The 72,089-nt window shown below is 38.6% G+C and overlaps 1 long non-coding RNA gene across 1 annotated transcript; it reads left to right on the top strand.

The window, feature by feature from the left end:
• Positions 1 to 18,517: 18,517 nt before the first annotated feature.
• On the top strand, positions 18,518 to 66,926 carry LOC140596020 (uncharacterized). Its single transcript, XR_011998045.1, has 3 exons — positions 18,518 to 18,779; positions 61,544 to 61,645; positions 64,456 to 66,926. It is a non-coding gene; the product is annotated as an uncharacterized lncRNA (long non-coding RNA).
• The last annotated feature ends 5,163 nt before the right edge of the window (positions 66,927 to 72,089 follow it).

The following is a 72,089-nucleotide window of genomic DNA, read 5'->3' as shown; positions in this document are numbered from 1 at the left end:
AAAAAGTTTGATGGGACCTTGGCACATGGTTCCCTGTAACCAGGACTTGGTTAATATACTCCCATTTCTCATTCAGACAGGCAACAGAGGAAAAAAAAAAAAAAAAAGGCAAAAAAAAAAAAAAAAAAAAAAGCAGGGCAACAAATGCTGTCTTCTGCAAATGCTCTGTAATAAATTGTTCCTTCAGCAATGCAGAAGACAGATTTTTCTTTCCTTTGCTTCTTTCCTCCTTTGCTGGGAAAGCACCAATGGGAGGCTTGCTTTCCCACCTGGCCCTGGCTGCCTGTGCCCATAAATTTGCCTAAGCAATGCCTGTTTACGGGTCGCTGATGGAACATGGAGCCGGTGCATTTTGTAAGCACCGGGTAGATAATCATGGTAATTGATGTTTGGAGCTGTGAGCTCCTAGGAGCACGGGGTCTCTTTCTCCCAGTGAGGCCCTGCTCTCTGTTATCAGTCCAGCCCATAATTAAATATCACTCTTTTACAATATGTTTCAGGCTCCTTAATGAGTCTAAAGCAGAAATAGTCACCTCTTTCCCCTCTGAGCTTTATTTGCTTGTTATTAAACAATGTTATTGAGCTGCCTTCTTTCCCCGTGTTGCCAAACCTGCATCATTTCCGTTTTATAATTGCACAATTAGAGCTAGGGCTTTGCTTTCATACATCAGCAGGCCCTGCGTGTGCGTGCGCGTGTATGTGTGCAGGGAGAGAGAGGGAGAGAGAGAGAGAGAGAGAGAGAGAGACGGAGAGAGGAGGAAAAAAATCAGGTGTTCATAGAGACTACTCAAATGCATCTTATTTTCATTAACTGCCAGATTTTGCAAAATGGGAAGCGATTTATCACGAGCCATTTTCTCCTATCAACCACCTCCACCAACCAACACCGTGACTTTCCCCGTGACCTTGTGCTGTGTTGCGGAGGGTCCAATTTGCTCATTGTTACCCGCTTCATAATCCTATGCCCCTCCCCCACGGCCTCTTGCTTCCCCCCAAGCAAAATCCAGTCATTTATATTCCGAGGCTAAACGGTATTCTTTTTGCCCCTAAAGCTGGCAAGCTGTATAACACTAGTAATTCCTTCTAACGAATTTCCAGGGAGCTCCTCCTCTTGCACACGCTCCCCCCCCCCGCACGCACACACATGCCCCATGCACACACACTCACATGCACCCCCTTAAGCCGCTCTAAGCAGTGTATTAAGTAGCTGAAGAAAATCCATTCACATTCTGCTATGTCGCTTTCTTCTTAAGTCATGAACCCATCACAGACTTTTTCTAGCTGTAGGTTGCCACGGTGAAGATTTACAATGCCAGTTATTCATACATCTGCCTTCTCTTTTTTCCCCCCCTTATTCTTAAATCCCTTGGGCGAGGGCAACCTTGATACTGAGACTCGTAAAATTCATGCAGGCTTATCATCCTTGGTGAAGGCTCCAGGCGTGCATTCCGCATCCCCCGCCTGCTCACCCGCATGACGGGTGGGCCCCGGGCTTTCATTTCCACCCAGGAGTTGGGGGGGGCAGGGGGGACCGAGGTATCATTGTAGGAAAACATAATAGAAAACTTATATTTTTAAAAATAAAAGCAGGATCTCTTTCACCAATCGTTGATTAATTTTTTAAAAATGACTTTTAGATCTCTTGAGGCCAGTGTTCATTTGAGGCCGGAATGTTAAATACAAAGTGACCTTAGTTTGAGTAAAATAATATTAGAAAGTCCACTTATCTGTGTTCAAGAGCTTCATGGAGCAGGGACAGAAACCTCCTTCTCCTTCCATTATCAAAGAACCCACAGGAGGAACCTCCACACTTTGGAAAATGTGCGTTTGATGGCCAGTGTTTTGTGCTATTTTCTTCGCTGGGGGTTATTTCTTGTCTTAATTGTGACTAAATTAATTATTCTTAGGGAACAAGGAAAAGAGGAAAAACAAACATGTTCAATAGCAGCAATGAATGTTTTCACCAAGTCCCTGAAATCCCCCCCCCCCCCAGTCTGAAAGAGATTAATCCCGTGATAACAGCATGGAGAACTATGTTCAAATCATTAAAAAAAAAAAAAAAAGACTTTCAACATGTTGCTGGGAAATAATGATTGTGATCTGGGTAAGTGGTCATCCGAAACCCTTTTTTAAAAAGTTAAGGAAACGATTTTTAGCTGGATTGAAAGGTAATTCCATCTCAAAATTGCAGGTCTTTTTCATCTTTTTATTTTTTCACTTACTAATTTCAAAAATATAAAGTATGGCCTCCCTGGCATTCTTCAGTTCCTCAGAGTGGGTTGTGTGTGTGTGACTGTGCTGGCAGGTTCCCGTCCACCGCACCTCTTCCTACCGGAGGGTCAGCTGTAAGTACTGCTGCCCTTGGCTGTAAGCCCACGAGAGGCCAGGCAGGTGTGCGGCGCTTGAGCCGAGTGGGGTTGGGCAGCCAGACAACTTGCTGCAAAAAGACACCAGGACATTCCTGCTGGGCTGGTGACAGTGCTAATCAGAGGGCCACACTCTACTCTGAGGCATCAAGGAGGGTGCCACAAACTACCTTCAGATGGTGTTCAGTGTTGAGAGAGCCTGGAGATTTTTGCCTTTGATCAGGGGGCACAAGAAGGTATAAACAGAGGAAGCCAAGCCCAAGAAGAGGGCTCTGACTTCTGCTCACAGACATGAGACCTTGAGCCTCAGTTTCTTCCTCTGTAAGATGAGGAGAGTGTGCAGTATTGTCTCTAAGGATCTTTTCTAGTTTGACATGATCTAATTGGGATTCCACTGAATTTGAGCAAGAACTAGTTTAATCGAAGATTTCTCTTCTTTCTGTTCAAGGCAGGGTTGCAGAGCATCGTCTCACCAGGGAGTAGTTCCAGCGTGATCTGGGTTCCCTGCAAGCAGGCCGCTGTCTTAATTCTTCAGATCACTACAGGAGGATTTAGGAAATGGCCTCAGAACAGAATAAAAGGGGGACGCCTGGGTGGCTCAGTGGTTGAGCATCTCTCTTCAACTCCTGTGTAATACGGAGATCCTGGGATCAAGTCCCACATGGGGCTCCATGTGGGAAGCCTGCTTCTCCCTCTGCTTGTGTCTCCGCATCTCTCTGTGTGTCTCTGGTGAATAAATAAATAGAATCTTAAAAAAAAAAAAAAAAGAACAGTATACAAGTACTCTGTTGACTTAGAACACCCTGAAACTCAAGATTTTGATCCACAATCCACAGAAAGGCAGAAAAGAATCAAATGTACTTGCAAAGGAGCTATATTTTCTGAGACTGTATTCCTGCATCTAAGATAAGGTGACAACAACATAATGAAAGAAATCCTGTTGTATTTTATTTCTCTTTTTCCCCCTTCCAGCCTAATCCCTTTTTCTTTAGGTAGAAATTTCTTTTTCTACGCTATCTCTGGCCCACTCTATCCACAGGACCCCAGGCTCCTACTCAGGGTTATGAGCACCTTTAATCTGACCACCTTTATTTGCTCTGGAAGCACCTCTGAACGTTGTCCTCTAAGCATTCTGCTGTCTTATAGCCCCACTTCCTCTTAGAAAACCATCTGACCTGTGTCTCACCTGAAGAAGATTAAGCTCACATCCAGTTACTTCTAAACCAATCCATGACAGCCCACAAATGCAACATTGAATCTTATGACATACAATTCCATCTGTCCTTCTCATCCACCTGAGTCCTAGATCCGGTAAAGGAACTTACCACCAAACTGATGTACCACCTGAAACTCTGTTTCCTCATCTGACTATCCAGGGAAGGTAATAATCCCAGGCGACTTCTCAAGATTCTGAGGATCGAGTATAATAATGTGTTCATACTTTTAAATATTCTGGAATGTACCATGTTGATACATTATTATCATCATTTATTACTGATCTATCCCTTACTATGATAATAGAGACGTGGCTTTCACATGTTTATAGCCATGACCTAAAGAAAGAAAGACCTTTTATCCAGTATGCCAGGACACACCTATGTAATCAAGCTGATTAGAACGTTTACAAAATAATACAACTTTACTATCTGTGAAGCATTCTGATATTCTCTATCCTATAGATAGAAAACTTCATACCTCCAACTGGTCCCAGAAAGGCATAGGTGTAGAGAATCATGTCCTTTCAGGTGAGAGCCACCATGGACCTAAATGGAGCCTCTGTGTGAATTAGGAAGAGGTCGTCCTTCCTCAAGGGCCAGAGTCCATGGTTTGGAGAGTGCAATAGAGCTGGATTTTAATCCCTGTTTGCCCCCTCAACTGGAAGCCTTCATTGGGCACTCTGCACATCCAACCCTACATTGAAACCTGGTTTCTACTGGGGTTTGGGGAAGCATAGTTGGCCAAGGTATCAAAAGACATCATGCTAGATGGTAAAGTAGACCTTAACATAAGATGAACAGTGTAGGGTCTTTCCAAATGTGCGTAGGCACGCACCCCACAATGCAGGAATGGTCTGGAAAGGATAGGAAGCAAAGAATAACGTGCTTTTTGCTAATTCTTAAATATTGTAAGGAACTAAATAGAAAAAGGAAAGAGAGTAATGGAATAACATTTACCAAAAACCTGCCTTTGGATCCATGATGTGATTTTATAAATTAACAACAATGTCTGAACAAACAAAAAAAAACAAAAGAAAAAACCCACAGTGATGTCTGGAGGAACATCGTATTTCCAACTCTGCTGCAAATTCTGAAAACCATCATGATCCATCCCCAAACATCCACCACCTCTGTCATGAATTACAGGTTCTAACAAGCAAGAATATAAGCTGGAAGATTTCCAGATGTTTCTCCTTCTAAAGGCATACTACCTGCATTGCTGCCATTCCTGTTATCCGAGAAGGTTTGATCACTCAAAGGTGACATCAGAGCATCTCAGGGCTCCCCAGAAGGCCTTCTTCACTGAGCAATTCACTGACCAATGTCTTCTTATGGGCCTATAATGATACCATACTCTGCTAGACCAACAAAGTTAAAATTAAGTTTATTCTTCATCTTCAAGTGCATAGCAAAGTTAACCAGTTGGAACTGCCAAGAAACAAAAACTGAGAAAGGTAACTAAAGAACAAACAAGTCCTGTCCTGTTCTTCAACATAGTCTTCCTGTGTCTTTATTTATAGGCACACCTTTTCTACTTAATGCAATATTCACTATGACCTTGACATCTGGGGATCCCTGGGTGGCTTGGCGGTTTAGCGCCTGCCTTCGGCCCAGGGCGTGATCCTGGAGTCCCTGGATCAAGTCCCACATCAGGCTCCCTGCGTGGAGCCTGCTTCTCCCTCTGCCTGTGTCTCTGCCTCTCTCTCTCTGTGTCTCTCATGAATAAATAAATAAAATCTTAAAAAAAAAAGACCTTGACATCTGTCTGGTAACATACTAAATTGAATTATTTTCATTAATGTAATATAGGCTAATACAGCAAGATAACAAAGAAACAGATATTTTTCATGTTCTCTTCCTCCCCAAAATACATACAAACACCACCTAATAGTGGTGGCCATTTTTACATGAAAGAATTGAATTTGAATAGGAAGAGAAGTATTTTATTCTAAAACGTTTTTAAATGTTTAAAGGGTACATTTACTACCGTTATCCATTAGTTCCTTTTTCTCCGTTGGTTTTTATTTTAAATGCTCTCTTTTTTTTTTCAGAGCTTTTTAAAGTATAATTGCCATATAACATTGTATAAATTGAAGGTATATACAACATAATGATTATCTATCTATATAATCAAATCAATCATATATATATATGTTTGAAACAAATACCCCAATAAGCTTAGTTAACATCCTTCATCTCACATAGTTACAGTTTTTTTCCTGGTAATAAGAGCTTTTAAGATCTATTCTCAGGGCTCTTGGGTGGCACAGTTGGTTAAGCATCTGACTCTTGGTTTCAACTGAGGTCATGATCTCAGGGCTATGAGTTCAAGAGCTATCTCAGGCTCCACACTCAGTGCAGGGTCTGCTGCTAGAGACTCTCCCTCTCCCTCTGCCCTTCCCCCTGCTACATGCACATGCACATGACTCTCTCTCTCTTACAAATAAATAAATATTTTTAAAAAATCTACTTTCTTAGCAATTTTCAAATATACAAAATAGTATTGTGAGCTATTATAGTTATCATGTTGTACATGTTAGAACTTACTTATCTCACAACTGGAAGTTTATACCCCTTGACCCTGTACCTTCTAATAGCTATTTTTACAACTCACAGCAAGTATTGTTCTTAAAAAATAATAAATATTTAGAAATATTATAATTTGAAGAATTGGCAAAATAACTACACTCACTTTTTAAATATTCCTCACATGAAGCATGGCTTTCTGATGATGTGACTTGGTTACATTAACAGCCAAGGATCATTATCAATAGCACAAGGGACTTAGTCTTCATTTGATACACGTGGATATGGGACAGGCACCCTCCTTTCTTTTTTTTTTAAGATTTTATTTATTCATGAGAGACACAGAGAGGCAGAGACACAGGCAGAGGGAGAAGCAGGCTCCCTGCAGGAAGCCTGACGTGGGACTCGATCCCAGGACCCCGGGATCCCACCTCGAGCCAAAGGCAGACACTCAACCGCTGAGCCACCTAGGCGTCCCATTCTTTCTGACTTCTATAGGGAACACAACAAGCCCCAATGCCACCAAATTACCCCAAATAAATGAAGGCATAGATCCTTGAAGAAATCCCCCATTATTGTCTGCCTTACCTTTTCTCTTTTGTGCTATATTGTTACCTTAAAATCATTATGCTGTCAAAAATGTCTTTTCTGTCCTATTCCCTGATCTTTTGACACTCTTAAGACAGTAGACAGTGCAGGAAGAAAGCAGGCATCTTTCTTTTGCAGACAAAGCCTGCCAGCCATACTTGCTTAATATTGGGTCGTAAAAGACCTTGATTAATTTCAGCACAGAGCAGTGGGCTCCACTTGGCCTTTTCAGATTTTTTACCTAGAACAGTACCTTAGGAGATAGGGTTTCTTCACAATTGTCATTGTATTGGAAGCCTATGATCACTGTTATCATGTATCTGCCCACAGACTGTCTCTTGTGCCTGGCTCCTTCTTCTGTTTTTATGCTTCTTAAGGGATCTTTCTTCTCTGTTTCCTTTTAATTTAAGATTTTTTATTTACTTATGCATGAGAGATACAGAGAGAGAGGCAGAGACACAGGCAGAGAGAGAAGCAGGCTCCCTGCAGAGAGCCCGATGCAGGACTCAATCTAGGACCCTGGGATCACGACCTGAGCCAAAGGCAGATGCTCAACCACTGAGCCACCCAAGTCCCCCTCTTCTCTGTTTCCTTTATGAACATTTAGGAAGAGGAGAGGAGGTGGACTTAACAGGGCCAAAAGGATGTAGGCCTATCTACATCACGGATGTTTGTGAGTGGGTGTCCAAATATTATCAGAGAAGTTTAAAAAGAATGTAGGTCTGATTTTGAGGATTAGGGTGCCCACTCTGTAGGTGTGGCACAGCCCAGGTGTCTGGGCAATAATGCCACTTGTAGTGGGGTAGAGGAGGAAAGACCAGCAAACATCCAGTTTGTAGGATTACAATCTGTAGTGAAGCAAGATCCTCTTCAGCCAGCATCATAGTTCTGGGTCAGGACATCATTCTAGAGAAGGGGATTGCCATATGTAGACAAACCCCACCAAATATGTTCAAGTAGGGCTTCTGGGAGGAAATGTTCTGTATATTACAGCACATGAAGTTCTCTAGCGTATTATCAATTTGCATCCTTCCTGATTGTTCTTCCACAGCCATGACCTAGACCTCTTCTTGTTGTCTTGGTCTCCATGTGTTTCTCAGTGTTGATGCCAAGACCTTTCACTGGGCCCAATCATTTGGATGTCAGTTTCCTAACCAAGATCATGACTTGCAAACAGACATCCTCCACCCTGGGGATGGCTTTCCGGTCTAAGACATCTAGCTACTTCTCCCTTTGGGGGCCAACCTGTCTGAACTTGACTTCATTCTGGAGTACCCCTTTACCCCTTGCCAACCAAGAGGCTATCTTTTCTGACTTTCTTTTTTTTTTTTTTTAAATTTGTTTATTATAGTCACACAGAGAGAGAGAGAGAGAGAGAGAGAGAGAGAGAGAGGCAGAGACATAGGCAGAGAGAGAAGCAGGCTCCATGCACCGGGAGCCCGACGTGGGATTCGATCCCGGGTCTCCAGGATCGCGCCCTGGGCCAAAGGCAGGCACCAATCCGCTGCGCCACCCAGGGATCCCTTTTCTGACTTTCAAATTCAGGACCCTCCTCTCTAGTCTCATAGCACCATAGACGTACATCTGATTTTACTTATCACATTACATCCTAAAGATTTATTGAAGTTACAGTCTACCTCACAAACATGAGGTACATGAAAATAGAGAAAATCAGAAGTCCCTCTTCTAATCCCAGAAATATATAGGAAGCTACTAATCATAGGTGCTCAGTATATGTTTGTTGGATGAATAAGTAAAAATTGGCCACTCTGATTTATAGACCTTATGTAACAAGCTCCCTTAAAACACTCAATTTCCTTGACTTTATAAAAGCCAAAAAATCATAGAATAAAATAATTGGCTAAGCACATATATAAAATTTTGTTTAAATCTAATCTATCCTTTTGGCTAATTTTGGATAACACTGTTTAAACCGGTTATGTGAGTGTGCTATAGACATAAACCTATAACATAGGCTCACTAGTGATGTGCGGTGGAAACTTGGCCATCATGCTCATTCTGAATTTAACTTAATAGCTCTATGTTAAGTGGCTGTCCTATAACCCAATGAATAAATGTATGGGTTTCATACATTTGAATGAATAGGAAGAATAGGATTTCATACATTTGAATGAATAGGAAGATTTCTTATTTGCCACCTATAAGATGGTTATCCAGATGTGTTAATTAATAAATTAATGGAGGCATAAATTTAATGATAAAATATACAGATTTAAAAATTCTAAATCATTATAATATTTGATCTGCATGACATTTTTTTACTCTTGAAAATGAAACAAACGGATTTCTTTTAATGCTTGAGAGTGTTCTTCATTTCCTAGGGAGGACTTGAGGAAACTTGTTTTCACAGGTAAAGAAGGAACACGGAGATAAAATTTTATACCAATTTCATAACTCCTTTGGATCTTTATAATCGAAAAAAATCTGGAAGATCTTTCATTTATCCCTGTTACCACACTAGGAGTGCCACTGGCAAATGAAAGTAGTGTGTGGCCTTTCCACCGAAAGGAATTTACTACAAATTCTTTGCTTAGGAGGAGCTCAATATCTCACCAGACACCTTCTATCCAAAGACAGAGATTAGTGGAATCGTAACTGGGTCATAGTGGTGATCTAAAGTTTCCCAGTTGAGGTGGCTGGGGAGTGAGGATCCAGTCTGAAATACTGTCTTACTGGGCATTGCTTTCTGAAGACCTTTTCATGCCATGAACTTAAAATGGATATTTCCAAGTATTCTTGGTAGATTCTGTAAGAATCATAGCTCTCCTATGTTTTTTCTACTTTACTACCCTGGATTGGGGCAGTACAAATATTTTTTCTATGACCTTGCTTATGTCTGTCCATAATATTTTATTCTTTTACTCTTCTCCAGCTGCATTCTTTTAAAAAGTCTATAGTTTGCACCTTTTTGTTACCGTATGCTTTGCTTTTAATTCAAGCTCAGATATCATGTATATCCATCCTGGAGCAGAATGTACAAGTGGAGGAATGAGGTGCCCTGAGTAGAATGGCTTCCCAAGGACAATACCAAGTGTATGTTATCAGAGCAGAATTTAGGGGCTTTTGCTTGTCAACTCAGTCTTTTGCCCAAAAATGTTTCCAGTTCATACTACTTTCTTTCTTTCTTCCTTCCTTGTTTTCTTTTTTCTCTTTCTTCTTTCTTTCTTCTCTTCTTTTTTCTTCCTTCCTTCCTTCCTTCCTTCCTTCCTTCCTTCCTTCCTTCCTTTCTTCTTTCCTGTCTTCCTATTATAATTATTTTTTTTTAATTCATGGACATCATGAACAGAAACTCTAAGAAGTTTAAATCAGGCCATTCAAAGAATAGATAAAATTCAGTTTTTTCTTTCCTTCTACATTTTTTTCATATTCTTATGTTCTAAAATAGCGAGCTTTAGCAATACATACTGTCTTTTTTCCAAGGCACATTACTCTTTCATAAGTGTGAGTTTTAAAAATAGTTTTGCTAGGAAAGATGGGTCAGACACAACCATTTGTAAAGGAAGAAACTGAGGTAGAGAGTGACTTAGTGATTTGCTCGGGGCCATTCATGACTGAGCACAAGCCCGCTTGGACTTTGGAACTTAATTTATTCCAGAGAAGGGCCAAGTTCCAGACTATGCAACTTACACATGAAAAGGCAACCCAAACAAGACTACTTTCCTGAATTTTAAATAGAAGTCTTAAATTGCTTGCAAGTAAGCATAAAATTCCAAGTTTTTACTGTGCAAAATCCTATAGTATAGGCACACAGATGGACAAATAAGCAGGCAAATGACTAGAATGAAAACAAAAAAACACCTTTTTCACATTACAATTATATCGCAGGATGCATTGTGCCTATTAGGAGATAAAAATATTTTTACTTGTGTATAGTTTTCATGGCCTGCATTACCAACATACACTGAAGGTATAGTTATGTGTGACTATTCCCCTTGTCTGTGTTTTAAGCTCAATTATGAATATTTTTTGAAGATGTATTTATTCACTTCAGAGAAAGAGTGGGAGTGGAGGGAAGAGCAGAAGGAGAAGGAGAGAGAGACATACACACACACAGCCATCCTGATGAGTGCGAAGCCCAAAGCAGGGCTCGATCCCACAACCCCAACCCTGAGATCACAACCAGAGCTGAAATCAAGAATCAGTTGCCCAGCTGGGGCCCCATCAATTAGGAATATTCTTTCACATTTTCTGGGCTCCCCCCGTGACTCTTGGGGAAAAAAATCTACCTAAATGACAGACCCCTGAACAAACCAATCATAATGGGAGTCATGTTTGCGTCTTAAACTAAAATTTCTCAAAAATTTTGCTGTATGGTATATTTGACCATGATGTGTACACCAGAGTACATTTGACATCCCACAATTTTCCATTTCCAGCCCCAAATATGAGCAACACTGTGGCAAGACAGGACACCTGGACGAGACCTCAGGAAGTGGCCCCAGAGATTAAAATCCCAGCGATTGCCAGAAGTCCAAACAGACAAAATGAAGTCTGTGGTGAGAAATAACAAAGGGCTCTCGATCCACGGGCACAGCCAAGGTGAGTGAAGAAGGGCACAGGGTGAGAGAGGCAGGCCCCCCCTGCACAAAACAGGTCTGACCTTCAGCCAAATGCTATTGCCCTTTGGTCTCTTCCTGTGTTCTCTGGTAGGGAAGGGGCTGGGTGATCAGGATGGAATGTCCTGGCCTAGCAGGTGTAAGCAGGATTTGCAGGTGGGTTGAGAGTGTTCTAACTAGAGCTGCAAGGACCCAGTCTACAAACGCGAGACTTTAGTAATGCACTCAACGTCCAATAAATATAACCAGTGATACTAGGTTTTCTTTCTAGCTCTTCATGGTTTTGATTACAATTTCTTGATTTTTATGTTGAACTCTGTCGGCATGTGAGTATGCTTATTCTGGGTACCATAAATGCAAAAACAAAACAAAACAAAACAAACCACTTAGAATGTTTAAGCACAACATTAAAAAGGTGAAAAGTTCCAAGGATTCTTTAAGTTGCAAACTTACCAACAAGCAGATAAAATTACCCCCCAAATGCCAGTGTTGTCATTTACATATAAAATAACCTTTACATTTCCACTGCTCGTGTTGGTGGGCTTAACCTTCCCTGCTCCTGGCTTCTTAGCATTGGTTTATAAAATTCATATAATCAGAGGAAAAATACAGACTTTTTTAAGAATAGAAAAGAAGCAGTCCTAAAAGACAAATATCCCGGAAAGCATTGTATGGGGAAAGAGAAAAAAAAAAACAACAGAACTTAAAACAGGGTGACTGGAATGAATACGAATGAAAATTCTGAGTTTTATGTTTACTTTGCCTTCTATTTATTCAGCCGCTCTCCCTCAAAGTAAGGGAAGTTTTTAACAACGCTTTTAACAATGATCTCTCTATAAATTCAAAATAGTCTCGGGGTTTAACAGAATTTCACACTACTCTCTGGCTTGGGATGAACCAAATAGATTTATAGGTAAATTTCCCAAAACAAATCATTTGAGGCAATATCCTAGATGGAAAGTTTCTGTACCAAGGATTTTCTCTCCCCAGAAATATATGGCTGAATTAACACCATAAGCTTGAAATGGTAATTTTATGTTAATCATCTTCCACATTTCAGAGTGCATCGATACTTTTGTGCAATGCACAAATGTGCTCTTGTGTGTGGGTCTGTGTGTGTGTGTGCCTGTGTGTGCATGCATATATAGATGTTAATTGTGAGTCTGCTCTTCATATGCAGGCTGGGTTCATCGTAGCAAATTCTAAATGAAGAAATAAATGTCCTTGACATTCCATTTAATAGACAGTGGGTGGCACCATCTTAAGGAGCAGATGATGTAAGGTTGCATTTGGCACTATTTTCTTTATTTGGGCTACAAACTCCATCCAAATTGTGAAGGACTTTCCACATTAGCAATTAATAGGGCCCCATTATGCTAACTATCATCCAACTTAGGACATCTTAGAGGAAAGATAAGAGATGAATAATTTGAAGTAATTTTCTTGTAATCATGCCAATCACTTGAGCAAAGTAGTTATTAAAGGAAACAGTATTATGATGAATTATAGGACATCTAACACTGAATACCTTTTCTTATCAGCTGCTTATAGTTTCTGATGCTTACAAAAAAGGCAAACAAGTAGAAGTCTATTTCGAATAACACTCATCTTACTGTAAATAATAGTTTGTTTAGCAAACCCTGAATTTTAATGAGGCTTGAAAGACAGACTTTACCTTCGTCTCTGTGCATCTCCTTGAAAAGAGCTGAAGTTTGCCGCTTTACCTTCCCTTAAAAGGTAGATGCGAGGAGCATGAGTCACCTTTGGTGACAAGGATTCTTCTAGTTCAGATTTGCTGAAGTGATTAGACATTATTTATCTAATTAAATGTTCAAAACACATCATTATTGAAAGGAATAAATTTAGTACATTTGTTGAGCAGTGTTAACTGAAATGTAACTGCACATCATTTGACTTTTTAACATTTTATTATATCTATTAAGTCTTTCTGTGCTTAATTAAATCAACTTATTTTTTACAGTTAATTTAACGTGATTTCATTTTCGTTACAGAGTCTGAATCCGATATTATGGAGAAAGCCAACTGTATACACAAATTTGACTCCTCAGGTGCTCTCTTGCATTTCATTCAAGTCTGGCACTTCTGGGGATTACCATGACGTTAAATGGATGTTATTTTTCACATGCTGGAAAGCTTACTCTTCATCTTTTTCTTTCTTTAATGCAACAATTTTTAAGGCTACGGAACCATCAGATTTGTGCTTCCTTGCATCACTGATCACAGCCAACATTTGGAAGAAGTATTTTTTTTTTAATGCTTGGGAAAAAGTAAATACGAATATAAATGTGGAAGTGTACGCATTAGTTGCCACCCCCTGGGAACTGTACTTCTTAATTGTCCTTTCAGGAACAGTGGCCTCTAAGTAATAAGGCTCTCCAGTCCCTGAGAAGACACAAAGTATCTGAGGAGCAATAAGTAGGGGCTGGGCCTCATGGAGGAAGATATTTCATCATTATTATTATTGTTGTTGATGTTGTTATTATTATTATTATATTCAAATGAGTGCCTCTGGGTGATCAATATGGAACAGTATTCTTTTCTTCGCAAGAACCCCAAACTACAAAACGGGGGCAAGGGGAGGAGCAGAATGAAAGCCACAAATGTTTGGTGCCAATCAACTGCAGTGAATCGTGAGACACGGGGATGAAGGGAGCGATTCGGTACATTCAAATCTACCCTGAAAAGTGTTAAAATGAAGAGCGTGGCTGGAAACAAATGGGAAAGCAAGATTCAAAGGTTGCAAGTGGTGGTGGAAAATTCTAATTAGACATTTACGTCAGCTTGCAAAGCTCCTTGTTTCTCCCAAATGTTGGAGTGTTTCTTGTTCTGTCAGTCTTCAATTGAAAGTCCTAAAAAAAAAAAAAAAAAAAAAAAAAAAAAGAGGAGGGGAGATTTCTGAAACCGTCGTGGAACTCTCGGGCCAGTGAATTTCAGAGGTGGCCCCAAAACGCTTTGGCTGGGGACAAAGTACCCTACACCAGAGGACAAAATGAAAATAGGAAGATGAAAAGGAAGAGAGTGCACGTCCGTGGGCCTCTGTGGCCTCCCCCCCCAGGGGCCCGTGAGCTTCACCAGAAATGACCCCGCTCCCTTCCCTCCAGGTGCCCACTGCTGGCTACTCGGAGGCCACTTGGCCTGGCTTCGTCCCCCCGGGGAAGTGTTCATGATCGCAAATTTGGCCAAAAGATTTTTTTCATTACCCTCCAACATTTCCTTTCACCTCCAACCCCAAGGCAGGGCCCTGGCTTTCCCTTTGGAGCCGGGAATATAAAGACGTGGGGCCATCCGGGCTGACCCGAGGGCCCTTCTGTCAATCACGGCCTCCTCATCCCTGCTCCCTTTCACACCAGGCAGCTGGACCCATCGCTGTCAACCAGGTAACAACCCCCAGACAATAGCGGACTGAAAGCCTGGTCTAGACACTCTTTTAGCCACTTATTTGCTCCTCTTGGCAGCTGTTGAAGCATAAATAAGCAGTTTGTAATCAGAAAGCTGACATCATCGCAGCTCGGCTGAGAGGGGAGATTGTTCCTGAGCAGTGAGCGGCTTTTTTGTGTGTGTGTGACAACAGATTCTGGGGTGGGGATGCAGATTTGTGCCATGCTAAGCTGGTCTTTCTTTGATTTACAGAAGACAATTGGACCAGGTCCCCAGCTCCTGGACATACCAGGATTATTCTTTCGTGTTCAGTTCCTCGTGGCCAGTAAAATCGATCGGATAAGAAATGGGGGGGAAATGGGTCATGGGCTGGCCCTGGCCATAGGAACAGAGCGGGGCACGCAAGAAGTTTGGACTTGAGACATGTTCTGGGCCACCGGGCACACCTCTCGGCAGGGCCTTGCCAGTGCGCCTGCGGGAGGGGAAGGGTGGGAGACACCGAGGGGAGGTTTGGTACTAGATACACATGTCTGAATGCTTTGAGAAATGAGTAGTTTCACAAAAGGCAGCAGAGAAACGGGTGTGTTTATTCCTGCTTCCCAAGTGTGGCTTGTTGTTTTTTCTTTCTCTCTTTCTTTTCTTTCTTTCTTTTTTTTTTTTTCTTTCCCCTCTCAAGATCAAGTTTGCCATTCAAAGTGATTGGCAGTTGTCCTCGTGAAAGGGAACAGACATGAGCCATTCTCTAGAAACATTGACTCGCCATCACCTCCACAGCTGAGAAACCCCCTCTGTAGGTGTTTCCCCCCGCCAAAAAGTGGCTTTGTTACTGGAAGGGACAGAGATGGCAAGATGGCAGACGTGATTTATTTATCATAATTGATTTCTTATAATTGTTTTGAGGATGCTCCCAAAGGAAGGAGAGCTTCTCTGGTTTCTTTTAACAGTGTGGCTCTGATTGCCCTGATGCCTGCCTGGGACATCTGACTCAAGGTCTGTTGGTAAATGGTGGGGCCGAATGAATGTCAGGATGCCACAGAGGCTTGCTACCTGAAACCCATTCAGGTGGTTCTGCCCATCTCTGGTTTCAGTTACCAAAAAAAAAAAAAAAAAAAAAAAGCATTTCAACAAAAATATTGACTTCCTAGCTCCCTGAGGGTTTCTGGTATTAGTTTGCTATAAGTAGCTCATGATTTAGAGTACAAAGGCATTTCCAGAATGCATGTTTAACAAAATGACATAGCAGATAATTGAAATTTATTTGCAATTTTCAAACTACAATAAACACAATTCTCCTTTTCTTTCATTAATAATCGCACGGCTAATGCATAGCAATCCCTCTGCAGCTTTTACAAGCAAACTTGAGCTGCTGTGTTGTAATAGCTGGAAAAGTTAATGTAGCTTGAACAAGGTTCCTAATTGTCCCTGTCTCTGTCATATTTGTCTACTTGAATGGTCCTAAATACCACAGCGATTAATTACTACAGAGCAGGTATTACAAGATGTTATCATCCTTCCCCAACTGTCTGGGTGAATGGAGAGAAGCAGGAGATTGTTCCAGTGTTTCATCTTTGCTCTTCCTGTAAGGCACTTTAACCAGAAGATTTAACGTGTCAAAGTTAACTGCGTTCTCTAGCAGATATTCACATTCTAATTAAAGATTAAGAACGTAGTACATTACACTGTGATTTGTCATACATGGCTTGTTAAATAGGAAACCTACCGGGATTCCCTAACATTTTATAAACATTATTCAGGGCTTTTAATGTGGGCAAAGAGAAAGATGATTCAACTGCATTGCAGTATGGAAAGCAGGTCGCCCTCCACCCCCCCCTCCCCACCCCCCCCACCCCCAATAAATAACAAAACCGGAGAACTTGGGCAGTTTGGAAACTGCTTTTGCTGTGGAGATTTTGTTCAAACCATGAATCACCTCTGGTTTGTATGTGGTGGTGAAGGGGGAGATCCTAATGATTATCCCTCGGCGTTTTTTTTTTTTTTCCCCTACTTTTGCTTTTTGCTGTCAGCTAAGTAGAGGAAGGTAAGAGTCTTTGTTTGAATTAGAGTGCCAAAGGACGGAATAAAGATGAAACAGTGTTTCAATATGCAGCCTGAGCCTTTCAGTTGATTCTCAACGCCCTGATCCGCACCGTTTCTAGCACTGGTGGCACAGGACTGGTTCACATCCTATGATTGCCTGAGGAATAAATTAATGAGGTTACTGAGACACTGAACATTTGCATATTCACGGATGCTTATTAGGTAGAAAGTGAATGCCAGGTGCACTGAATTTGGGGGAGACAGGATTTGTTAAGAATTAACATCTTTCCGTTCCTCAGAAAAGGGGTGTCTTGTCACTAAAAATAATATGCGGGCAAAACTCCTGCCTAATAACTATCTGAATAATTACGATACAACAGAAAGCCAAGGCAAAAGAGGGTCTTGCCTGAGAGCAGCAGAGAAGCCACTGCAGTGCCCTCGTTATAGGGAGACCTGGATGCGCTGGTCCTGGAGCGTAAAGGAAACAAATGCCCTGCTCTATTTGGATTTTAGGCTTTAATTATGCTGGTGGCGTGCACAGCCGAACACGATGCCATCTTCCCGAATGCAAAATTATCAATTTAAAGAGACCTTTACATTTGTAAATATTATTATTGACAGGTCGCCAAGCTAAGCTGGAGCGGGGAAAGCTTTTCTAAGAAATTCGGTCCGAACCTGAGTCGCAGAATTAGTTCTGACTGTTTCTCTAAGGGGTATCGGTCCATAGTTCCAGAGTTGGGGATTTCTGCTGGGGCTGTGTGGAAGCATGTTATTTGAGCTATTTGTATCTCATTATGGAGAGAAGTTTTTATGCTGCTCTGGGTTGTGGCTTGGAGACTGGCTCCTCAGAGCTCAAATGGGCAGATTCCGTAGTCCTCTTGTCCTTAGGAATACTTCGTAAAACAGAATGAGGACTGTCCATGGTTTTCAGAGCACTGAGCAGTGGGACAGCCTGCCTTGCCTTTTTTTTTGCTACCATTGTATACAGGTAGGTTTTCTTTCTTTCAATCTTTTTTTTTTTTAATTTTATTCCATTTTTTCCTCTTTAAAGAAAATGATTGGCAGCATCCAACCTCAAGGAACTGATCTATCAAAATCAAGCTGGGATAAGTATTTCTTTGAGAAATAATATATATTTATCAACAGGCTCTATTCTGCCCCCTTGTTTCACTGTACCTTGCATACCACTTCCCTTTCCTGGCCAAGGCCAGTGATAACCCCGTATTGAGAACATCGTCAGTGTATCTGTGTGTGTGTGTGTGTGTACATATGTATATGTATATATATATACATACATATGTATAGATATAATTTTTTCAGAGATTCCCTGGTGTGCATTCTATATACATTCTACGGTCCCTTTCCTTGATTTTAAAAATATTTCCAACAGCTAAACAGTATTTTGAAAGATATTTTCCCTGTTTTTAAAAACAGCCTTTAAATATGAACGAGTTAAATGTCTTCCCAGAGAAAAGTCCAAGGGGCTCTCAGTGTTAATTTCAGTATTGCATCAGACCTCAGCTTTTCATTTATTTTGTCGAGGTTCAGGGGTATAGTAATTGTCAGAACAAACCCCCTCAAAATATTCTGTGCATGTTTTAAAATTTGATCTGTTCTCTCACACAGATTTTTGATGCATTCATAAATGTACTGAAAAAAATCACACTGATCTCGACGAGGCAGAGGTGTAAGCAGGAATCTATATATTTTCATCGAGTATTACAGATTTCTTACTATTCGTGGCTAATATTGTATAAGACATTTTTTTTTGAAATGCGTTTCACCCCAAAAGGACCTGCCTGAAAACACACACTGCAGTAAAATCACTGGAGTCCAGGGTTTTTGTCACATACACAGAGCACAGATTTTTTTGATTATGTAGATTTCTTTTCCTACTGCAGTTTCATATGCAAAGCATGCATCAGCCACATCCATGCTATCTCCTAAAGCAGTCATTCTGAAACCCAATCTGGGGACAGTGCAGACTAAATAAAATTTCATTTTGATTTGGCCTCCCGCTGTGAATAGGACTGCTTTGTCTCAGCCGACAGAACCAGCAAGCCAGAAAGGTATGTCCTGTTTTGCATGGCTGATGGTGTGTCTTGAGGCTCAAAATCAGGCCGTCCTGCTCGGGCTCCGCGGCTCCTCCAGTCTGCTTTCTCTTTCACCTTCCATTCGTCTTTTCTCTTTCCCCTTCCATTTGCTCCCGTGCTGCCTGTCGTCTACCTGCAGGGCAGAGCCATGGCAAACCCACACCGATTGTTTACTTTGGCATATGTTTAATAGCTTGCGTGGCTGTTCGCATTTTTTTTTTCACTCTCTTTGTTGGTGGTGGCTTTTTTTTTTCCTTTTCTGTTTTGGTTTTTGTTTTGTTTTGCTTTCCTTGCCCATCTTCGCTTCCCCCTCTTTCTCAGGGTGTTGAAGACTAAAATACTAACTTAAAAGAAAAATTGTTTGAGTGCTGCTATGATGCTCCAGAGATTTTACTGGAAGATTTGTCATGCTGAATTTTATTGTAAATTTGAGGATGCGTTTAACAGCTTTGAAGGACTTTAGTTTTCATGGCCCTTTTGAGCCTATTTGGCAGAAAAGCAATTGCCCATTTTAGATAAGGGGGAAAATATAAAATAAGGACTCTCTTCCAATGGGATTGAACTGTTTTGCTACCTTGGTGTGTTTTATAAAATGCATCGTGGTGTTTGCCTGAAGAGCTGCTCAATATGATGCTTTGTAAAGTGATGACCTTCATCTGGATGGAGTTCTCTCACTAGAGACTGGATTGTGGCAAATGCTCTTCTTACACTTGTCCCACCTTTTGGAGAATGTATTGACAATTGGGGACAACCTGCTGTGATGTTCTCAGAAGCAGCTCTGGATACAATGGTGAAGGGCCAGGGAGGCTGACAGGGGTGGGAACTCTGCTTTCAAACCCAGTTTCTCCTTGGAGTTGTCATTGCCCTGAATGACCTCATATGATACCATAAGGAAAAGAAGTTTTTCCCTGGTTTACATATTGACCTGTAATTAATAATCTACATTAGATTATGGAAAACTGGTAAAGATGGATAGAAAGTAAATGAAAATAAATTGCTTAAGAAAAGGGCAAAGAGCGACTGCTCTCTGACTCTGGGCTCAGCATAAGTAATTCCACCTAGGATAGAGAAGAATAGTAATTTAAAAATATATATACTAATTAGCATAAGGGTCCTATCCACTCATCCACCCAGAAGTTAGAAACAAGATAAGTCATGTAGCTTGGTAGACGGTCAGAAATTAACTTTCATAAATCCACGTTTCAGCCATGCCAGTGGTCTGTGGTGAGTTCTTGACGCCATTTCTGAAATTCAGTGGGTGAGGATTTTGTCATTACAACAGATTTTCTTTTTACCACAAAATCTTTAAATTCACCATTGTGCATCTGTTAGCCAAGATCCTTGGGCGAGGGGATTCATCAAAAGCTTTAGGAATTTACTGAGAGTTCCCCTACTTACCATGTACAACAGGTTGAAGAATAAAGTAAAAGTTAGTTAAAGACAATGTGGCAAAAATAGTAGCCTGAAAACAGCCTAAGACATTGTTTGATAGAGATGGCACAGTCATACACCAGGAAGAGGAAAATGGCGGTATTGGGCACCACTGGTAGGGTTTGAATTGATAGATGGATGATTTCCAATATTATCCAGTAGTAAGTTCTTTCTGCTCTACACCTGCTAACAGAGCCCCTTGGTTATTTCATAGCTTGATAGTTGACATTAAAAAGCCCAGATTTGTATTTTTGCCTGGTCTATATGAGGTCTTATGGTGGCCACTTACTGGCACCATAGGGACTTTTTGATAACCAAGTGGTTGTTTTAAGAAAAAAATCTGTTATGTTGCTACATAGGCTTCTTTAAGCAAAAATGCAATTATTTAGCAAAGATCAAATTACCTTTTAAAAAATTACAACACAGACATTGGTTTTGGAAAACAAGATACTCATGAAGGATCTATGTGTCCATAAAAATACACTGGCATATATATCTACCTTATGTGTGTATATATAGTTATACATAATATATACAGAGAAAAAGAGAGACTGAAGTAATCATGCTATTAATAAGCATCACAAAGTTTATTTTGAAGATAAAAATCAATAAATATATCTAGCAGACAAAATTCTATACTATGGTTTGATTTATTATACACATGTGATATATACCAAAAGTTTGCATTGAGCCACATGATATTTTCATTAATTCATGAGTTCATCGTGGATTTCACCTGCAGGAGACAAATTATTATATCATGTCGTTTGAAAATGACCTCAATGAAGAACAAATGTTTGCCTTACATAAGTCCATGCATCTCTGTCTTTGGTGTCCGCCATGTCTCTTTCTCCCCACGTTTTAGTTCATGTGCTCCATAAATATGATAGCTCAGTGTGTCTGCAAGCACTTAATATAATAATTTGATTAAAATATTGAAGGTAATGACTGTAATGGTGGTGCGTGGCATGTGAGTACAGTTTATACATATTTTATTTGCTAATGTTTGTGATGACCACAATCTGACCTTCCATTTTTCATTATCTGGATCCCTCTACAATTAAGAGAAAGAACACTGACTGAAGCTAAATGTACGTTGTAGCCAAGGACAGATTTCTGTTTTCTGTTGACTCCTCCTAACTCTTGTGAAACAGCAGATACTCAAGGAATCTTTCTTGAGAGACTGAATGAGTGAGTGAATGACCCTGGTTGAGCACAGGAGGAGAAGAACGGAGGCCCCTTCACTGGCTGGAGCCTGCTTCTGTACCACTTAGCAGTCATCACACATGAAGGAGAGAAAGGTTTCAAAGCCACAAGTTCTCCACTTGGGTCCCACAGTCCTTCTAGGTGTGCAAATCCACTGAAAACACATTCATGTTTGTCCAAAGAAATGTCATATGACATGCTCAAGTATGTCTAAATAGGACCCCAAATGGTAAGGATCCAGGAGTTCTAAGGTAATCTAGCTAGAGGAGCATCGCAAGTAACAGAAGGAAAGTCATAGCATTCTCTGAAAAGGTCCGGATGATACAAAGAAAAGAAGTTTAATTTATTTATACTCTGTGACTACTTCCCAGTGTGGAAAGTTTATTTTACATTTTTGTAGTCGTGGTAATCAAAAACCAGAAAGAATAAAGAAAATGCAAGTCAGAGTCCAGACACTGGGCACTGGGGAGGTGTCACTGAAAAAATACCTTTGGAGTTATTTCTCAAAGCATCACATTAGATGTGGAACAAAAGAGTTTATATTGTTTTTATAAAAATAGTTGCATTTAATAGAGATGCCATTTACTATACTGATTTTAATCTGAAAAAAAAAACTCTATTTAGATGGTGTGATAATATTAAAGGTCATTACAGATCCAAAAACTCCACCAAAAACTATGAACATTTGGAATTTTCTGTTAAGACTTAGGCAGCTTTGGAAAATCCCCACAGTGTAGCAGATTAGGGGAGAGAGTGAAGTAAATTAGTCCACGAACAATTTGAAATCTAAATTTACCATTGGAAGGAAGACTTCCACTCGACCTGTGAAATCAAAAGTTGTATGGTCAGAAAATGTCTGTGAACTGTGACTTTCATGCACTTGGAAATAATCTTAGACTTCAATATTTTTATCTCATGAAAGTGTCTAGGAAATTTGAATATCAGAATAAACAGGACCTGAGTGTGAAAGGTATGACACTAGACACTTGCCATGCGGATGCTTGTCCTTAAAAAATTGAAGAATGGACATAATGCTTCTATTGAAGCTCACATCAAAATGGCTGTTGCTCTAGTCATGTGATTAGACAGAGGGAGGCCCTCTGGTTGAGCTTCCCTGGCTACTTGTGATTATGTAAGGGGTGGATGCTGCTGTCACAGGGCAAAGCAGCCCCATAGCAGGGACTGGGAGTGAACCACTGGCCCCTGAGCTGGATGAAGCACATGGCAGGGAAGCAGTTCTATACACAGACGGTGGGTGTGCTGAGGTCATGTGGTGAGGAGGGGTTACATTCTCTTCCCCTATCGTTCTGTCCAATCCAAAATAAAGGATCATAAGTCCACTAGCTCCAGACTGCTTTCAGGAACCACAAGCAGGCATCTAGAAACCAGACACAAGTGGACTCAGCAAGGAGAAGACTGTAAGAAAATGCAAAGCTACCATGTGAATCTGAGAATTCCTACTTTATCCCCAAGGCCAGTAGAATTCATAAATTGCACCCACCTTTCCTGACACAGCAGAATGTCATCTTAGGGAAAGATGCACAAAGGGGGCAAATACATAAGAGAATGGGCATTTTATCCAAATGGAAGAATGAGCACCAATTAAGAAAGACGGCTTAAATTATCAGGCCTGACAGCTCCAAACTTGATTGGACATTTAATTAATTTCTCTCCCTTACCCTCACTCACAACTGATTGAGGGCTCGGGAAGACGCAAGATGAGCTGCAACCAAAATTAAGAAAATAAATTATATTTTCGCTTTATATACCAGTTGTATTGCGACGACACTTTTGCAACAAACTACTCTTAAAAGATCCTAGATTTTCACATACATGCCTACCACCAATAACCCGAGGAAATATTAGAAACTTCATATGCCAATCTCAGAAAAAGAGGAGGAAGTAATGTTGAACAAATACTGATTGCAATATGTCAAATTAATCTTCAGTACCTGCCATGCAATATAACTTTGACTCCAGAAGATAGACTTCTCTTATGTATGGATTTTTCATAACAATTTCTCCATCTCTGGAATGGATCTTTGATGCACAAGGGTGGGCTCCTGGCTGCACTGCACTTATCTTGAATCCAAATCCTGAGTTAGTTCATAGGCTCATCTCAACGGGGGCACAAATAAAACCAGATTCTCTTTCCCCAGAATATGAAATTTAAAACCAAGAAGCCCACTTGCTGGAGGTTGTCGGATCTGAGTGACACTAACGTCAACATGGCAGAGGACACATCCACTTCATACCACTTTTCAGAAGACCTAGAAACTGGCCACTTTTCTTCTTCTGCAGATCTGATTGGTCACCTCTTTGCATTTAGTGCCTTGAAATGTCACAGGGCTACCATGTTAATGAATTCCCCCCTTCCACTTAAGTTTTCTCGAGTTTCTGGTTTTTTTCAACTTACAGGCTGCCAGCCAACATGTGAACAACAAATTCTTAGAAATCAGTGAAACATCCTAGACACTGGACCGTGCAACCTAAGGAAGGAAGTATAGAAATGATGAACACTCACTTAGTCTTGAATTTGCATCCAAGTGCTGAAACTGAAAGTTATTGAATCTGGTGGCGGATACGTATATTCACGATATTATCCAGAAGTTTTCTAGAAAGGCACCTAAGTGTCTTAGCAATGCTAATTGTTGTTAACAGCATGAGGATGTTATCTCATAGACTTAAGTGTCCCAGGGTATGGTCTATAGAATAACTTTGCAAAATTTATGTAATACTCCTTCAGTTCTGTTGGCTTGTTGATTCATGTAAGACATGTATCAGTTATCATGCACATAAGCAGAAAACTGCTGAAAATTTAAGAGAAAAGTCAAAAGAATCAAGAAGTATAGCAGCATTTGAGGATAAAGGCCGAACCCAGCCACTACTATAGGGATCTCATTATTTCCTAAACAGAGACCAGGGAACGAGTTTTCAAACATCAGAAGAAAATGAATAAAAATCTCGATTTTTAAAAAACTTTTATATTGTTTTGAAAGTTTGCTACTAAAGCATAGTCTTTTCACTTCACCAGTAAATCAAATTGATAAAGTGGTCAAAAAAAAACCAAAAAACAAAAAACAGTGAGTGTTCTGAATAAGACCTATGTTAAGGCTTGGTTTTCACATAGCTTTGACCCTGTAATATTTTATGACTCTATGCAGTAACACAGATTATTCATATTAGTGTCAGTGGTTTTATTAAAATAATGATTATTGACAGGTAGTATATTATCAACAAATGTTTTCATAAAGCAGGGAAAACACTCTTAGTCTATAAAATGCAAGGACAATGTTATAGAAAAAAATCAAACCTAGTACAGAAATCGACAACTTTGGGGGAGAAGGCTTCAACCAATTGTTGTAATGGTTTGTTCTGTGTCTGTGTAAAAGGGCAAAAGAAGGTGAATTTAGCTATACCATTATCGCCCGCCCACATTAAGAATGCATTTATTCCCCTCTAGCCCATTACAGACTGCTGTGCTTTACACTTACTTTTTTTTTTTTGCTTATTAAAAAAAATACTTGAATCTTTTAATATTAAATAATGCCCTTAAAGAGAACAGTATATGGGGGGAAGAGACATATTATTCAAGAGGTAACTATTTGAAGTCTAGCTAAGTAGTGATGGAGAGCAGGTTTTATTTATTTATTTATTTATTTATTTATTTATTTATTTTGCCAGCTAGCTATTAGTATTTGGGGAGTATAAACACTAATGAGGGTGAGGAGCTAGGTGGAACAAGGGGATAGGGTTTGGGGTAATGGGATGAAATTAAGAAAAGGGAAATTTAGGTTGATTACCAATTGAACATCTTCTTAATGTTGAGGCCTATTAGACTGTAGGGTAATCTTCCAAGGGAAGTGGTGGGACTCCCATTGCTTAGATGCTTAAAATTCGAGTGGACAGAGTACTATCAAGAACACCCTGTGGTGAATGATCTACCCCGTTGTGTGGAATGAGCGAGTTCACCTTGGTTGCCTTTATAGGCTCAAACTTCCACACGACCTGGGGAGAGAAGGAAAGAAAAACAATCCCAGCTTGGCCCACACAGACCCACCAGGCCCAAGTAATCATTTAAAAATATTTCTTCGGCTTTTCACCTGGAAAAGTCTTCCTAACACTTCCACATAACCCACCTTTCCCGCCCAAAAGACAGTTCTGTTGGCAAGAAAGGCTTTCCCAAAGATATACGTTTCCTACCTAGAAAGTTCACATCTTTGTGAGATTCATAGAAATCAGTGTCTTGTGTTATGTGATACTCTGCTTTTTAATCAGGTAAAATATGGAGCAAGCAGGCCAATGGCATTTTAATAATATGGCTACCATGACATTTGTGGGCATATATGTTTTGTCATTGTAGAAAGACAGAAATGGAGGGGATGTCATTGTAGGAAGACATAAATGAGGAAGAGAACTACAGATTGAGAGAGAACAGATCAGATTAGCAGTTAAGGAACATTGTACCATATTCCAGGTAAAAGTAAGGAAGAACAATGAGGTAAGAAAAATGCGTATTGGAGCCCATTCCAGTGGACCTGGAAGTCCATTTCAGAAAAGGCTCCTGCACTTCATGGGAACATTTCTAGAAATGGATTCTAGAAGATGTGGGTACGTTTTCTGATTTTAATGAAATTGTGTCTCATACTCTTTGATAAGGGTTCCGTCAATAAATTTTTTTATAAATATTGTATCCATGTGGCATTAGATTAGTTTTTTTTCTTTTTTCTCAGAATGTCTCTCTGTTCTGGCTTAAATAAACAAGCCCAGGCTTTTACAAAAGCCTTCACAAAAGAAGTAAGGCTTGAGAATGTATCTCTCTATATAAATTGCTGAACTGAAGGGACAGTGAGATTCCAGATGTGAATGTCGCAATCAGGCATGTAGTGCTGAATATGCTCCACTTGCCGGAGGAGACAGAGGAGCCTGAACACCATGGGAAGGTGAGGGCAGAGAGAACTGTGCCCTGAAACTCTCCATTAAATACAACCAACCTCCTCTGCTGTAGAACCGAGTAGAATGTCAACAGCCTTACTTCCATTTAATTTTAAGGAAGTTTCTCATTGGTCTTCTTCCCTTTCTAGTAGACTGGCTACAAAGGTAATCCTTGGTCTTCAGAGAAGGTAATTTGGGGCAACAGAATAAAAGTATGATTTTCTTTCAGTCTCCCTTCTGATAATTGTTGTGCAAGAAGGAAGACGGTTAAGAGAAAAGATTAAAATTATATCTCCCATATTACATATGCTGGTCTGGCTCCCTTATTTCTTCCTCATGGTAAATTATCTCTGTCTTGAAAAGTTTAATGTTGTATTTGATTATAAAATCACTGGAGTCTAAATCAATAAAAATATCTCACTCCTACCAACTGGGCTCACACATAAAATGAACATTTTCCCCCTCAAAAAATTACCTTCTTTTCCCTTGTGGGGAAAAATTTCTTCAGAAACTTGTGATCATACACAAAGAAATGTATGTTTCTGAGTTCATAGACTTACGTGCAATCTATTGCTTCAACCTGCTGCTTGAAACAGATCTGTGTGACACTTATTTATCGGGAATGCTATTAGGAAATGACCGGGGTCCTGGGTTGTGAGCTTGAGGTTCTTGAACAATTGGCAGGTATGTCCTAACCCATAGGCTACAGCCAACACCTATAATGGTGCTGTTGACCGTGACCTCCCTCTGAGATACCATGGTGCATAGAACAGTGTCATGAGTACAGAAACACCATGCACACTTTTCCCCCATCTATTCTCTTCCATTCTTGACAAAAGGCCTTGATGGCTGACAAACTACATTTTATGGCTAAGAAGGCAAGTGATTTGCTTTCATGAGGTTCAAGGTTAAGGTTCTAGCCTCCCAAAGAATATCTGAGTTCATGTTCCAGGAAGTCCCCAGATCACCAGTTAGGGTTTCTTAAAGTCAAAATATGGAATCCAAGCAACGTTAGTCATCTGAAATAAGCACCAAAGTGTTTTCACTCCAAAAATGTGACTCCTCTGAAAATATTTCAAAGTCACTGAAATGTACCTTGAAAACAGTATATGCAATATTAAAATCTCCAAATACTCACTTCTTAGAGGATGGGTTTCTTTTTCTTTCTTAGTTCCAAACAGTTCAATTTACTTTTAAGATAATAATACTTTATATGTAAATATCTTTTCAAAGCACTCTCATTTTATGTTTTAAGAAATGTTCAATTTTTATTATCAAAAAGGTTTTAATTATAACTGAATTTTATTTAACCAACTGGTAGAAGAAAAGTAGAGTTGCAATAAAATTCACATACAAGATAAACCCGGCTGTAATAATAGATTTTAACAAGTTGTGACCACTTAACGCATTTTCCATCATATCTGCTGAAGTTAGCTTTCAAATGAGAGTGGAATATTTACATCTCATAAAAATTGTGTGTCTTTTTGGAGCAGAGAGATTAAAGATACCCCAATATTTCTTTGTTTTATTGACCAGCAGAGTGATTAGATTATGCTTCTCAGGAGATATTTTATATCCCAATCTCTTGGAGTTGTGGCTTCTCCCTACATTACTCACGTGTGGTCCTCGCTTCTACACTATACAAAATCCTGGCTGGCAGGGGTGTGTGTGCTTTATTTCTCTCTTGCTATTGGATAATGTTCCCAACTTTACTGCTGATGCTTTAAATGACCCACCCATAATGACTTAGGATAATGACTTATGCTCAATTCCCACTATCTAAAAAGATTCTAGTAGTTTTGCTCTTCCTTGGAAACTTTTCACAGAATTTCTTCCACTGACCCAGATAACACAGGGTACCCAAAGAACAACAGGCAAAACCAAGAGAAACACTCCAGGCTTGCATTCACTGTGAGCGTGTGGTCTGATGGGGGTTCCAAAATATTCTTCTTAGGTCTTTGCAACAGGGTGAGATGGGAGTGACATAGGTCTCGGCTGGCCCCCTGGGGAAAGCCTGCTGCCTGAGTTCAGCAAAGCCCCAGGCTCACTAGCATCTCAGCCCTCCCAGGTCAGCTGTGCTGCAGCCCTGGGAGGCACGCAGGCCAGAGGAGGGAAGGAAGGCATTCAAGGTAAGTGTCATTTTCAAAGTCATAGAATCAGTAAGGAGCATGAATCAGCATTCAAACCAAGTGTTCCGATGATGTTACTTGTTAGCTTAGACCCTGCTTAACTTAGCCAAAATGTGTACTTCTCCTTTGATTGACAGGGAGGGTTTAAGTTTGTATTTCAAAAGCGAAGGAGAGAGAAGCTTAATAGTGCTAAAGTTCAGAGACTGTGCTTTAGTTGAATTTGTATTCCTACCCATTTGGCACCCCACTGAATTACATGGCATGAGGGCAGATGTGAAGGAAGAAGTACTAAGAAATGGGATTAAAAAATATGAATTAAAAACTGATTTGCAAGGAAGCCCAAAGAATATTATGTAATTGTGCTGATAAGATGTACAGATAGATAAAATAGATACATAGGTAGATAGATAATAAATGGATAGATGATAGATAGATAGATAGATAGATAGATAGATAGAAAAATAAAATAACATTAGAAGCTTCCAAAAGCATGCTGTTGCAAGGGTTCTTACTGGTCCTTCATCTCAAATCATAACTGGCAGGATGAACCACGTAGTTTGTGGGGCCCGATACAACGTGAGACTTTCACAAGGGAGCCTCTTGTGAAAAATGATGAAGAATTTCAAGACGATGACAGCAGATCATTGAACCGAACACAGGGCCTCATGTGACTGGACAGGTCCCATAGGCACAAAAGGGGCCCCGGCTGGCATCAACTCTTCCGCGCATCATCCAGCTCTGCTTGGAAAGGCCCAGATTTCAGCTCAACGTAAAGGCAAACTATCCAACAATTAGGGCTGTTTACAAATAGAGCAGACTGCTTTGTTAAGCAGAATTTGCCCTTCAAGAGAAAGTTCACACAGAACCTGGAAGACCATCTGTCAAGGATGCTGAAGGGAGGATTGATTCCTCCATCAGGACAGAGCGGGGTCTGACCTTAGAGGTCCCTTTTCATGCTAGGAGTCTGTGAGTCAGACAGTTTGCAACTTTTTCAGATTTTTGAAGAGTCACTTTATATGATTCATGAACACCCCCTATGAAGCACGCCAACTTCCTGACACTGTCGCCCTGAAGGGATACTATAAAATCTCAGTACCATAACATCTTGGCATTATGGTCATTTGACATAAGTAAAGAGGGCCATAGTTACGTACCTGGGCAATGGAAGCACGCACATGACCACACTTGGCATGAAGAACGTGCGGATAAACACAGCAGACGGCCAAGGCGGCTTGGGTTTTTTATTACTTCAAAATCCATGTGTCTGTGGGTGCAATGCAAAGCCTATGGTCCACAAAGCATCACAGCCAACCCCCTTTTGGTCTCTCTGTAAGTCTTCATACAATTGCGGTCTCATTACCCAGAGAAGCTAAGGTAAGAAGCTACTAAGGAAGCATTTGAAAGGGTGGGAGCCATAATATTGAAATGGAAATGAAGGTGATGCTGCAGGCTTGAAAAGTAGCAAACGGGATCCTGTGCCTTCTGGAGTTGATCCACAAAGAAACCAGCCCACACATAGAGTGGAGCTGAAAAACTATTCGGATTCTTTCCTCTCATCGCATTCAAAGGCCAAAGCAACAAGGGGGAAAATGAAACTACCGAGGTCCTATTGTTTTGCCCAAGTAGCACCATCATTAGCGGTATTAATATCTTGTATATTGAGGCCCCCCAGGCTGCCTGTTCAGCTCTTCTCAGTCTACTTAACTAACATAGTTAAATGTCTAGCAGCTAGGTTGATGTGCCCCTGGTTTCCTTCCAGAGCTCTCAGGCAGTAGCATTTACCATGGCCATTTTGTTAATAAAATAGGATGGCATTGGCTTCCAGCATCCTGGATTTTTTGTTGAGCAAAGCAGCATGGTGTATCAAAGGCATGTCAAGAGATGTGACGTAAATGAAAATCGCAGAGTATCATAATGCCGCACAACAGGTGCACAAAATAGATGTTCAAAATGGTTTCTATTATTTGGCTTTTTTGGAATCAAATCAGAATCAAGAACAATAGTGGCCATTTCAGATAAATTACTTGTGCACATTCTTGCAGATTGAGCAGCTGTAAAGGAGGGGAGGGGGAAGATGGGGGTGCTCGCTATTTGGAAGGTGGATGCAAATATATTTGTAATGTGTATACAGTGTACTCAGTATATTAAATTTTTGCCTTTCATGTGCAATGATAAAAGTAGTTGCCTTTCCAGGATTGCATGTTTCATTAATACCACATTTTAATAATTAAATAGCACAACTCTAGAGGCAATAGCTAAGATAAAAGTTTGCAGACAATCCATTATTTCTCACAGACGGCCCTTCTGAAGAGCCCATGGAGATGCAGTTTAATGATTTAAGTTCTAAAATAGGTTGTTTAATAAAATCTTGGGTGTTTATGTAGGTTTGTTCTGGCAGGCAGTATCTTTTCTTTTGTCGGGTGTGGCGTTATTAATGATAAGAGATGGGCTGAGGGGCTGGTACTCCCTCCCCCATGCCCCCCATACATCATTATCCACCTCGGCCCACTCTGGCTATTTCCGTTGCATTACAGTTCCTATTTGTAATTTTAACGTTGGGAAGGGAGAGGTTTGTTGTCTTTTTAATCCTCTCTGTTAGCATATTCTATTTTATTAGACGTAATTCACAGGGAGAGAGAGAAAGGGAGGTAGACACTGGTTCAGGGGGATATATAATTGGGTGTAGGGGGATTAAACTATTATTAGTGTACACTCCTAATGGATGCCCCATAAAGAACCCATAGCACAGGCATTAATGAATTATGAAGGAAGAGTAGGCAAGCTGAACAGTGTTTCCATTATTACAATTCTACTTATATACAAATTGTTTAGCACCACTTGAAAGGAACACCAGTCCCCTGACGTACTTAAGCAAAGAAATTTTCCTTCAGAATGGTCTTGTTCTTTCTAAATCTCTGACTTCCAATTTACAGGATCTTTCTCACAGGCCTATCCTGATATTTAGCTTTGCTCCACATCAAGCCTTACTATATATATATATATACATATATATATATATATATATATATATATAGTATTTGCTGAAAATTTTTCGGTCAAATAGAGAAATATCTAAATGTATATAAAGACATGGTCTCTTCTTTGATTTAAAACAAAACAAAACAAAACAAAAAAACAAGATATGTGAACACTAATGCCCCCAGGTGATAGGAGTGGGAAATAAGTTTAAAGAACATTATTTTTTAGGCATAAATATTCAAAAGTAAAACAAAAAAGGTTAAATGAGAAAATTACAGTGTGCTTTTATGTTGAACTGAGAAATAGAATCAGTTCCACGTCCTTTTGCTGTGTTCTTGTTGTTGTTGATGCTGTAGGTGAAAAAAATCAAAGAGAAAGTGAAAGTGCACAGCTTTCACAGATGTATTACATAACGTACTTAGGTGGATTTGGTGGATTACTCTTTGGTTTAAGCATGTATCTGATGCACTAGTCTCCACTCACATTGTGTAAATATGTACAGTAAATCCTTTCCTGCTTGTATTTTTCCCACTTTTTCTGCCTCTTACAATACAGTTGGATTTTTCCCCTCTTAAGGGAACATATAAATTTGATGACCACAGCAGAGAAGCCATGACACATCATTTAGAGTTACCTTTGTGTGATATTTATCAAACCTCACAGATTTTCCATAAAACTTTTATCTAAGAATTACTCTTCCACTGGACTATAATTCACAGCAGTGATGTTTTCGTGAAACGCTTTCTCCCCAATGAAATCATCACCCCATAAGATGATGATGGTTTTGAGGCTTCTTTATTTTAAACCTGTGTAAGAATTAGTGCTTGAGGTCCTGTTCAACTGTAAAGTTTTGAATCATATTCTCTCCCAAGCGAATATATTTTTAAAAAACAATTTAAATTCCATAGCTGGCTGTGTTTTCTAATAAATCCTCTCTCCTTTCCTTCTGTGGCAGTCTGTCCAGCATCTGTAACGTGGAATGTGTTTATAAAATATGAAGGAACCAAGGATGGTGTTCCAATGGAAACCGAGCTACCTCCCTAAATGGAATGTTTATGTAAGCAATTTCACACGATAAGGTTTACTGTTAAGGTAGCACACATCCAAGATCTAGGATTTAACCTTCCAAAGATGCACGGTTTCATTTTTGATGCATCTTTTCGCTTTTATAAAATGCGTTTCAGTTCTCATCCATAAACTACAAGGCAGAGAAATGAAAAGTTCTTTGCATGAGAAATAGTATCCTAAGGTATATGAAAACTTGGTGTTGGAAGTAATTTTCACTTCTTTCCATTCATTTTTATTGCTTTCCAAAGTGAAAACTCCATAGACTCAGAAGCCAAAGGGCCTTTTGAAAAATGCCACTTTCAGATTTCAGCCAACAACCACAGCTGAATCGACAAGGGAGGGTTCTAACAAGACAGTTGCTTGCTGCCGGCTACAGTTCCCACTTTTGTTTCCTATGGAAACTAACACGGGGCAAATTGAAAGACTGATTATTTTAAGGCTCCACTGTCTTTCCTGATCCAGTGTCTACAGTATTTTCATAGAAAATGGGAGCAGGAAAAGCAGGGGAGATGTCAGACCTTGTCAGTTTCAGCTGTGGTTGTTGGCAGAGAGCTGAAAGTTCCAGCTTTTCAAACAAGCTACAGAAATCTCTGCTCTTTTTACTTTTCAAACAAAAATGTTAGTCGAACATCGGCTTCACCTTTACCTGTCCCTTCTGTGCCTTCCTTTCACATTGTGATTTTTAGGGAGGAAAGATGGCACAGTAGTTCATTTGGGCAGTTAGGAGGGGAAATTGCACTGCCAGAACTTTGTTCCAATAAATAACCCATGAATAATGGATTCTCTCTAACCACGAGACACTGTATCTGTGAGTGTAAGTAACTGGTTTATCCAATTGGAGATTTATTCAGACCCTCGGTTTTCTGTATTGTTTTCTTCGTGTGTGAGTCTCACCTTCTGTGGGGTGGAAAAAAAAAAAGGCAGGAGGTACAATGAACGTCAGTTGTCCAGAAGGAGTGAATTATTAGAGATCCTACTGCTAACACTGACTTAAATTAAGAATTAGATTGTCCTTGCATGGGTAAAACCTACCCTGTCCTCCAAAACTGGGTACTCGTTCAGTATTCTTTAGCGATCTCACAAAATCACTACGTTTAAATTTTACAAACTCTATACGTTCAGCAATTTTTGATTCCCTGATGATGACCAATTACTTTTTTAATCGCATGGGCGTTTCAGTGAGTTCATAGTTTAATACATTGTATTTTAAAATGTCAGAATATATCATTAAAGAAATGGGGGTGTTCTGAGTGCTTTATGTTAACACGGAAAGGAAATTTTTATGATTATCAACTCAGGGCATCTATTATTATTGTGCACTTACTATACACCAGGCACTTGACATACACCATTCCAGTTCATGCTCCCAAGAACACTAAGGGTGTAGTTACTGTTTCCTTTACGTCACAGACGAGGCTAGACAACTTTCTAACGTCATCTAAGAAGAGAGGGGACAGTATGCAAACCCAGGATCTTCTGACTCAGCACACACATTCATAAGAATTGTGCTCTGTCCCCTTTTATTTCTTTACCTCCACTCGCTCACACATGGGAGGAGGGAAGAGGGGAGATGACATGCAATGATTGCCCATGTACTGCTTGCCAGTGTAGACAAATAGTCCTCCCCAAACTGTTAAGCTGACACATTGGAGGCACAGTCTTGCACAGTCACAGTGGTCCCGCAAGGTCATTAGGGAGAATGAAAGCTGCTCACAGAGAGAGCTGTCAATACAGATTTGGTTTGTCCTCTCGCGTTGAAGCGCCGGGCGACTCCAGCCAGCCTTCCTGTCAGCAGCTTTCCATCCTGTTCCTCCCGGGAGCATGGAGAAGTAGTTCTAGCTCACCACTGCTCCTTCCCGGAGCGGCCTGCACCCAAGCAGGAGCCTAATCTTGAAACCAGGCATGAGGGTGTGGATGGAGAGGGCAGGAGATGTGTAACCTCAGGGACATGAAACCAAATCCCAGGCATCCAGACATCTTGGGTGAAAAAAGAGAAAGATTATGTATTATGTTTACATCAGAGGAAGAGGCTGGCCCAGACATTTTCTATATTTTCCAAAGACGTTGTTCCCATCTCCCTACGCACGCACACCCACCCTGAACAAACCATATCTCTGCATGGTTTCAGAGCCAAGAGTAGACTCCAAAGTCAGGCTCCAGCAGCTCAGGATTGCCTATTATTTCTCTGATAAGGAGGGGGGAAAAAAGGATCTTCATCCCACATCTCAAAGTTCATGCCACTAAAATTTAAATATCTGTGAGCTTTAATGCTTGGTGTGAATGTTATATTTAAAGTCCAAACAAAGACCCCAAAGTATGTCCCAGGTTGAGGAAGGTGGGGGACAGGAACTCAGTTATCCTAAGACATCTATGGTCACAGGGGGTAAGCCAGAGACATGGAGCGACTCTGTAGTGGGAGAAAGGCAGAGCTCTTCTCTACCACAAACTGGCATTTATGTGTACCATTACGAGTATATGTGAGCATTTTTGTCTACACCAGTTCATTATACTGAAAAGAAAAAGCCTTAAAAGTATGCTGTCTGGTGGTTGTTGCAGCACGAGAATTTTTTCCGACTTAATTAATGAGGCAAATTGCCAACTTCCTTTCTTCAGAAAAAAAAAAATCTGTTCTTAAGGACTGAACTCCTAATGATTCCCATTTGATAACAATATTTTCAAGACATTTTAAAATATATTTTTAGATAGAACCATTTCGGACTGCAAGAGCAAAACCCCAAAACTACTTTGAATCAGCTTACAAATTAAAAATACATAGCATTTTCAAAGGCCAATACCCAAATCTTCTAATTTAAAAACCCCTAATTATTCCACAAATCTGCACTAATCTTGCTGCTATATACATAGATATGTGTGTGCATGTATATGCGTATATATGTGCATATATGCACACACAGATACACACACACAAATGTGCATATATGTACTTCTTTTTTAAACTGAGACAGGATATGTTGGAGTACAGTCTCTGAAGCCCGAGTTAGCAGTTGGGATTTGAGTCCTAATCCTGACACTTAACTAGTCCTATGACTTTGGACAAGTTCCTTATTATTTTCCTTGTACCTTAGTTTCTTTATCTGTAAAATAAAGGGAAATGACAGTGAGTCTGTTCTGTTCCGTGGTAAGCACTAAGTGTTTGTTGAATGAATAAAATATCGTTATGATGATACTTCTACTCACAACAATCCGATGAAGTCATAACACGGGCTTAGATGTCCTATTGTGTCCTGGTGAGGTGACAAAGTTAATATGCCATTTAATTGCAGGGAGGCCTGATTCTACCGCTTTGTTCTTTCCATTAAATCACACCACCACCTTTCCTCAATTTATTCTTTCAGTAAATTTTCTTTCCATACCTACTTTTTTTTGAAGCCTACTAGATTTATTTTTCCTTGAAGGTATTTGCCATACATTATGGATGCTGATTTTTTAATGTAGATCTAGCTTATTTAAATGTGGTTTTTGAACTAATATTTTATAGTATCTGTGTAGAGACCAGTCTTGTAGTTTGTCCTTTCTCATTGTCATTTAAGAAATCCTCAAACTCCATGTCAAAAGTATACTCTTGTATTTTCTTCTAAAACTGGTAGCTTTATTTTTCATATTTAAAGCACTTAGCCACCAATAATATATTTTTGAAAATTGTATGAGGTTAAAATCTAATTGTACCTATATTATTACTGTATTATTGATAAGTGCATTATTTCTCTTATTATTTGTCATTCCAGCTTAATACAAGATCACTATATTCTGCTCTGTGAGTGTATACATGCACACTCAAGAACAGATATAGACAGATGATACACATACAGATATAGATTAGATACAGAGACAGACACAGAGATACACGCACACACACACACACACACACACACACACGTGTGTATGTCTGGTCCTGAGTTCCTGATTTAGGAATTTGGTGTCAGTTTCTTTTTTTTTTTTTTTAAGATTTTATTTATCCATTCATGAGAGACACAGAGAGAGAGAGAGAAAGAGAGAGAGAGAGAGAGAGAGAGAGAGGCAGAGACACAGGCAGAGGGAGAAGCAGGCTCCATACAGGGAGCCTGATGTGGGACTCGATCCCTGGTCTCCAGGATCACACTCTAGGCCAATGGCAGGTGCTAAACCGCCGAGCCACCCAGGGATCCCCTGGTGTCAGTTTCATTATTCTTTTGTAAGCACCACAATGGCAGTATGGCTTTATAATAAGACTTTCTACTGGTTTTCCTCTTTTCTGTTATGATTCTTATTTTAATGATTATTTTATCAATATATGGCTTTCATCTGCATGTTTTTAAATTTCCTTTTGCCCTTCTCTGCTAATTGTAGTGCTCAGTTTTTCTATTCCTGAAGTAGCCCTTCTTCAGCGATGCTTGTGGGTGGTACACGCGGAATCTTTGAAAATGTCTGAATTTCAACTCTGGTCGCAAATGCTTATTCATTTGGCATTCTATGGAGACAGTTTAGTTATGTTGTTCTCAGTCCACTTAAGATACTGTTCTTTATTTCTGGCAGCTGGGGAGTTTCCATTTTAGAGGTCAGCTGCTTTAAAAGAATCGTCATTAAGTTGTATCTAGCTTTTTTTTTTTTTTAAGTGTTTGTACCGGGGGGCATTCACTTTGTCTGATCTACCCTGCTCCAAGAACCAGAAATCTAAGAATTCCTTTATCAGATCTTAAGCAGGTGCCATGTTGCAAAGGAACCAATGAAAATGATAGGGGACTTCCAAAGACTAAAGTCTTTTCTGTCCTGTCTTTGAAAAATATTTCAATATTCGATTTTATACTTCAGATACATGTTTTTATTTCCATGTGTATTATATTCCACTTGTGAAACAATTTCTGAATATTTGGCCAATGGCATTTGTTGACTGTTCACATCATCCATAGGTTAGAAAGTAGAACACTTCAGTACAAGAACCCCTCTACCCGTATTCTGAACCCCCTGTGTGCATTCTTTGTAGCTTCCGAGGCATTGACGCTACCCTCCTCTCTTGACTTATTTTACCTTCAGAAATATGACCATGTTCTACTCTACTACTCCAGAACAAAGACTGGCACACAGGAAAAATATTGAATACTTGCCAAATAAAGAATAATATAGAGGCAGGTAGAAGCAACAGGGATAAACCAACACCAATCCAACGAGATTCTTAAAGCAGTGCACTTACATTTACATACAAAGAGTTACTTCAGATGAAAAAAACCTGCTTGAGTTTATGCATAGACTTCTTTGAAGGTTATTAAAACCAAGATACTTATTTTGCTAAAAAAGAAAATGTAGAATTGTCCCTAGAAAGAAAAATAGATTCGAGGTGTGACTTGTAGCAGAGAGGGGATCGTAGTTCAGAGGCACAGATTGGCATTAGAAAAAAAAGTTTGGTTAGAAGTAGAGCATTTCCAAACTGTACAGATTCATGAAACAGATCCCTACTGAGGAATTCTGATTTCATTCACTTAGGAAGTTGAATCTGAGACGTATTAGCAGTATAACAACCATGAGGAATTATTTAAATACTGCACATATAAAATGAATCTACATTACTTGAGAAGCACCCATAATGTTGCATATATCAAGAGTTCATTATTTTTTTACTGCTGAATACTATCTCTTTGTATGAATATAATACATATTGTTTATCCATGAAATACCTTATGATATTTGGGTTGGTTCCAGCTTGGGGCTATAACAAATAAAGCCAGAGGAGCATTTGTGTACATGGTTTTGTATGGACTTAACATTCCCATGTCATTTTATCTCATCAATACCTAGCAGTGAGATGGCTGGATCACAGGGCAGGAGTTTGTTTACCTTCTTAAGAGAATGCCACTATCGTCCACACATTGGTACCATTTTACATTTCCACAAGCAGAGTGTGAGGGTTCTAGCTCCTCTGCGTCTCCCTCAACACGTGTGATCATCAGTGTTTTTAATTTTAGCCATTCTAATATGTACGTCCTGGTATCTCATTGTGATTTTAATTTGCATTCCCTAATCATTAATGATGTTGAGCATCTGTTCATGTGCTTATTTGCCATCTATATATCTTCTGTGGTGAAGTGTCTATTCAAATATCTTGCCCATTTTTAATTGAATTTTTTTTTATTATTGAGCATTGAGAATTCTTTATATTCTGGCTATAAGTCTTTCTTCAGATAAATGCTTTAAAAATATTTTCTCTAATATGTGGCTTGTCTTTGTTTTTTAGCAACAGTGCAATTTGAGAAAGGAGGTTCTTTAATTTTGATGAAGTCCAATTGAGATTGATCAGGGATGTTTTTCTTTTATGAATAGTGATTTTGCTTTTTTATCTAAAATATCTCTAGATAAGGCAAAGACACAAAGATTTTTCTCTTATGTTTTCTTGTAGAAATTGTAGTTTTAGGTTTTACAATTAGGTCTATCATACATTTTGAATTAATTTTTCACATGATAAGGTCAAAGGTCACATTTTTGGTTATGAATATCCCATAGCTCCTGCACCATGTATTGAAATGTCTACATTGTTTTAAATATTATTTGGTTAAGCCTCTGCCTTCAGTTCAGGTCATGATCTTGAGGTCCTGGGATTGGGTCCCTCATGAGGCTCCCTGCTCAGCAGGGAGTCTGCTTCTCACTCTCCTTCTCCTTCTGTTCCTCCCCTCCATTCGTTCTCTCTCTCTCTCTCTCTCTCTCTCTCTGAAATAAATATAAAGTCTTAAAAAAAATAAAATATAGATATTTTCTTTTAGCTTTTTGGCTTAAACATACCATTTTTTTTTCTCTTTTCCTTTTATGATAAAAAAAGCCTTTCCAACCAGAGGTCAAATAAACCACATTTTCTGCAGGATTTTAAAATTTCTTCACCTTTTTTTCTATTCCATGTTTTAATACAATTGGAATTTATTTTGATAGACAGTGAGATTATATATATATATACACACATACACATATACACACACATATATACACACATTACACTGCATATATATAGTGTATATTAATTATATTGTATATGTATATCTATACATAGATATCTATGTACGCAATATAATTAATATATACAATCTATAATATATTCAATGTAATTAATTAGAACTCTACAAAATTCCTTACACCAAAATGTTTCCAGTTGGTTTTAAAGGTTGCATGGAAAACTAAAACTGGAAGCACAAGAGGAACACATAAGTTTGGGTTAAAATGAGATAGATCTGATACATGAGCTATGACTACATAAATGAGATCTAGAATTGGTAATATAATATTAAATATAAAATTCAATGCTAATACATTTTGAAATGTTGAAGATTCTAAGAAAATATGAAATGACAAGATTGGCTGAAAAAGTAGACAAACTGAATACAACAATAAAATGGAAGACATTGGAATAATTTTCAGAGTTTTAGCTCCATTAAATGCTATAGGTCTAAGCAGTGTTGGGGTGAGTCCTCCAAAAATTTCAAAAAAGTAACACGGTATATAAACTGAACCAAAGCAGAGGAAAAGACAGAAAGTTTCCTGGTTACATTTGCATAGCTCTTACAACACTGAAAAACAAAATTACAGTTTAATCTCAATTGTGCATATGGATGTAAAAAATCCTAAACCATTTTAGAAGACCAAATCAATCACATCGAGAAGTAGAGAGAAAAATTGCCAAACCCAGTTGGGCTTTATTCAAGAATGTCATGGATGGTTCATTATGGGAATTCTATTAATATTAAATCAACAGAGAAAAATGATATTATTACCACAAAAACATTTTTCATTTTGAGAGAATTGTGGATTCAGAAACAAGAAATGGTATAGAAAAATAATTCAGAAATAATGCGCCCAGTGTAACATCTTACAAAGTAAATTATCACAACCAAGAAATTTATATTGATGAAATCTATTAACCTTCTTCATATTTCACCAGTTTTACCTACACTTATTCATGTGTAAATAAAATGCTATGGAATTTTATCACAAGTGTAGATTCACACGACCAGTACCACAGCCAAGATGCAGAAGAGTTCCAACCTAAGGATCCCTTATGGTACCTTTTATAGCCACAGACACTTCCCATGGCAACCACTAATCTGTTCTCTATTTCTATGATTTTGTCATTTCATTTGCAAGAATGTTATGTAAATAGAATCACACAGTATGTGACCTTTCTGAGAGTGTTTTTTTTCACGCAGTGTTATGCCCGTGAAATTCATCTGTTTTACTGCACACATCAGTAGTCTGTTCCATTTCATTGCTGAGCATTATTCCATGGTATGGATGTACCACAATTTTGTTTTAGGTTTTTTGCTTTCTTTAACCATTCACCTGTTGAAGGACTTATGAGTTGTTTCTAGTTTGGGGTTACTATGAATAAAGCAGCTATGAAAACTTATGTACCGGTTTTTCTGTGAACATAAGTTTTACTTCTCTCAGATAAATTGTCCAATTTATCCCAAAATGTCCTTTTTGTTTTTAAAAGAATGCCATTGCTGGGTCATATGGTATGCATATGTTTAGTTTTCTAATCAACTGTCATATGCATTTTCATTTTACGTTCCCACTAGCAGTGTGTGAGTTTTCCAGTTTCTCTGCATCCTCACTGGCATTTGGTGATATCACTATTTTTTTTATTTCACCCATTCTTTTAGGTGTGCCGTAATATCTCCTTGTGGTTTTAATTTGCATTTCCCTAATGGCTAATGATATTGAACATCTTTTCATGTGCTTATTTGCCATCTGTGTATCCTCTTCTGTGAAATGTCTATTCATGTCTTTTGCCCATTTTCTAATTGGATTGTTTGTTTGCAAATATTTTCTACCAGTCTGTAGCTTGTCTTTTCATTATCTTAACAGGGTTTTTGCAGAGCAAAAGTTTTATTTTTGATGAAGTCCAATTTACCAATTTCTCCTTTTATGATTTGTGCTTTTGGTGTCATATCTGAGAACTTTTTGGCAAGCTCTAGATCCTGAAGATTTTCTCTTGTGTTTTCTTCTAAAAGTTTTACACTTTTACTATGTATAAACTTGTGATCCATTTTATATAGGAGTTAATTTTTTTATAAAGTGGGAGTCTTATGTAGAGGTTCACTTTTCTACATATGGATTACAGTTCCTCCAGCACTACTTATTGAAAAAGCTATCGGTCCTCTATTGAATTACTTTCATACCTTTGTAAAAAATCAATTGAGTATATTTGTGTAGGACTGTATCTGTATTGTGTTCAACTTTTATGTGTCTCTCCCTCTGTCAATACCACCTGTCGTGGTTATACAGTGGGCCTTAATATCAGATAAAGTGAAACCTACTTTGTTCTTCATTAGAATGTTTTAAGTTATCTTGGGGTCTGTATTTTTCCATATAAATTAAACTTGTCTATATCCAAAAAACGTGTTTCTTTTTGTTAAAATTTGTTAAGAGCTGCATTAAACCCATGATCTGGGATGCCTGTTGGCTCAGTGGTTGAGCATCTACCTTGAGCTCAGTGCATGATCCTGGGGTCCTGGGATTGAGTCTCGCTCCCCATGAGGAGTCTGTTTTTCCCTCTACCTGTGTCTCTGCCTCTGTCTGTCTCTCATGAGTAAATAAGTAAAATCTTTAAGAAACAACAGCAAAGAAAAAAGGAAAACAAAGAAAAACCCCATTTGGGAAGAATTGATATTCCTAACTATGTTAAGTCTTCAATCCATGAATGTGGTATGTCTCTTCATTAGTTAGATCTTCTTTGATTTCATTGGTTAACAGTGTGTAATTTTCACAGAAGCGATTCTACATATGTATTTTGTTAGATTTATAACCATGTGTTCTATTTTCTTTGGTACAATTACATACTGTACTTAGTTTTTAGTTTTGATCTCTACTGGTCTGTTGCTAGTTTTCTGTGTGGACCTTATATCCTGCAACCTTGCTGAAATCATTCTTTTTTTTGAGACAGAGAACCTGTGCCAGTGGGTGGGGAATGGGCAGAGTTACAGGGAGAGGCAATCTTTAGCAGACTCCATGCCCAGCATGGAGTGGAGGTGGGGCTCAATCTCACGACCCTGAGATCATGACCTGAGCTAAAATCAAGGGTCGAACGTTTAATAGACTAAGCCACCCAGGTGCCCCTGAAATCATGTACTAGCTCTAGGAAATATTGCTGTGATGTCCTGAGATTTTCTATTTAGACAATAAAATTATAATGTTGACTACACATAGGAATAGGTTTTATTTTTTTCTTTCAGATATGCCTGCTCATTATTTCTTACTGCTGTGAAGACATTTCAGCACTATGTTGAATACAAGTGATAGAGACAAATATTTTCCTTATGATCCCCTAGGAAGAGTTCAGTATTTCACTATTAAATATTACAGTAGACATGCATCATTTGAAGACGCTCTTTATCAAATTGGAGAAGTTTCCCTCTGTCCTTATTTTTCTGAGAGTTGTCACTATGAATGATTATTGGAATTTTTCAAGTGATTTCTCTGCATTAATTGATAGAATTACATATTTTTTTCTTTTTTGATTGTTGATATGGTGGATTACATTGATCGATTTTCAAATGTTGAACCAATTTTGCATACTTGGGGGAAAAAATCCCACTTATACATGGTATGTAATTTGTTCTATACATTTCTGGATTCAATTTGCTAATATCTTGGAGATTTCTTTTTTTTATATATATCTTGGAGATTTCTATGACTAGGTTCATGAGAGATATGTGTCTGTACTTTTCGTTTGTCTTCTTTTTATCTAGTACTGATATCAGAAATGATACTAATCTCATCAAATAAGTTGTACAATGTTCCTTCTTATTCTGTGTTCTGAAAAAAAGATTGTGTAGAATTGATGTTGCTTCTTTAAATATTTGGTAGAATTTTTCCATTGAATTTTCACCTGGGCTTGGAGATTTTCTTTTGGGGAATTTTTTATCTACAAATTCAAATTCTATAATGGTTTGTGACTATTCAGATTATCTATTATATCTTGGTCAAGTTTTGGTAATTTGTAGTTTTCAAGAATTAGTTCAGTCTTCTAAGTTGTTGAATTATGAGGATGAATTACTATATAGAATTCTCTTTGTTTCTTCTAATGGATGAAGAATTTAGTAATATCCTGTTTCTTTCCTGATATTAGTGATGTTTGTCTTCCATCTTTTTATTTCTGTCAGTCTTGCTAAAGACTTCTCAACTTTATTAATTTTTCCCAAAGAACCTAATTTTTGTTTCATTTTTTAATCTGTTGTTTTGTTTTAATTTCATTGATTTCTGCTCTTATTTTATTATTTCCTTCTTTTTGTTTTATGTTTGTTTTGCTCTTTGCTTTCTTATATTATTATTATTAATTTGAGACCTTATATTATTAATTTGAGACCTTTCCTATTTTTCAGTGTAAGCATTTAGTGCTATGAATTTTCCTCTCAGTGCTGCTTTAACTATATCCCACATATCTTATAGGTTGTATTTTCAACCTATTTGTATTTCACTGAGTTCTGTATATCTTTAAATTTCCTTTCACACTTTCTCTTTTACCCAGGGTTTATTTAGAAGAATGTTCTATAATTTCCAGTTGTTTGGAGGTTTTCCTGTTAACTGCTCCAGTTTGATTATATAGTAGTCAGAGGACACACTCTGTATGACTTTATTATTAAAATACATTTCTTAGATTTGTTTTATGACCTAGAATATGGTCTATTTTGTTGAATATTCTATGGATTCTTTTTTAAAATGTTGTTTACCCAACATGGGGCTTCAACTCAAAACCCCAAGAGCAAGAGTTTCATCCTTCTATCAACTGACCCAGAGAGGCGCTCTTATTCTATGGATTCTTGATATGTTTTTCTTTTGATTGATCATGTTGTTCAATTCTTCTATATCTTTTCTGGTTTTCTCTCTACTGGTTCTTTCAATAGTTGAGAATAGAGTGCTGAAATCTGTAACTATAAGTATTTATTTCTCCTTTCAGCTCTATCAGCTTTTCTTCGTGCATTTTGAGGCTTCATGTAATTGGTGCACACCTATTTTTAGAATCATCATGCCTTCTTATGGATTGATCCTTTTATCATTATGTTATGTCCATCTTTTTCTCTAGTAATAGTCTTTGCTCTGAAGTCTACTTTATTTTATTAATGTAGTCATTCCTATATTTTAAAAATATTTTTTGCATACTACAATTTTTTATTCTTTTATTTTCAAACTTCATATATTGTATTTAAATTGAGTTTCTTGGATATTTCTTCTTAAAATCCACTCTACCAATTTCTTTTATTTGATATACTTAGTCATTTACTTTTAAGGAAATTATTGATATGATAAATCTTAAGTGCAAAATGTTATTGGTTGTTTTCCTAGTTTTTTATTCCTCTGTTTCTCTTTTCTTTCTTTTTTTTAAGATTTTATTTATTTATTCATGAGATACAGAGAGAGAGAGAGGCAGAGATACAGGCAGAGGGAGAAGCAAGCTCCATGCAGGGATCCCGATGTGGGACTTGATCCCAGGACTCCAGGATCATGCCCTGGGCTGAAGGCAGGTGCCAAATCACTGAGCCACCCAAGAATCCCCTCTGTTTCTCTTTTCTTTCCTTCCTATGGGATAGTTGTACATTTCTCAGGATGCCATCTTGATTTATTTTTGTTTTGAATATATCTCTTTGTGTAGTTTTCTTAGAGGTTGCTCTATCAAAGCTCAATTTTTAAAAATGTCTTAGTAAAGTGAAATTGAAAGGCTATGCTCTTAAAAAAAAGGCTATGCTCCTAACATAATAAAAAAATCTGAAAACAATTAAGTAAAATATTGTAGCAAAACATGAAAACCATCCTCTTAAAGTCATGGAAATACAAGAATGCATGCTATCATTATCAAAATTTAACTTTTTCTGAAACTTCTAGTTCATGGAATATGACAAGAAAATAAATAAAAGAGCTCATATCTGGAGTAGAAGTTTTGAATTTAGGATTTTTGTCTTATATTCTCATCATTTGATTGACTTCCTAGAAATCCAATGAAGCAAATGTAGTTGATAGGATATTTCAGTTCTGCAACAAGCTACAAAATAAACCTATGTAAATAAATGGCTGTCTACAGTGAAAAAATCTAATAGACAATATAAAATTCATTGTAGTAAAAGAAATCCTAAGAATAAACTTGTAAATATATTTATTTTTTTTAAATCCTAAAAATTATACTGACCTAGGATAAAATCCAAAAGAGTGGTGGGACATACTATGATTTTGATTAAAAGCCTAAATATTTGCAAATAATAATACTTCCAATATCAAATAACATTCTTATCATGATTTCAATGAAATTTTAACCAAAGTTATTCTATTGTAAAAACTGGGTAAAAAATAGCTAAGAAAATTTAGAAATAGCAAAATAATGAAAGAGGACTTGACCTACCTCCCACTTACATGTCTTAAAAAGCTGCAATAATTAAAACGGTGTGATATTAGCCTTTAGACTAGCCAGGTAGGTTAAAGTTAAGGTGAAAACTCCAGAAATAAAACATAAAATATGTAAATATTTTGTATATCAGAAAAGTTGTTTCTCAAAACAGTGGGAGAACTGACCATTTGATTAAAATTTTCAAAACTGTTGGTATAAAACAATTCATTGTATTTCTCATAAATTTAATTTCCTGGGCAGCCCGGGTCGCTCAGCGGTTTAGGTTTAGTACCGCCTTCGGCCCAGGGCATGATCCTGGAGACCTGGGATTGAGTCCCACCTCTGGCTCCCTGCATGGAGCCTGCTTCTTCCTCTTCCTGTGTCTCTGCCTTTCTCTCTCTCTCTCTCTCTCTCTCTCTGTGTGTGTCTCTCATGAATAAATAAATAAAATCTTTAAAAAAAAGAGGACCTACTCTTAATCAATTCTTAAAAAAAATTGATTTCCTTTGAATCTGGAAATATGGGTTTCCTTATTTTTTTAAAAAAGACTAGGTAGAGGTTGTTTGTAAGTAACATTTTCCTTTAAAAAAACACCAGTTTTATTTATCAAATGTGCTTTTATAAAAGTAGCAGATTCTTTCTCTTTTACTCCTGGTTTGTTTTTGTTTTGCTCTTTTCTAACCTTAACATACATGATTAAATTGCATTATTTTGTTCTTTCTCGTTAACACTAAAGCCATTTCATACTACAAATTTATGTCTAATTAAAACTGTGGCAACATCCCATACATTTTAATGTGAATTTTTATTGTAATTATGTATTGAACATTCCATAACGAAAATTTCTCCTTTACCTTTGTTAGGGACTATTTAGGTGCCTTTTTATTTGTTACAAAAGGTAAGATTTTTATGAGTGTTTATTTATATCTTTGTGATTCACTTCTAGTTTTATTGCCTGATGTCAGAGAATGTGTGAGTTTCTTTTTTGTGAACTATCTTGAGGTTCTCTTTGTAAATAATAAAATCATATTTAAATTGTCCACAGACATTTAAAATGTGTAATATAATTAATGTATTTATTTAATCACATCAAATTGGTTTTATGACCTAGATCTTATATATCCATTATTTTTTTGCCTATTATCTGTTAAGCATTCATAAAAGTATGCCAAAGTCTCTCATTTCTGTTGATTTTCTGACAATTGCCCTTTGTGTTTCAGACATTTATTTATATAGGTTTTGTGCTATGTAATTCTGTATGTAAACTTTCACAAACATTATTTTCTTTTTTTTTTCCTTTGGTGATTATATTCTTAATTTTTAAAAGAAAAACTTTTGGTTTTGTCACTTTTTTTGCTTTTAATTATGTATGGTCTGATATTAAAATGTTAACTCATTTTCATCTGTTATTATTAAGTGATATACTTAGTCCCTTTTTCTTATGATGTTTCCTTTTAATGTATTTTTTTCCTTTCTTTTTATTTTCTTTTTCTCTTTTTGGCAATGTGAACCATGATCTACCTGACCAGTTTTCTTCCCGTAATTTTGAAGTTATACATCCTATTTTAATTGTCGTCCTAGTAAATGACTTTCAGACACATTCCTGGCCTTGGGCTCCCGCTACTGCCTTCACCAAGCATCAAGGATGTTTGTGAAAACTATTGCTCTGCTTCTTGATGTAGCCATGACTGATCTCCATTTAAGTGCTGTTATTCAAAACTGGAAAGAAGATTTTGAGTAGTGTACTCCCCATCTTGTTTGCGACCTGCTTTTGCCCCTCCAAACTGTCACATTAGGTTTATTACAGAATCTCTACTTACATCTTGTTGAAGCACACTTCTTTATATGGAAGGTAAATGAGTGTCTTCTTCAAACGCAATCCAGCTCCACAATACCTAACTTGAATTTCTAAAAATGTTTGGACTACCACCTTAGTTTGTAGCACTGATTTCTTCCTCACCCCATATCCAGTTTTTATATTCCTTTGCTCATCTTAACTGGAATCCATGGAGGAAGAGTTGATTTCATGCTCAAGGTAGTTGCTTACCTAGCTAAGACTTGTCCTTGAGGCTGTGTGTGGGACATATTGTGGAAGAAGGCAGACTATGGAGGAGTTTGTAAAACAATCACATTTTGAGCTTTAAAAAGAATTCCAATTTTTCATATTCTGAAACTTCTTATTTAAAGCCATGTATCTCAATATGTATGTAATTACTATAAGAGCAACCTAAGGATATGCATTTAGTATCCTAAATGTAGATATGGTTGGTTAATCTTCATGTTTTCAAGCCATGTATTTCAGTGCATAAATAAATTCTTATTTATCTCAATCCGTCCATGAATGGACTCTTTTAAAGTTAAAATGAACTACCACAAAAAAATATTAAGTTTCATAGTAACATCAAGAATAAGGTTCTGAAATTGTCACAATTATAATTCAACATATGTAATTTTACATATTTTCTTGAGTTTGTCCAGAATAATTTCAATGATCAAATCTTATTACCCTATTTGTTATTTATTCTTAGGTGCCTTTTAAAAAGAATAAAGATATGTTATCCTGAGAACTTCCCTAACTCAGAATCTGTGTATTTCACAAAGGCCACATGCCTTGTATCTCCAGAAAGACCGCTGTCGTTAACCGTCTTCAACATAACAACATTCTGTTGTAAAGAGTGTCCTCTTTTAACTGTTCTCTCCAAGCCAGTCAAAATGTGGCATGCAACTTTTTCTCTCATCTGCAAATTTTCTTTAGAAATGATTAGAGTTATTTGAGTCCTTTCAAAGATAACTCTCCCCTCTGCCCTGCCTTGCCTTACGCTGTTTTCAAAACCCCAAACAACAAGACATCAAAAGAGCACCTAAACAAAATAGTTCATGTTCCTATCTTCTTACCTCCAGTTGAAGTCTCATTTATAGGTTAGCATAATATTTTTGAATTGTAAAGGTTAAGAATTTGTTTGAAACCTTCTGTAGAATGGAAAATTTATTTTCCCATGATTAATTCACTTTAAAATGGCAAGCACTGGGGGGAGAAAAAGAAAAAAAGAATCAAGAATCATACCAGACTTTGGGAAGAAAACTTGGGAGACCATTTTGTCAAACCATCTTATTTATAGATGAGAAATTTTGGCCCAGAGAAGTTCTATAATTTGTGTAATGAAAGAATCATAATGTCAGTAGCGTTTTTGTTTTCTAAGCAAAACAGGACTAAGGCAGAAAGTTGAATGGGTTCCCTGAATAATTCAGATCAAAAGAAGCTGGGGTATCTGAATGCAGAAAGCCTATGTATATGTTTGCCCTCAAGTATCAGGACAAAGTTTATCTGTAGCTTTTCTCTTCCACACTATCTGCATCTTTCTGGTAAAAAAAAAAAAAAAAAAAAAAAAAAAAAAAAAAAAAACGCACAGTCAGGGATGGTTAGTTAAGCACAAGAAATTCAATTCTCATGATTGTTCACATCTATTAACCACTTACGAGGCCGGACACTCAGCTGTGCACTGTACTCTTCGTGTCACAACTTCCTAGAAGGGAAGCAGTGACATGACTCCTGGCTCCTGGTTTACAAAAGTAAAAACCAAGCTCTTGTGTGTGAGAAAATTTAAGTACCTTGCTCAAGTGCCTACAACTCATAAGAAAGTGAGACAAAAAAAAACCACTTCTGATTCCAAATTGTACCCATAAGGCTATATACAAATCTTGGTTGATGAAAGGCATGTGAGAACCCTTCCGCTCCAGTGAGAGCCCCTTGTGTAACCCCCAGCCCCCATCTGCCCCCCCCCCACCCCACCCCAGGGGACCTTGCTTCTCACATCTGCACAGGGACCCTGGACCTCTCTTCAGAGAACCTCTCTTCTCACTCTTCTGCCCAGAGTGATGGTGTGAATGCCCCCCCCCTTCCTCAAGTCAGGACATCTCTCAAGTTTAGTTGACACCCCAGAGCTGCGCTGGGCTTAGACTGAGGATGCCACTGCCTAAAACAACTCCCTCACCTGGCTTCCTGCCCTGCCTGCCCGGTTCCTCCATTCCCTGACAGTGTCTCTTGGGAGCCCTTCCTTGCACACCATTACCACAAGACTCCTCATCTCCCCTCTGCTTCTAGAACCCCTGACCCAAGATGCTCTTCATTTTATCCCAGGTGACCTGAGGAAGTAGTCTCTGGTGAAAAGTGTCGCAGCCAAGTCTCTTTGATTGAATATTTGCATCCTGCTCTTCTGTTAGCAGAGAAGGTTTTTGTATCATAAAGGAAGAGTTTGGGAGGAACTTAGACTCTTCTTGGAACGCCAAACAAGGAGGCCGGTTGGGGCAAAAGTTTTTACAGAATTGATTACATATTTTCCCTTGTCAGCTCTGCATAATAAAACATTCAATCCTTTGACTGTTGGGAGCGATCCTAGGCACAAATCAGACCCACGTCCGGCTTCCCTGGAGATCTGTAACATTGGTATGCATTACTGTTTCATGTTTTGCTCAGGCTGCCTGCCTCCCCCTCCCACCCAGTTTAGGTATTCTGAAGCCCAGCCCCATTGGCCAGGCCCCCAGCAGCGTGTACTATGTCCATCCATCCTACGTGCTGCCTCAGGCTAAGGAAACCTGACCACAGGCCTCCCTGATTACCAGTTCCCCAGCTTCTGGTAGAGCATGGTTCTTAACTCAGTGAAGCATGCTCCCTTTAGCCCCATCTCTGTGCATCTAGCTTCATTTCCTAAACTCCCTGCCTTGTTTTCAATCTGTCTTGAAATTGTCCTATGAAATTGTCCATATTTCCCCAAAATCAACGTCACCCCACCTTTGCTCCCAGGTGAATCCAGCCACAGCAGTTGTCACAGAGGTTAAATGAGTCTTCCAGAATTCCACAGGAAATACATCTCCCCTCCTGGTAGAATTGAAGTAGGAGGTGTGCCCTCGCATCTGACTCAGTGGCTGAGTGTCATTTAAAATTGGTCAATTTGTTGGGGCGTCTAAGTGGCTCAGTCAACTAAGCATCTGCCTTCAGCTCAGGTCATGATCCCAGAGTCCTGGGATGGAGCCTGGCATAGGGCTCCCTGCTCAGTGGGGAGTCTGCTTCTCCCTTTACCCCTTGCCACTGCTCATGCTCTCTCTCTTTCTCAAATAAATAAATAAAATATTTTTAAAAAAATACAATTGTTCAATTTGTTTGGTGGCATTTAATAAAATATGAATGGATGTTGCATTTTAAAATAAATATCTTTGATGAGGGACCTCAGGACCCACTGCCGTGAAGGCCTATTTTTCCCTTCTAGGGAGGAAATGTGCCATTCCAATAGAAGAATTATATTCCCCCAATTAGAATCTGCAGGTCTTTGTAACCACTATGGTTGTACATAGTAGGTAGAGATGAATGCTAGTGTCAGAAGGGAACTCACACAATCATCCGTTGGTCCAGCCCCTTGCTTCATAGAGGGGAAAACAGACTCAGAAAAGTGAAGAGAGCAGTGGGGCTCCCTTTGCTATGACATGTATTGATGTGAGGCATTGACAAAAGAAAGAAGGGCTTTTTTTTACAACTCACCATGGTGGTCGGTCTACACCAGGGGATCTATGGCCGCATCAAAGGGCTATCTGATCCTGAGTCAGAAGTCAGACTATCTCCCTACATGGTTGTGTTGGGATGCCTCTAGGTTTTAAAAGAAATTGCTTATTCATGTCTCATATAGAAGCTTAATTTAAATACCAATGCTCCTTATTTCACAAATGCAACAAAACTATGAGTAAGAGGATTTACACTCAAGACTGCTTTGTCATTGACACTCAATCAGGCCTCCACAAAGAAAGTAAATGAGAATTCAAGGCAACCACTTAGATCATTTGAGTCAAAAATCCATGAATATATTTTCTCCTGGGGAGAGAAGACAGCCAACTGTAGCTTGTTACCCTAGGAAGTGATGGTTGAGTGGGGGGTGATCTGTGGAGCCACAGAGACAGGAAGGCTCAGAGGACAGAGGATGTCATTGGGTCCCCATGGTCAAGCATTTGCTCCTAGAGGTAAGATTGCACTGGATAGGCCAAGTCAGAGATGACATGCAGATTCAAAATCAGAATTACTTAGCCCTGGTTTTTTATAATAGACAGTCATTGCTGCTGGCAAGTAGCAATACTTCCTATTTTGCTATAACAACAGTTTATTGATATCTAAGAAATATCTGAAATTCTGAGTCTAAGCAAAGATTTGTGGATTCTAAGCCATTCAGTACACAATGGTTGACAACTTTCTATGTGGCTCCTATTCTGATGCGGAGACAAACTGGTCAGATATGACATAAGACATGCTTTCCTCTGCCCAAGTCCATATCCTCTTATCCCCCTGGCCCCGGGAGACACAGATCCAGAAACCACCCCTGTGTAACCTGGGATTAACAAGGTCAAGTGGTGAGAGTCACAGCAGACTTTTCTGCTACAGAGGAGATTCCTGGGGGGATTCAGAGGTGCTTTATAGAGTAGATGTTTTAACCACCATTTAAATAATGGTGGAGAAAGCGTTAACTCGGAAGGAAAGTCTGCACAAAGACCCAGAAGCAAGTGCCAGGAAATAGCAAGCCACTGGTGCCCGGGGTATGGGGCACAACCTTGCTTCTTTAGGTGAAACATGCACCCATACACATGAACAGAATAATCTCATGTCATAAGAGTGTGGATTTCTGGTGGCTGTTTTTTTTTTTTTGCCTTGGTAAATTTAGATATGTTCCCGTGCATACTGTTCAGTTCAATTATACCCCCAGATAATGCAAACTGATTTCCTAAAAGCATGAGTTGTGGGTTTTAGATCCGTTAGCCTGTACACTTCATGACAGTCCTGGAAACTGGTAAGACTTAGACTTCTGCCCTTTCAGCTTGGGAGGGAACTATCCGCTGTGTATTTGTGATCCCGAAATAAAGGGAGCGTCTTATTGGTAGGCACCACTTCAACCTGTCCCAGTCAAACAGAGAGCCATACATAACTTCCCTTCTGGGGCTTTGGAACTCACATGTCCTCAGTGAATAGAAACGAGGGACAAAAACCCTTTTGTGTCCGGGCTTCACAAATGTGGAATCAGTTACCAGTCGATTTAAGAACAATTGGGAGCTTTTCCTGTTTTAAGACGGAACTGGAACAATACCTCGTGATGACTAGAAGTTGTTATAATTGTTTTAATTGATGTTATTCTTGTGTTATCTCCGTTTATTGTGTATTTATATGCATTTGCTTATCGCAGGTCATGCTTGAAAATGGGCCTTCAGCTCCATTTACATACACAGTTAACAAATCAATCACGTCATGTATGTATATTTCTCAGCCCCACTTGTTTATATCAGATGGGCCTGCCATATGTACTCTCCATACATTTCATGCCCACATGTTTATATCACACAGATAATCCATCTGAGATTGATTTCAACTTCACTTTTAAGTCCTGAGGACCAACACAGCAAATATGCATCTTGAAATACAAGCTGAAGTTGCTATTTTGCCACAGAAGAACAAAAAGACCTAATGTCTTTTTAACTCTTTGTTATGGATCTATTTAAAGCCATGTTCCTGTGGCTTGTTACAAGAATCCGCTGGAGAAGAAAGTTGCCATCGGAATGCTGCAGTTCTCAATTTCACACTAGGCATTGCTTCCCTTGCCCCCCACTATTCCCCCTACCAGCACGAAAAGCAGAGAGATGGTATAAACAAAGCCGCCAAGACAATCACTTGTGGAGAAATGCATTCTAACATCAAGCATTTAAATCACGGCTGATGGAGAAATGGCATGTTCAATTTACACTCTGTTTAAAAATGATAAACATCTAGGCACACATTCCTACCTGTCTTTCATATCCCTGTGTCCCAAACATAGCAAATAAAGCAACAAACACACACAGAGAAATGAGAGTGTGTCACTGTTTCATCTATTCCATTTACAAACTTACAAGCCACAAATACACATCTGGGAAATGTGTTTTTCTCCGAGCTTCGTGATGCTGATGTGTTAATTCATACATAATCACAGCCATGTGGCCACTCTTGCTGCAAGGCCCCACCTTTGCAGCTCCCGCAGGGGTGTTCGCCTGGCAGTGAACAGAATCGGGTAGACAAAAACAGACTCCAGAGACCTGAGGTTGTTGCACCGTAAATTATTTCATCACCCAAATTGGAAAGTGAGCTCATAAAATAGTAGCATTCGGAATTCAGGGGAATAAAAGTGTGTGAAGAACAAAGTATCTTCTTTAGGGGATGGGCCCTTCGAAGTTGCCTGGCTTTTCCATCTCACCAAATAAATATCCGAATCTGAGCACTGCCCAGGGGAGTGGCTTGTAAGCACATCCTCTGGGGGACGAGGAAGGATTGCAGTGTGCAGAGAGTATGAAAAAAAAAAAAAAACCTGAAAAAGCTATTAGGGTCCATTGTGTCATTCCAGCTGCTACACAGACATACTTAGTCCATGTGTCAAAAACGCTTACTAAGTTTTTCTCTTAGAGGAAAATAAGCCATAAGTACACAATAGCCTTTGTCTCTTTCAAAGGCTGTGTAATTCAAGGGCTCTGCACATCTGTACTGAAGGTACAATCCGTTCTGTACCTAAAGCTCTTCCTGGGCTCTGTCTGGCTTGCCTCGAATATCTTGGGGCTCCACATGACCAAAAGACAGGGGCCACGGAAAGCTCTGTGCCCCGCACCCCGAGGGGACGTGGACCAGGCGGAGCCCCATCAGCAAGGGCCTTGAGAAAGGTCCCTTGTTCCTTTCCACAGACATGTGCTTTCAGGACTCTCTGGAGTCCTATCATGCATGTCAGATGATGGACTAACCAGATCCTAACAACCCAAAAGGTGCCAAGGTGGTCCAAATGTTGAAATCGCGATTGTAGGTGCCAGTGAAGATGGCCATTCCCAAAACACTCAGGACAGGAATGAAATGCATTAAAAGATGTGAAATTATCCTAAGAAAGATATCCATAGCTAGAGGAAGAGTATAAAAAACCATGTGGGACATAGACTCATTCACCTGTAAGGACTGGAAGAGTCCTCAGAGACATTATGATAAAAACAAGGAATTAGAAGGACAAAGTAAAAAAAAAAAAAAAAAGAAGGACAAAGTAGATGAATGATATATAGAAAATTGCAGAGGCCAAGGCCTGGAGACAGTGCCTGGGCCTGGGTCTCCAGAAGCTTCGGGTTCCCTGCTACACCACACTGTTCACCACACACAGGGGTGCCTCCTCTATAGAAATAAGAATATGAGGCCCCAGAAAGACCATATTACACCAACTAAATTATATGCTAACAAGCTTACATACATTAAAACTCTGGAAATAGTTTTAAAATATGTTGTATAATATAATAAAATATGCGGTAACATGTTTATCAGTAGAAAGATTTATAAGTGATTCCCTGTTACCTAAGACTTTTTTATTTTTCTAGACAGATCTGAAACAAGCAATCTACTCCAAGTGGTTTTTGAAGATTCCCAAATGATTCCCACCCCCCCTTTTTGGAGCCTATCGTCATTCAAATCACATCACAATCATATTCCTCATGATAAATGTTTGGTTTGGGGGCACCTGGGTGGCTCAGTCGGTTAAGTATCTATCTGCCTTCCTCTCAGGTCACCATCTCAGGTTGGGGTCCTAGGATCCAGCCCCAGCTCTGGCTCCCTGCTCAGAGGGGAGTCGCCCTCTCCCTCTGCCACTGTCTCCCCTTCCTCTTGTGCTCTCACGCTCTCTTTCTCACTCAAATAAATAAAATCTTTTAAAAAAAAGTGTTCAGTTCAAATATCAAATTATTCTGCTGCAGACCTATGGCTGTCACCTAAAATTATGTATTTCTAATCATTCATTTGCTAGAATTCTTTGAATTCAGGGAATCAATCTTGCAGTGGAACACAAGTGTAGCATCACAAATGAGATATGCCAGCCTCAAACTTCGTGGGTGTGAGGATTTATAGCTGGCACAGAAGTGGGCACTGGCCACATCTAGTTAGAGAGAGAGTGAGTGTAGCCACATTCTTTCTAGAGGGCACTGGTTTGTAAGCAGATAATAAAACTGAGTTTCAAAAAATAGAACCAATGGCTTAGTAAAAATTTAAAGCGGGTCATATGGTTGCTTTAAACACAACTGTTTTTTTAATTGACATCAGTGGCAAAGAGACCGCCAATACATAGTAAGGATCTTCTTTTAAACAGATAATGCAATAACTAGATGAGTATTATACACTCAAACTCTGTGTCCGAGAAACCTGACTTAAATAGCAAGATCAGGAGATGAGCCAACTGGAGGGAAGCATGCTGCTCTTTTTAACCTAGATGTGTATAATAGACAGTTTTCCCTGCTCCCATCAGGGTGTGCAGGGCAGGGATGGCTGTGGGTTGACTGGACTCTGTGGTGACTGGGAGAATTTGACTCATTTACTCATTTATCAAAAATTCATTGATAGGGTGTCTGGGTGGCTCGGCGTTGGAGCTCAGGGCGTGATCCTGGAGTCCCAGAATCGAGCCCCACATTGGGCTCTCTGCATGGAGCCTGCTTCTCCCTTTGCCTGTGTCTCTGCCTCTCTCATGAATAAATAAATAAAATCTTTAAGAAAAAATTCACTGAACCTGTTTGATGCAGGCATGACGCTAAGTGCCAAGGATATAAAGATGCATGGCCATGCTTGCCTTGCGGTAGCTCACCATCCTATGGGAAAGAGTAGCAGGTACTTAAAAGAAATAACTACAATAGATGAAATTTTAGGTCTGGGAGTCAGAGGCCGTCGAAAGCATTACTGACCTATATTATCTGAATCTTAATGGTTGAAAGGTCTGTCTCAAAGAGGCTGAGCCGGAGGAAGGCATTTTGGGCAGAAATCATTACAGGGAAAGGATGGACACAGAAAATACAGACATATTTTTTGGATCGAAAGTTGCTTAGTATGAAGTTTGGTTGGCTTGTTGCTTTTGATATTTTCCAAGTGGTATGCAGTAAACTTTTATTGTTTGTATAATCAAAACACAAAAGAGCTAATGCTCAAAAAAACCAAGGTTAACAAGGTGTGATCCTGCAAGCATTCGGGCTTTTTGGGGTAGACAATGCAGTCAATAGAGTTTTTGAACAAGGTACGTGGATGGTCAGTTTGTAATTTAGAAGGTGAATTTGGAGTCAGTGAGAACAAGAGGTAGACTGAGGTTATATTTCTGTAAAGGAATAAAGGATTTGAAATTGTGTACATTTATAAATCATAAATTAGAAGCATTTCATTTAATTGGTGATTCCCAGAGCGACTTCCATCCACTGCCTAAAATGTTCTTTTAAGAAATTCAAACACCTTCTAATTTTGGTCTCAGAATTTCAAATACAGTTAGAATGTTAAATTATTAATGTTTAGTGATTATCTAGTGAAATAATCTAACAACTTATTTCTTTTAAGAATACAAAACCCATCATTCATTATTGTAGATTAAAAACATACAAAGCCAGGAAAGCAACTTTGAATTGTTTAAATCATATTTCCTGGATTATGTTCACTCGAAAACACTTCTCTATAGAAAGCCTTGTGCTCAGTGATGGTGAAACGATCTTGGCCATCTTCAGGGCCTGAGTGGTAATTTAGCCTCTACCTACTAGGAAATGTAAGCATACTTCCGAATAAACGAGAGCTTGCCTTTAAACAATCAATCTTGAAATTCAGAATTATTTTAAAGTATGCTTTTTTCACAAAGATATTCTGGTAAGATCAACATAGTGAACTATAAAGTGCTTTTATTTCTTATGAATGATTCCAATTTACTTTATTTTAATGAACAATTGGCAGTTGAAAGAGTTTGGGATAAATATAAATGTATGAAAACCACAGGGATCTCTAAAACCATTTCACTGATTTCACAATAGACAAAATATTGCATATCTAAAAACTCAAGATTATAGGAGATTAAAAGAACATTTTGTAGCACCAGTGATTTCAAGAGAAGTTAAGTTTGTAATGGCAACTAACCAGGGCTGCTGGTTTCTTGAATGGAGTAGGTGAAGTGTTGCAGAAGTAATATGCATCCCTTCCAGTGGAAGGAACTAAATGAGTCATTATGAAGATACTCATTACTGGCTGTTTCACTTAATGGCTCCATGAAAAGATGTATCAAGGGCTACAAACTTTGTGACCAATAAGAGAGTGGAGAAATAATGAGGTAAACTTGCCCAATCTTTAGGCAGATAAAATTCCAATAAGCCACAGTAGGGGGTGAGTGTTTGGGCTTGTACGTTCCTTGGTTCAGGTGCCAAGGGTTTTCTAAAGCCTGATTGAAACCAGGAAATGACAGAAAGAGAGAGAGAGAGAGAGAGAGAGAGAATCTATCAGCAATAGGATTTTATTCCTTATAGAAAGCATGTTTCAATGTTCTTGTCACACACTTGTTTAGACATTATTGAGTGTTATGTTTCTGTAAAACATTTCAAAGGTTGATGGAAGTTGTACATTTCACGAATTATGAAGTAGTACACTGTGCACTCTCTAATAACAGATGTAATAAATGTATTTTGACGCTAATTTAAGAATATTGTTCCTTCCCTTGACATTCTAATGTAAAGATGTAGAATGGGAAACCCTTATATATATACATCTGTTCCCATTCACATAGATCCCCGAATCTATGACGTAAAGGGGGGAGAGGATTAAATGACACATAAAGCGAGAGAGGACTCAATTTGAAAATCCCCAACCCATAGCAATTAATCACACATTAAACTCAACCTCAGCCATTTCTCAGCAAGATGAGCCTACACAAACCCTCGCTCATCTTCTCTAACTCCTGATAGTGTGAAAGCTCATCGTGATATTTAACCTAAATCTGCCCTGCTGCAGTGTAAGCCTATTACTTCTTGTTTTGTCCCCATTGACTAATGAGAATAATTGGTCCCCATCCTCTTTCTAATATCCCTTTATGTAGGAGTAAAATAGTTATTATGTCTCCCTCAGGCCTTCTTTTCTGTAGATTGAATGTGTCCAGTTCTCTTAACCTTTTCTCATGGGTCACATTTTCTAAACCTTTTATCATTTCTGATGTTCCCGTCAGAGCTCCCTCTAATTTGTTCTGTCTGTGAAAGGCGGGATGCCCCAAAACAGGCTCCAAATGGAGCCCATCCAGCTCAAGTCAAACTGAATAATTGCGCAGCTTGCTTTAAACGTGAGCACCTCTTAACATCAACGGCTATAGTCCAACTTTTCTTGGCAGACGGTCATATCTGCTGGCACTTTATTATGTTCTCCACTCAAACAGTGCACCTGGAGAGGGGATTGATTGCCTTTCCTCTCACGAGTTTTCAGACCCTTCTCAACAGAGTTGCACTTGCTGGACTATTTGCACTAACTGGACCCTCACTTTGTTGGCATGTTTTTTTTTCAAAGAAAGCTCTTGGGGTGGATTACCAAAGTTTTGTTCTCCAAATTGTAAATTAAAGCAAATTTACCTGAGATGGCTTTAAAAACCAAACAAACACAAACTTTGTTTTTTAGAGTAGGTTTAGGTTCTCACAGCAAAATTGAACAGAGAGCTCTCATTTACCCGCTGTCCACACACAGCCGGCCTCCCTGCTGGCAGCATCTCCCACCAGAGCAGCACTTTTGTTACAATCAATGACCCTGCATCGACACATCAGTCACACAGGGTCCCCAGTTCACACTAGGGTTCACTCTCACTGTTGCACATTCTGTGCCTTTGGACAAATGTATGATGTATGCATGTTACACACGGATGTATGCATATTTACAACACATATACTATGTACATAATTACATATATACTAACATGTATCATTATAGCATCATACAGGGTGATTTCACACCCCTAAAAACCTAGGCATCCTCCTGCCTCCCAATCCCTTGGCGACCACTGATCTAAAATGAGTTTTACCTTTTCCAAAATGTTACGTAGTCACAGTCCTACACTAGGCAGGCTCTTCAGATGATATCTTTCTTAATTCTTTAAAATAAAAATCTCTCCATGGGATTCTCAGTAGCCAGACAGAGAGGCTGTGAGTTCAAGTACAGAACACAGTAAGTTTCTTCCCAGTTCCTTTCCCTGACCATTCAAGTTCTACTCATGTAGGTGGGAACTCCTCCTTGGCCTCCCTACACATGGTCCCAAGCTCATCAGTGCTTCTAATGTTTAACACTTTGATTCTAACTCTCAGGAAAAAAAATGGCAAATCTTCCATCATTACACTTTAAATTTTATCATCTGTGATTCGTCCTACTTTTAAATTTTAAAACAAAGGGGACAAAATATATTTCTTGCCATCCTTTTACATAAAATCATATGTGAGGAATGCCTCAGTGGCTCATTCGGCTAGGCATCCGACTCTTGGTTATTGGCTCCAGAATGATCTCAGGGTCCTGACATGAAGCCCCGCGTGGACTCCATGCTCAGTGAGGAGTCTGCTAAGATTCTCTCTCCCTCTTCATCTCCCTCCCTCTCTTTCACTCTCTCAAATCAATCAATAAATATTTTTTTAAAAAAATCAGATGTGAAATATCCTTTAAAATGACAAGGAATCATAAGCAAAACACAAACAAAACCAGTTTCAAGTCCTCCCTGTTGAGGCCCAGACAACACGAAGGAGAGAGACGAGCACCCCTTGTATCCACTCTGAATTCCTGACCCACAGAATCTTCGAGTATAATAAAATGGCCCTTCTTAAGGACTGAGTTCTGGAACAATGTGCCGCACGGTCATGGATAACTGGAAAATTTACCTAGCAACTTTGAAGAGGGTCGGTCTAGGCAAGGTGAAGAGATGTGGAAATTAGGGCTTTGGAACTGCTAGTTGGTACAACTTCCCGCAGTAATACGTAGGACTAACCGGAAGGACAAAACAACACCTATATAAACAATATATCGCCTGTTTGACTCCCCTGAATATCTGCAAAATGATTTCAATCATCTGAAATCAACCAATCACACAAAAAAACAAAACACAGGCAAACAGAACACTGCACAGTGCACTTTCTAACGGAATCCTTTATTCCTTGCAACCATCAACACTTACTTTGAGATGATTTAAGTACACATCTCATTTTCTAAAGCCTTCCTTCCACAAGTCTAAATGTTTGCGATTTGTTAGAGCATTTCTCACTCTTCAAAGGCACAGATTCTATCATCAATAAATCACCATTATATTCTCTCCCTCCGAAATTGCTTCTGTTGACACAATGTAATTAGCGTGCCAACAAAGAACAAAGTTCACATCTAAGGCCAGTAGCACTGACTCTGCAGTTGCCAAATTCCACCTCTGAAAGCTGCCCTTGTTTGACTTCTCCCTAATACCTTGTACCAGGATGAAACGTTGGCAAATGGTCGGCTGAGATGTTTTTCATCAGAGAGGGAACTTTCTGCATTCTCCTCCTCTTTCCTTCTCAGGGAATGTTGCAAGCCCAGGTAATCACTGCTCCTGGGCAGAGATTCCGAGAAAGGGCTTCTGTTTCGCTTTCTTGTCACATCAGATGATTCATCAGAAAAAAATTCTCTACTTTTTCATTTTCATTTCTTTAGAGATGAAAATATGATACAAAGCCAGGCAAGGCATAAACGGGGTCTGTCCTTCTCTCTGTCTGGTTTGCGTGGAGTGAGGTTTTGGTTTTCTAAGCCATGGAATCCCTTTTCCCCTTTTCTTTTCTTTCTTTTCCTTTCTCAGATGTGTATCTTCAGTGCACTGGTGTAACTGAGCTAAATGCCAAGTGAGCTCCCTGCTGTGCGCCGGCCATCCACCTGCCACCCCTCCCCTGGCCACAGAGAGGTGAGCTATTTAATTTTGGAAATGACATTTCTATACAGTCCTTCTAAGATAGCAATTTATGTCAATCATCCAGGATCTCCCTCTGCCAATAACAATGTCAATGGCCTCGAATTTCCTATTGACTTTGGGGTGAGAGGGCTATCTCTTGGACTCCTCTGAGCCGTACTTTTCACGACTGTATAGAAAAGTTTACTTCCCTAGGAAGTTTCCTTGTGCTCTCAGACCTAATCTAACCTTCCTTTTATAGTCTCAGAGAAAAGGGAAAAAATCTGCACAATGTCTGATTGCCAGGAAGCATGGGTCTAGTTGGCTTTACTCCATCTTGGGGTCCTGTGGTTTTATCCCTTAAAATTTTGGGTATAACTCAGAGAGGGGATCGAAATGACTGGAACACCCAGAGTTAGCAATGTTGGTGCACTGTTGCCTCCTAGGAGTAGCTGTGAAAATTCACCTGCAATACAGTCTTATGTGTAGGAGTTTCTAAAACACACTGTGCTCCTACAAATAAAACAATATGTCTTTATTAATATCATTGTGAAATTTTCGGAAAATGTGTATGTGCCACAGGGCTGGAGGAGGACTAGGTTTCAATTCATTTTCTCCTCCCAAAAGCATCATTGGGGCTCTTCTGCATGCCATTCAGACACAAAAAACACTTGTATCTGAAGGAAACAGGATATAATCTTATTGTTAAGATGAACAATAGGTATATGATAAAAAAATACTTGTATATATTTACTTTCCTCCACTTTCAATATGTTGATGACCAGAATATTTTTTTTTTTTACAAATAGTTTACAAATACTACTCTGAATTGGTAAGAAAAGTTACTGTCATCCAGAACAAGACAATGTTCTAGAATAAATGTGAGATCAGGTTAGAAGGTGAATGGTAGGATTCTGTTAACAAATGTCACATTTTGTTCTACTATGAGAATGATGTGTGTTTTAGAAGTAGTGATTGCTTTTTTGTTTTATAGGGTGTGTGTGTGTGTGTGTGTGTGTGTGTGTGGACTCAAAGCATTTAAACTCAAAACTTTGGCAGTACCATATTACTCAAATCTATCTCTTCTCTGTCTTCAAAAAGAAAGTATTCTGAAGACTAGATCTTCATAAATTCCATTTCTTTGAGCCTGCTCCAAATTACTTGCTTCATTCATGAATCAGTGCTGCATGTCCTGCTACAGATTCATTCAGTGTATTCTTAATGCAAAGGTGGTTAATCAATGTTTCCTTTTCCATTTAAAATTTTGGTTTGGAACTTTGGGATGGCAAATAATAATTCTACCTTCTTTTCCCTCCTGGTTTGGAATGCATTAAGAACTAAGACACAGGAGACAGAAAAGAGAATGAAAGTATCAGCTATATTACTGCCAAAACTGACTTAAGAATTTGGTTTAGGTGTACACCTGTTTGGTCCATTTGGTCATTTTACCATTTGATCACGGTCCTACATGGGCAAGAACAGTCTTCTAAGCTTACCAAAAGTCAAGCCCAGGCCTAACTAAACACACTAGCTTGGTGGACAAGTGCAAGCAAGAGAGCAGGCTACATGGAATCCATCATACTCAGCTCGTATTCTCAAACTCACTGTTCACATATAGTCATGCCTACCCAACCAGGAAGAAGGGAAGTTGGGACAGATTTAAGCTGTAAATTTTTCTTCTGTATTTTTCTCTTCTGAAAAGTGAACCAAACACTTCATTCTCCCTGTGGAAACTAGGGATTTGGTAGTATCTTCTTGACATTTGAAATCTTCTCAAACATCACTGGGGAGTAATATCTAGATCAAATGGTACATGTACCATGCTTCTCTCACCATCTTTGTCCACAATAAATTCTCAATTAGTGTTACTTTTATTGTTGTTAGAACTTACTATTGTCACCTATAAAAGCCGACAGCACCTTTGTATTCTGAAAACAAAACATCCTTTTTTAAGCAAAATAAAATAAAACAACCTACCTGACCCTCTGTATATGTGCTGCCGAAGCAAGCACTCTACCTGGCCCTTTGAAAATGATGGCAAATTTATGAGAAATAGCTACTAACGCTTTAATAGGAACTATTAAAGATTCCCGCTAATGAATACTGAGAAGTACACAAGCACAGCATTGAAACCTTCTACATTTTCTGCTCCAGTCCTCTCCTTGATTTATTGTTTTCAGGGACCATAAGTAAATACCACTTAATAATATTTAAATATTTTACTTATTTATTTATTTGAGAGAGAGCAAGTGTGCACGTGAATGGTGGGGAGTAGCAGGCAAAGGGAAAGGGAGAAGCAGAGTCCCCACTAAGCAGGGTGCCCAATGTAGGGCTGGATCCCAGGATTTGGGATCATGACCTGAGCCCAAGGCAGATGCTTAACCGACGGAGCCACCCAGGTGCCCCTATTTAATAACATTTAATAAGTTAACATCAACTAAAGACAGACCACAACACCTTCTCTCGGGCCAGCATACCTGGAAGTATCCACTGGAAGGGTCTGGGTATGATGGACCCACACTGCTTTCCCCTCAATCTTCCAGTGTGTGCACCTGTAGAGAAGTTGAGGGGATAACTGTGCAGAGTCTCTGGTGTTCACTCATGGAGATCACCAAAGGTATGAAGAGGCTGCATGAGAAAGAAGAAATTGGTATTGCCCAGCAGCATTACTAATGAACATTTATCCGGTATACACGTGGACATGATAAATAACTGTACTATTACCAAGAATGCTCCAAATACTGTACTGACTCTATTACATGATAATAGACCTTTGACTACTGAAGTTGCCTTATAAGAAAAGTATCATCACCTTTATTCTACAGATGCACAAACTGGGCCTTCTAGAACAGAAGTGACTTCCTAAAGAAGCAAGTGTAGTAAGTAACAGAGCTGGTTCAAGCTCATGCCTTGGTAACACAATATCAGGCTTTTCTTTCTCTTTTACACCATTTTTCCTTCTTTAAAGGCAAAAATTCTCAGAAGTTTTTGGTGGGTTTTTTATATCTCTTTTTTTTTTTCATTAAATATGCTTTGCACTTTTACAAGGAACTAGGTACTGGGAATAGCCAGAAGAGAGTTATATCCCTGACAATTACAATCCAGAAGATCACAGTAAGTACTGAGAAGAGGTAAGGACAGAGCATGCTATGGAGAAGCACCAACAGAGAGGCATGGGCTTTGTGAGAGCTCTTGGTATTCACAACAGGACAGTCAGTACTGTACTGTTCACTGTCATCTGAATCTTTTCAGGGCAAAGATATATATCCCTCTGGATTCATCCATCTTTTATCTGGGTTGGATTGGTGTCCGTGTCCAATGAGTTTAATGAAAAAGATTGTAAGCAATTACAGTCAAAGTTTAAATTCATGTAAATCATATGTAAGATCCTCTGAAGTTGATTAGCACCTGATAACACCAGATAATGAATTCCTTGGAATAATTGGAGAGTAATGATAACTTTCAGTGTAAATTGGGACAATAAATTGGAGAAGCCTTTTTGGGAAGATGGGCATTCCCTCTAGAATGATTTTTATTCATTTAGGAATTCTTGATTCCAGCTTTCTGAATGTGATCTGGGGTATGGGCATTGTTTGGGCACCACTGTTCTTTTGTAAAGGTGATTTGGCCAAGCAAAACCCCAGGCAAATTCTGTTTCAAATTCCCTTGGCCTCCACAGAAGCCATCAATTTAAGCTACCTTCTGTCTGGATTTCCCCTGCCAACAATTTGCTGCTTGATCATTGTTTCCAATTGCTAAAGTGACCCTTAACTATGGCTACTAGAGAATTCCCTTGTTCCAGCAGAGCAAAGGAGAAATCCTAGACCAGTGGGATATTTTTGTACTAGGCCTCGTGCCCCTCACAAACACTTAGGTAGCTGCCTTTTCTCTTGGCCTAAATAGGCACTCTTCAAAATGCTGATAACGTAAGTGACATCAGAGGAAAAGGTGAGACAGTGAAGACAAGATGCTGTCTATAAAGATCTACTTGTCCCACTAAAGTCTGTCCTTTACCGTGCTGAAAAATAGCTTTTATAGCTTTAGTCTCCCCACCCAGAATGTTTTGGGGGTCCAGAGTAGCCAGAAAAGAATATAACCTATTTGTGTGCATTAGTTTAGGTGTAGTATCTGAAAAACTAAGTTCTTTACTTTATAAAAATAGCACCTTCAAGTGCTATTTTTCAAGAAACTTGAGAAGCTTCAAGAAAACTTTGACTTTGTAGCAAGAATGAAAAATAATAATTCTGAGAAGGGTCCACAAGGTTTGGTCATTTTTTCACCTGGGCTCTGGTTACTCTACCCTATTCTCTTTTCAGTTTCTCAGCTACTTAGCAGTCCATAGAGTACCTTAGGTGGTCCCCTGAAGTCTGGAATTTGGCTTCAGTAAAGAACAGAGGACATACTGCTTTGGCGTTGTCACTGGTTTAACTTCCCAAGGAGGAAGTTCAAATACAGCATTTATGTATGGTAGAAGTGTATGGAAGCATTTGCCCATTGGTGGATATCTTCATTCTTTTAACATCTATTGAACATCTTCCATATATCAGGAACCATTAAGACTCTGGGGCCCCTCTGTTCTCTAGAGGCACCAAGGGAATAGAAGTGCAAGCATATAATTGAAATACAATACATTTCAACTGTGGGGGGGGGGGGAATACAATGTGATAATGCTTATAATCAAGATATAAGCAAACCAGTAGGACAGAGCAGCTCAATGAGCAGCCAGCTTCCTGGGGAATCAGGTCATGCTTCATGAGTGTGATATCTGGGCAGCAGGTCATCAGCAGAATCACTTTGACTGAAAAAAAGAAAAGGCACTGGAAGTGGTTTTATTTCATTTAATTCAGCTAAATGTGTGAGTATATAACCAGGGTCGATAAATAACATACCACAGAACCATAGGTTATAGGTAGAAAATATGGCAGACAAGATCTTTTCTGTTATGTAGATTTTATACTTAATAAAAAAAAAACAGAGTTTAAATATTTAAAAGCCTTATTTTACTTTCCCAGACCAAAGGTGTTTGCTTCTTAAGAGCGTTAATCATTCACAAACATGAGTTACGAATACACAGTAGATGCTATTTATTCAGTATCTTAATTGAAGAATTAAAAAAAAGCCTTTAAAAACATATTATATGATTTCTTTAATAGAAAACGTTTACTAACTCATGTCAAAAATTTATTATCTAAAAAAAAACATGTTTTTTTTTCTTTTTTTCTTTTTTGTAGGGGCAAGACAATACCACATTAACAATAAAAATCATGGAATTTGGAAGACCTTAAGAAATGTGAAAGTAAGGTTAAGTTCAATGGACTGTTATTGATAAACATTTTTTACTAAATGGAAATTCCCTGAAAACTTACTACTTTAGTGTTTTAGAGATAGTAATTGAGCAAACAGAGATATTAAGTAACCTCTACCCTCCAAATGTTTCACCCATAATCTCTCCATCTTAGGTGAAGGATATTCAACTCTTTCCATTGTTCAGGAAAAAAATGTACACTTCTTACTTGCTCTATTTATTTTCCAGTGCAGGAATTATCTTCACATATTGTATTATTTACATATTTGTCATTTATTGTCTGTGTCCCCCCAGTAGAATGTCATCACTACAAAGGCTAGGTTTGGGTCCCTTTCTTCACTGAGCTACCTTGAAAACTATTGCTGGAATATAGGAAGTGCCTACTATTTGTTAAATCTAAATAACTTACTGTCATCTTACTACCTCTATTCCCTTTCCCTCAATTTCCTCTGGAACCCACACCAATCATGGCACAACCTTCTCTGGGTTCTCCTAGCTTGTTAGTTACAACTTCTTGGACATCTTTGCCAATTCGTTTTCTTCCTTCCACTTAGAAGCAGCTCATGGGATCATTTCTTATGCCTCCTCCCTCTTTTCTTCTCATTCCCTGAGTGACATCATCCAGTCTAAAGGTTGAAAACACTAACTCTATGCCATAAACCTTCAAATTTATACCTTCAGGTCAGACCCTACTCTTCATACTCAGAATTGTATCAAATACTCATTTCCACTTGGTTCTCTGATAGACATCTCAATTTTAATATGCTCCAAGTTGAAGTCTACCTGTTTCCTAAGATAAGCATATCCTGTACTCCCCATCTTAGTTAATGGCAACTCATATTTCCAATTGCCCAATGTCTCTCCTTTTCTCACAATACCCGTCTGTTGGTTATGTCTTCAAAATATGCTTTCTATCTGATCATCTCCAGCACTACCACCTTGAACCAAGCCTCCTTTCTCTGTAGCCTGAATTATCGCTTTTTCAACTGGCTTCAAATTATTTTCCAACCTGCAACAAGGTGATCCTTGTAAAGCATAAAGTCATACCTGATATCTCCAATTTAGATCCCTCCAGTGTCTTCCAGCTCTGATCAATGTTACATGCAATGTTGCTACCACCATCCATGAGGCCTCAAGTGCACACCAGTACCCCCAGTTCTCCGTGCCTATCACTGCCCTCCTCTTTCTAGTTATACCATCCTCCTAGCTGTTCCTTAGGTATGCTCCCACCTCAGGGCCCTGGTATATGCTGTTCTATTTGAGATGCCTTTCTACCACATATATTCAGGGCTTACTTCCCCACTTTTTTCAAGTCTCTACTCAAAAATTGCCCTCCGTGAGACATCTTCTCTGATAACTCAATATAAAAATAGCATCCAGCCCTCTCCATCCCCTTTTATTATTTGGTAGTTTTCATATTTTTACATGACCTAATTCTGTCATATTTATTCATTTACATCTGTCAATGTACAATATAACCCCTTGAAAGCTAGAGATTTTTCTATATGATGCTCAGAAAAGTGCCTACATACGTGCAAAGAGCTTTTAATAAGTTAACGCTATGTTTCTGAAACCACTTTTATCAAAACAAAGTTTATTCCTTCCTGGGAAATAATAGCTCTATCAAAAATAGCATGTTATCCCTACCTCACACCATATTTGTAAATTTACTCAAAAGGAATCAAAGACCAAAAGGGAAGAGCTAAACCTATAAAACTCATAAAAGAAAACATAGTAGTAAATCTCTGTGACCTGGCATTTGGCAACGGTTTCTAATATATCACACCAAAAATTACAAGGAACCAAATAAAAAACAGATAACTTGGACTTCATGAAAATTAAAAACTTTTGTGTTTCAAAGGATATCATCAAGATGGTAAAAAGACAACACACTGAAAGGGAGAAAATATTTGTCAACCATTTATTCCACAAGAGCCATATCTAGAATATATATAAATAACAAATAACACTTTTATGTAGATGACAAAAAGACAAATAACTTAATTTAAAAATAGGCAATGATCTGAGTAGACACTTGTCAAAAAATATATATAAATGACCACTAAGCACATGAAAAGATGCTCAACATCATTAGTCATCAAGGGAATTCAAGTCAAAACTACAACCAGATACCACTTCATGCTCATTAGCATAACTAAAATGAAAAACAACAACAGATAATAACATATATTGGAACAAATGTGGAGAAACTGCAATCTTCATACACCATGGATGAGAATAAAATATGATGCAAGAATTTTGAACAACACTCCAGCAGCTCTTCAAAAGACTAAACAAATAATTACCATTTACTGGTAACTCCATTCCAAGGTATATACCCAATAGAAATGGGAACTTATGTCCACACAAAACCTTGTGCATGAATATTCATAGCAGCTTTATTCATAATCACCAAGAAGTGGAAACCACACAGTGCCCATCAACTAATGAATGGATAAATAAAAATCTATTTAAAAGAATATCATTCACCAACAAAAAGTATCAATACACACTACAACAGGAATAAACCTTAAAAACATTATGTTAAGTTAAAAAAAGCCAGTCACAAATTATTACATACTGCATAATTTAATTTTATGAAATATCTAGGATGGGTAACTCTACCCATAGAGACAGAAGTGGATTACTGGTTGTCTAGGCCTGGGGTTGGGGGAGATGAGAGAATTGGGGGTGATAGCTACAGGATAGAGTTTCTTTTTGGGCTGATGAAAATTGATTTTGATGATGGTTGCACTACACTGTGACTATCTAAATATCTGTATTATGTATCAGTTTTCTTGCCTGTCTTCCTCAGAGTGTGAACTTCATGAGAATAGTTATTTTGTCCACTTCACTACTGGTTCCATAGAGCCTAGAATGGTGTCAAACATACACTAGATACTCAACAAATACCTGTGGAATATACTCTAGTGATAGCATCATTAAAAAGATGAGCAAGTGAAGATTGCTAGCAGGGCACATAACAGGTGCCTGACATATGTAACATGGCAGGAGCAGAATTTGGCTTTTTCTTGAACAGCACAAATATTTTAGATTGAATAATCACATTTATTGGAAAAGATAATTTTAAGAGATTTCTTTGATAACCAAGAGTTTACTGCATTATTAAAATGTTTTAATGAAGTGTCCTCTCATAGAAATTGTTTCATCTAAACACACTGGAGTCTCATCTTAATTTTAACTTTGCTAATTAAGTTATACAAAAAGGGTATGCGGAAAGGATTTCAATGAAGACCAATAGCAGCTTCTGCTTGGTATACAATATACATTTGATTCTTCTGACACTTTTTAATGACTTTGTAGATAACCAGCCAAATCAGACTGATTATATAATCCAGTGTTAATAATTATCTTCCTGAATTTATAGTCAATTTTCTAAGGAATCTAACTATCAGAGAAACATCTGTTTGTCCCTCTTCTGTGATTTGTGTCTTGCTTTTAATTTCGCTACTAAAACTAAAATGCTATTTAAACTACTTTTTAATTCAAAATTCAAAATTCCACAATGCTCATGCAATAGAGTATTGGACTCTCTCTTACCTAATGTAATGCTAAGGCTATTTATAGATGCTGCAGTATCTGAAAGCTATAAAAAGGGTTATTCCCAGGCAGCAACGGCCTCAAAAAAAAAAAAAAAAAAAAAAAAAAAAAACTAAAATAGCTGGTAAAGTTTAGGAATTGATCACAAGGTCAAAATGCAAATATATATTTACCATCTAAAGTATCCTACACAGGCCTTTATTGAGCTCAGGAATTTTATATATAGGAATTTCTCAGTAATCTCCAAACTCAAGTCACTTGAATTCCATTTACTTATTTTATAGCAAATATTTGCACTGTCCCATTTTGTCCCAGACAAGAGTAAATTTCTTCCTATTCCTTCAAGAAAGGTACTTTAAAATATATATATGGGTGCCTGGGTGTCTCAGTCGGTTAAAGTTCTGACTCGATTTCAGCTCAGGTCATGATCTCAGGATCATGGGATCAAGCCCCAAGTAAGGCTCCCTGCTCAGTATGGAGTCAGCTTGAGATTCTCTCTCTCTCCCTCTCCCTCTGCATCTCCCCCAACTCATGTACTCTCTCTTTCTCTCTCACAAATAAACAAATAAAATCTTTAAAAAAATACATGTCTAATTATCACACAAAAGAGAAGCTATATTAAACTATATCTAATTGTCACTAACAAATAGGTCATTAATTGTTGGAAGAAATAGAGACTTTTATTTAAAAATACTTCACATATGTGACATGGCTTTTTCAAAAGCACACATTTTTCTTTATTAAATGTACAGTAATGGAGAGTGACACAATCAGAAACACTCTCATGGCTAAGCAGTAATATAAAACTGACTATTTCAAATGAAATGGCTCTGTGGAAAGCAAGCTGTGTTTTGGGTTTCTCCTCTCCCTCTAGGGCTGTATAGTAAAGGAAATATTTTTACCTGGGCTTCGGGAAATGGTAGTCTGACCAGTGGTCTCTGGGGTGCCTGCAGATGCATGAATCGTATTTACATGTTGGTGATGGCATCTCCACTATATCCAGGGGACAAACTTTCCTCCAATTCACACTCTCCAAAGATGTCTGGGATTCTTCTAGAAGTATCTGGACAGAAACTCAAGGAAGAAGAAAGAAGCATAAAATAGACTTAAAGGAGAACTCTAATTCCAATCACTGAGTGTTTATAAATTCCAGGAATGGAAGAAATAGGATGCAAAGAGGCCGTGGAGTTATTCCCCAACTTGACCAAAAATCCACACAAGGCCGAACAAGAACTACCTTCTATTTTTTAAACTTTTGCAAGCAAGTATGTCTTTCAAATATTAATAATCATTCCCTGTCTGGTGCACATCTGCTGTGATGCTTCAGATTGAATTTGATGCTTCTTTAAATTTGAAAGGACTTACAAAGTCACCCCCATGTATCTTTCCGTTTGGGTTTAATACTATTTGACAACCAAACCCTGTGCCTTTTGGTTGAAGCCCAGAACCTCTTGAGGTCCCATAAAGGGCTTCAGTTCACATCCTTTTTACAACACTGGAAAGATTTCTCTAACCCTCTTCTAAAAGATTTACACCCACATTCCAGATTTTAAAATGAAGCCATTCTTTTTTTTGTTTTGTTTTGTTTTTGTG

Source organism: Vulpes vulpes, chromosome 16 (genome assembly GCF_048418805.1).
Source record: "Vulpes vulpes isolate BD-2025 chromosome 16, VulVul3, whole genome shotgun sequence".
NCBI classification, from domain to species: Eukaryota; Metazoa; Chordata; class Mammalia; order Carnivora; family Canidae; genus Vulpes; species Vulpes vulpes.
This window is presented reverse-complemented; position numbering and strand designations above follow the sequence as displayed.